This window comes from Chanodichthys erythropterus, chromosome 14, assembly GCF_024489055.1.
Source record: "Chanodichthys erythropterus isolate Z2021 chromosome 14, ASM2448905v1, whole genome shotgun sequence".
NCBI lineage: Eukaryota > Metazoa > Chordata > Actinopteri > Cypriniformes > Xenocyprididae > Chanodichthys > Chanodichthys erythropterus.
The window spans coordinates 1,367,454-1,439,542 of NC_090234.1; the positions used below are offsets into that span (position 1 = coordinate 1,367,454).

At 40.7% G+C, this 72,089-nt stretch overlaps 3 protein-coding genes across 6 annotated transcripts in view; 1 reads left to right on the plus strand and 2 right to left on the minus strand.

Moving 5' to 3' along the window:
* The first annotated feature begins 16,119 nt into the window (after positions 1 to 16,119).
* LOC137035603 (GTPase IMAP family member 8-like) lies at positions 16,120 to 38,204 on the plus strand. 2 transcript variants are annotated; one of them, XM_067409056.1, is made up of 5 exons: positions 16,120 to 16,174; positions 16,831 to 16,914; positions 21,710 to 21,766; positions 22,159 to 23,256; positions 34,244 to 38,204. In XM_067409056.1, the coding sequence occupies exons 2-5, from the start codon at positions 16,893 to 16,895 to the stop codon at positions 36,163 to 36,165; spliced, it is 3,099 nt and encodes a 1,032-aa protein (XP_067265157.1). In that variant the 5' UTR covers positions 16,120 to 16,174; positions 16,831 to 16,892; the 3' UTR covers positions 36,166 to 38,204. The 2 variants fall into 2 exon arrangements, with proteins under 2 accessions (XP_067265157.1, XP_067265158.1); XM_067409057.1 differs by having other exon boundaries at positions 16,162 to 16,174; positions 16,816 to 16,914.
* A 171-nt stretch (positions 38,205 to 38,375) lies between these two features.
* LOC137035601 (GRIP and coiled-coil domain-containing protein 2) lies at positions 38,376 to 51,479 on the minus strand. Of its 3 annotated transcripts, none has more exons than XM_067409055.1 (23): positions 51,184 to 51,479; positions 50,636 to 50,758; positions 49,935 to 50,019; positions 49,781 to 49,848; positions 49,113 to 49,217; positions 47,130 to 49,007; positions 45,289 to 45,352; positions 45,097 to 45,197; positions 44,923 to 45,021; positions 44,719 to 44,838; positions 43,356 to 43,520; positions 43,099 to 43,203; positions 42,839 to 43,001; positions 42,614 to 42,714; positions 41,460 to 41,537; positions 41,239 to 41,376; positions 40,719 to 40,840; positions 40,268 to 40,444; positions 39,972 to 40,189; positions 39,704 to 39,895; positions 39,351 to 39,490; positions 39,006 to 39,207; positions 38,376 to 38,797 (listed from the first exon to the last, which is right to left on the minus strand). In XM_067409055.1, the coding sequence occupies exons 1-23, from the start codon at positions 51,187 to 51,189 to the stop codon at positions 38,724 to 38,726; spliced, it is 4,524 nt and encodes a 1,507-aa protein (XP_067265156.1). In that variant the 5' UTR covers positions 51,190 to 51,479; the 3' UTR covers positions 38,376 to 38,723. The 3 variants fall into 3 exon arrangements, with proteins under 3 accessions (XP_067265156.1, XP_067265155.1, XP_067265154.1); XM_067409054.1 differs by having other exon boundaries at positions 50,636 to 50,788; XM_067409053.1 differs by having other exon boundaries at positions 50,636 to 50,791.
* Positions 51,480 to 68,909: 17,430 nt separating this feature from the next.
* Positions 68,910 to 72,089, minus strand: part of LOC137035508 (high affinity choline transporter 1) — an 11,000-nt gene continuing 7,820 nt past the window's right edge. The window contains exons 7-8 of the mRNA XM_067408873.1: positions 71,731 to 71,948; positions 68,910 to 69,560 (exon numbers count right to left, since the gene is read on the minus strand). Coding sequence (XP_067264974.1) covers positions 68,910 to 69,560; positions 71,731 to 71,948 — 869 coding nt within the window. The remainder of the gene's footprint in view (positions 69,561 to 71,730; positions 71,949 to 72,089) is intronic.

The following is a 72,089-nucleotide window of genomic DNA, read 5'->3' on the forward strand; positions in this document are numbered from 1 at the left end:
CATTGTATTCATTTGTATATATTGTATATAATATTTAGACTATGATGTGTATTTCTCTCGCCCTCTCTGTCTATCTACACATTATTTATTTATATATAATGTATTCAAGTTTGTTTATTGATTCATGTCTTTTTCTCGTGTATTTTTATATGCATTCATCTTTAACAATAAATTACTTAATTTCGTTGCTTCAAATCAGCCTCTGTCGTGATATTCACAGATGTATTTTTATTCTGAGGTAAAAATTTCCTAGCTAAATAGGTGATTATACTTTGACACATTTAAATTTTCGCGCTGTTGTGACGACGCATGACAAGTGATAACATTAACATGGTTGATGTAGTACGTCCGAATTCCATTCATACTACCCATATTCATACTATATAGAACGTACTGTTTTAACGGTCGGGAAGTATGTTCAAATTCAAATGTAGTACCTACTCATGTAGTATGCGATTTCGGACGCTGCCTGAGACTCTACCCATAATGCTTTGAGCTGATGATGAATCAGTGACAGTGAGACTCTACCCATAATGCTTTGAGCTGATGATGAATCAGTGACAGTGAGACTATACCCATAATGCTTTGAGCTGATGATGAATCAGTGACAGTGAGATTCTACCCATAATGCTTTGAGATGATGATGAATCAGAACAGAGACTCTACCCACAATGCTTTGAGCTGATGATGAATCAGAACAGAGACTACCCATAATGCTTTGAGCTGATGATGAATCAGTGACAGTGAGATTCTACCCATAATGCTTTGAGCTGATGATGAATCAGTGACAGTGAGACTCTACCCATAATGCTTTGAGCTGATGATGAATCAGTGACAGTGAGACTCTACCCATAATGCTTTGAGCTGATGATGAAACAGTGACAGAGACTCTACCCATAATGCTTTGAGCTGATGATGAATGAGTGACAGTGAGACTCTACCCATAATGCTTTGAGCTGATGATGAATCAGAACAGAGACTCTACCCATAATGCTTTGAGCTGATGATGAATCAGTGACAGTGAGATTCTACCCATAATGCTTTGAGCTGATGATGAATCAGTGACAGTGAGACTATACCCATAATGCTTTGAGCTGATGATGAATCAGTGACAGTGAGACTCTACCCATAATGCTTTGAGCTGATGATGAATCAGTGACAGTGAGATTCTACCCATAATGCTTTGAGCTGATGATGAATCAGTGACAGTGAGATTCTACCCATAATGCTTTGAGCTGATGATGAATCAGTGACAGTGAGACTCTACCCATAATGCTTTGAGCTGATGATGAATCAGTGACAGTGAGACTCTACCCATAATGCTTTGAGCTGATGATGAATCAGTGACAGAGAGACACTACCCATAATGCTTTGAGCTGATGATGAATGAGTGACAGTGAGACTCTACCCATAATGCTTTGAGCTGATGATGAATCAGAACAGAGAGACTCTACCCATAATGCTTTGAGCTGATGATGAATCAGTGACAGTGAGACTCTACCCATAATGCTTTGAGCTGATGATGAATCAGTGACAGTGAGACTATACCCATAATGCTTTGAGCTGATGATGAATCAGTGACAGTGAGATTCTACCCATAATGCTTTGAGATGATGATGAATCAGAACAGAGACTCTACCCACAATGCTTTGAGCTGATGATGAATCAGAACAGAGACTCTACCCATAATGCTTTGAGCTGATGATGAATCAGTGACAGTGAGATTCTACCCATAATGCTTTGAGCTGATGATGAATCAGTGACAGTGAGACTCTACCCATAATGCTTTGAGCTGATGATGAATCAGTGACAGTGAGACTCTACCCATAATGCTTTGAGCTGATGATGAATCAGTGACAGTGAGACTCTACCCATAATGCTTTGAGCTGATGATGAATCAGTGACAGTGAGACTCTACCCATAATGCTTTGAGCTGATGATGAATCAGTGACAGTTAGACTCTACCCATAATGCTTTGAGCTGATGATGAATCAGAACAGAGAGACTCTACCCATAATGCTTTGAGCTGATGACGAATCAGTGACAGTGAGACTCTACCCATAATGCTTTGAGCTGATGATGAATCAGAACAGAGAGACTCTACCCATAATGCTTTGAGCTGATGATGAATCAGAACAGAGAGACTCTACCCATAATGCTTTGAGCTGATGATGAATCAGTGACAGTGAGATTCTACCCATAATGCTTTGAGCTGATGATGAATCAGAACAGAGAGACTCTACCCATAATGCTTTGAGCTGATGATGAATCAGTGACAGTAAGACTCTACCCATAATGCTTTGAGCTGATGATGAATCAGAACAGAGAGACTCTACCCATAATGCTTTGAGCTGATGATGAATCAGAACAGAGAGACTCTACCCATAATGCTTTGAGCTGATGATGAATTAGAACAGAGAGACTCTACTCATAATGCTTTGAGCTGATGATGAATCAGTGACAGTGAGATTCTACCCATAATGCTTTGAGCTGATGATGAATCAGTGACAGTGAGACTCTACCCATAATGCTTTGAGCTGATGATGAATCAGTGACAGTGAGACTCTACCCATAATGCTTTGAGCTGACGATTAATCAGAACAGAGACTCTACCCATAATGCTTTGAGCTCATGATGAATCAGTGACAGTGAGACTCTACCCATAATGCTTTGAGCTGATGATGAATCAGTGACAGTGAGACTCTACCCATAATGCTTTGAGCTGATGATGAATCAGTGACAGTGAGACTCTACCCATAATGCTTTGAGCTGATGATGAATCAGTGACAGTGAGATTCTACCCATAATGCTTTGAGCTGATGATGAATCAGTGACAGTGAGACTCTACCCATAATGCTTTGAGCTGATGATTAATCAGTGACAGTGAGACTCTACCTATAATGCTTTGAGCTGATGATGAATCAGAACAGAGAGACTCTAGCCATAATGCTTTGAGCTGATGATGAATCAGTGACAGAGAGACTCTACCCATAATGCTTTGAGCTGATGATGAATCAGAACAGAGAGACTCTACCCATAATGCTTTGAGCTGATGATGAATCAGAACAGAGACTCTACCCATAATGCTTTGAGCTGATGATGAATCAGTGACAGTGAGGCTGCGTCCAAAATCGCATACTTCCCTACTATATAGTATGCGAAAAACAGTATGCGAGGCGAGTAGTATGTCCGAATTCATAGTATTCGAAAAACAGTAGGCGAGAAGTACCCGGATGACCTACTGCTTCCGCCCGAATTCTGTAGTAGGCATTCGATGGACGCTGCGCTATCCCGTGATGCCACAGGAGAGAATTCTTCATATTCAAAAATGGCGGAAAGCGGCGATATGCAGCTCATTCAAGTCCTTAAGTACCTCAGGAAAAAACTGTGTTTATTGTGATTAAATTGCACTTGTTTAACATTATGTAAGTAAACGGCTGACTTATTGAAAGTTTAAACAATGTAATGAGAAGATTAAGAGTTGGCTGTAAAAAGATGTTTACTCATTATTATTACTGACAGCACATCAAGCTAACGAACAGGTCGAGATAACGTTACATCCGCTTGTTAACACTTTTATTTAATGGAGACGTTCGTTGTTAAGCAGTTTAATGAGATTAGAAAACTTAACGGACAGCAACATTCAGGCGCCAGTAGTTTATAGGGCTCACAGTTTGAATTTTTTTAGAATATGTAACGTATATCATTGTATTCATTTGTATATATTGTATATAATATTTAGACTATGATGTGTATTTCTCTCGCCCTCTCTGTCTATCTACACATTATTTATTTATATATAATGTATTCAAGTTTGTTTATTGATTCATGTCTTTTTCTCGTGTATTTTTATATGCATTCATTTTTAACAATAAATTACTTAATTTCGTTGCTTCAAATCAGCCTCTGTCGTGATATTCACAGATGTATTTTTATTCTGAGGTAAAAATTTCCTAGCTAAATAGGTGATTATACTTTGACACATTTAAATTTTCGCGCTGTTGTGACGACGCATGACAAGTGACAACATTAACATGGCGGATGTAGTACGTCCGAATTCCATTCATACTACCCATATTCATACTATATAGAACGTACTGTTTTAACGGTCGGGAAGTATGTTCAAATTCAAATGTAGTACCTACTCATGTAGTATGCGATTTCGGACGCTGCCTGAGACTCTACCCATAATGCTTTGAGCTGATGATGAATCAGTGACAGTGAGACTCTACCCATAATGCTTTGAGCTGATGATGAATCAGTGACAGTGAGACTATACCCATAATGCTTTGAGCTGATGATGAATCAGTGACAGTGAGATTCTACCCATAATGCTTTGAGATGATGATGAATCAGAACAGAGACTCTACCCACAATGCTTTGAGCTGATGATGAATCAGAACAGAGACTCTACCCATAATGCTTTGAGCTGATGATGAATCAGTGACAGTGAGATTCTACCCATAATGCTTTGAGCTGATGATGAATCAGTGACAGTGAGACTCTACCCATAATGCTTTGAGCTGATGATGAATCAGTGACAGTGAGACTCTACCCATAATGCTTTGAGCTGATGATGAAACAGTGACAGAGACTCTACCCATAATGCTTTGAGCTGATGATGAATGAGTGACAGTGAGACTCTACCCATAATGCTTTGAGCTGATGATGAATCAGAACAGAGACTCTACCCATAATGCTTTGAGCTGATGATGAATCAGTGACAGTGAGATTCTACCCATAATGCTTTGAGCTGATGATGAATCAGTGACAGTGAGACTATACCCATAATGCTTTGAGCTGATGATGAATCAGTGACAGTGAGACTCTACCCATAATGCTTTGAGCTGATGATGAATCAGTGACAGTGAGATTCTACCCATAATGCTTTGAGCTGATGATGAATCAGTGACAGTGAGATTCTACCCATAATGCTTTGAGCTGATGATGAATCAGTGACAGTGAGACTCTACCCATAATGCTTTGAGCTGATGATGAATCAGTGACAGTGAGACTCTACCCATAATGCTTTGAGCTGATGATGAATCAGTGACAGAGAGACACTACCCATAATGCTTTGAGCTGATGATGAATGAGTGACAGTGAGACTCTACCCATAATGCTTTGAGCTGATGATGAATCAGAACAGAGAGACTCTACCCATAATGCTTTGAGCTGATGATGAATCAGTGACAGTGAGACTCTACCCATAATGCTTTGAGCTGATGATGAATCAGTGACAGTGAGACTATACCCATAATGCTTTGAGCTGATGATGAATCAGTGACAGTGAGATTCTACCCATAATGCTTTGAGATGATGATGAATCAGAACAGAGACTCTACCCACAATGCTTTGAGCTGATGATGAATCAGAACAGAGACTCTACCCATAATGCTTTGAGCTGATGATGAATCAGTGACAGTGAGATTCTACCCATAATGCTTTGAGCTGATGATGAATCAGTGACAGTGAGACTCTACCCATAATGCTTTGAGCTGATGATGAATCAGTGACAGTGAGACTCTACCCATAATGCTTTGAGCTGATGATGAATCAGTGACAGTGAGACTCTACCCATAATGCTTTGAGCTGATGATGAATCAGTGACAGTGAGACTCTACCCATAATGCTTTGAGCTGATGATGAATCAGTGACAGTGAGACTCTACCCATAATGCTTTGAGCTGATGATGAATCAGAACAGAGAGACTCTACCCATAATGCTTTGAGCTGATGACGAATCAGTGACAGTGAGACTCTACCCATAATGCTTTGAGCTGATGATGAATCAGAACAGAGAGACTCTACCCATAATGCTTTGAGCTGATGATGAATCAGAACAGAGAGACTCTACCCATAATGCTTTGAGCTGATGATGAATCAGTGACAGTGAGATTCTACCCATAATGCTTTGAGCTGATGATGAATCAGAACAGAGAGACTCTACCCATAATGCTTTGAGCTGATGATGAATCAGTGACAGTGAGATTCTACCCATAATGCTTTGAGCTGATGATGAATCAGTGACAGTGAGATTCTACCCATAATGCTTTGAGCTGATGATGAATCAGTGACAGTGAGACTCTACCCATAATGCTTTGAGCTGATGATGAATCAGTGACAGTGAGACTCTACCCATAATGCTTTGAGCTGACGATTAATCAGAACAGAGACTCTACCCATAATGCTTTGAGCTGATGATGAATCAGTGACAGTGAGATTCTACCCATAATGCTTTGAGCTGATGATGAATCAGTGACAGTGAGACTCTACCCATAATGCTTTGAGCTGATGATTAATCAGTGACAGTGAGACTCTACCTATAATGCTTTGAGCTGATGATGAATCAGTGACAGAGAGACTCTACCCATAATGCTTTGAGCTGATGATAAATCAGAACAGAGAGACTCTAGCCATAATGCTTTGAGCTGATGATGAATCAGAACAGAGACTCTACCCATAATGCTTTGAGCTGATGATGAATCAGAACAGAGAGACTCTACCCATAATGCTTTGAGCTGATGATGAATCAGAACAGAGACTCTACCCATAATGCTTTGAGCTGATGATGAATCAGTGACAGTGAGGCTGCGTCCAAAATCGCATACTTCCCTACTATATAGTATGCGAAAAACAGTATGCGAGGCGAGTAGTATGTCCGAATTCATAGTATTCGAAAAACAGTAGGCGAGAAGTACCCGGATGACCTACTGCTTCCGCCCGAATTCTGTAGTAGGCATTCGATGGACGCTGCGCTATCCCGTGATGCCACAGGAGAGAATTCTTCATATTCAAAAATGGCGGAAAGCGGCGATATGCAGCTCATTCAAGTCCTTAAGTACCTCAGGAAAAAACTGTGTTTATTGTGATTAAATTGCACTTGTTTAACATTATGTAAGTAAACGGCTGACTTATTGAAAGTTTAAACAATGTAATGAGAAAATTAAGAGTTGGCTGTAAAAAGATGTTTACTCATTATTATTACTGACAGCACATCAAGCTAACGAACAGGTCGAGATAACGTTACATCCGCTTGTTAACACTTTTATTTAATGGAGACGTTCGTTGTTAAGCAGTTTAATGAGATTAGAAAACTTAACGGACAGCAACATTCAGGCGCCAGTAGTTTATAGGGCTCACAGTTTGAATTTTTTTTAGAATATGTAACGTATATCATTGTATTCATTTGTATATATTGTATATAATATTTAGACTATGATGTGTATTTCTCTCGCCCTCTCTGTCTATCTACACATTATTTATTTATATATAATGTATTCAAGTTTGTTTATTGATTCATGTCTTTTTCTCGTGTATTTTTATATGCATTCATTTTTAACAATAAATTACTTAATTTCGTTGCTTCAAATCAGCCTCTGTCGTGATATTCACAGATGTATTTTTATTCTGAGGTAAAAATTTCCTAGCTAAATAGGTGATTATACTTTGACACATTTAAATTTTCGCGCTGTTGTGACGACGCATGACAAGTGACAACATTAACATGGCGGATGTAGTACGTCCGAATTCCATTCATACTACCCATATTCATACTATATAGAACGTACTGTTTTAACGGTCGGGAAGTATGTTCAAATTCAAATGTAGTACCTACTCATGTAGTATGCGATTTCGGACGCTGCCTGAGACTCTACCCATAATGCTTTGAGCTGATGATGAATCAGTGACAGTGAGACTCTACCCATAATGCTTTGAGCTGATGATGAATCAGTGACAGTGAGACTATACCCATAATGCTTTGAGCTGATGATGAATCAGTGACAGTGAGATTCTACCCATAATGCTTTGAGATGATGATGAATCAGAACAGAGACTCTACCCACAATGCTTTGAGCTGATGATGAATCAGAACAGAGACTCTACCCATAATGCTTTGAGCTGATGATGAATCAGTGACAGTGAGATTCTACCCATAATGCTTTGAGCTGATGATGAATCAGTGACAGTGAGACTCTACCCATAATGCTTTGAGCTGATGATGAATCAGTGACAGTGAGACTCTACCCATAATGCTTTGAGCTGATGATGAAACAGTGACAGAGACTCTACCCATAATGCTTTGAGCTGATGATGAATGAGTGACAGTGAGACTCTACCCATAATGCTTTGAGCTGATGATGAATCAGAACAGAGACTCTACCCATAATGCTTTGAGCTGATGATGAATAAGTGACAGTGAGATTCTACCCATAATGCTTTGAGCTGATGATGAATCAGTGACAGTGAGATTCTACCCATAATGCTTTGAGCTGATGACGAATCAGTGACAGTGAGACTATACCCATAATGCTTTGAGCTGATGATGAATCAGTGACAGTGAGACTCTACCCATAATGCTTTGAGCTGATGATGAATCAGTGACAGTGAGATTCTACCCATAATGCTTTGAGCTGATGATGAATCAGTGACAGTGAGATTCTACCCATAATGCTTTGAGCTGATGATGAATCAGTGACAGTGAGACTCTACCCATAATGCTTTGAGCTGATGATGAATCAGTGACAGTGAGACTCTACCCATAATGCTTTGAGCTGATGATGAATCAGTGACAGAGAGACACTACCCATAATGCTTTGAGCTGATGATGAATGAGTGACAGTGAGACTCTACCCATAATGCTTTGAGCTGATGATGAATCAGAACAGAGAGACTCTACCCATAATGCTTTGAGCTGATGATGAATCAGTGACAGTGAGACTCTACCCATAATGCTTTGAGCTGATGATGAATCAGTGACAGTGAGACTATACCCATAATGCTTTGAGCTGATGATGAATCAGTGACAGTGAGATTCTACCCATAATGCTTTGAGATGATGATGAATCAGAACAGAGACTCTACCCACAATGCTTTGAGCTGATGATGAATCAGAACAGAGACTCTACCCATAATGCTTTGAGCTGATGATGAATCAGTGACAGTGAGATTCTACCCATAATGCTTTGAGCTGATGATGAATCAGTGACAGTGAGACTCTACCCATAATGCTTTGAGCTGATGATGAATCAGTGACAGTGAGACTCTACCCATAATGCTTTGAGCTGATGATGAATCAGTGACAGTGAGACTCTACCCATAATGCTTTGAGCTGATGATGAATCAGTGACAGTGAGACTCTACCCATAATGCTTTGAGCTGATGATGAATCAGTGACAGTGAGACTCTACCCATAATGCTTTGAGCTGATGATGAATCAGAACAGAGAGACTCTACCTATAATGCTTTGAGCTGATGACGAATCAGTGACAGTGAGACTCTACCCATAATGCTTTGAGCTGATGATGAATCAGAACAGAGAGACTCTACCCATAATGCTTTGAGCTGATGATGAATCAGAACAGAGAGACTCTACCCATAATGCTTTGAGCTGATGATGAATCAGTGACAGTGAGATTCTACCCATAATGCTTTGAGCTGATGATGAATCAGAACAGAGAGACTCTACCCATAATGCTTTGAGCTGATGATGAATCAGTGACAGTGAGATTCTACCCATAATGCTTTGAGCTGATGATGAATCAGTGACAGTGAGATTCTACCCATAATGCTTTGAGCTGATGATGAATCAGTGACAGTGAGACTCTACCCATAATGCTTTGAGCTGATGATGAATCAGTGACAGTGAGACTCTACCCATAATGCTTTGAGCTGATGATGAATCAGTGACAGAGAGACACTACCCATAATGCTTTGAGCTGATGATGAATGAGTGACAGTGAGACTCTACCCATAATGCTTTGAGCTGATGATGAATCAGAACAGACTCTACCCATAATGCTTTGAGCTGATGATGAATCAGTGACAGTGAGACTCTACCCATAATGCTTTGAGCTGATGATGAATCAGTGACAGTGAGACTATACCCATAATGCTTTGAGCTGATGATGAATCAGAACAGGCTCTACCCATAATGCTTTGAGCTGATGATGAATCAGTGACAGAGAGACTCTACCCATAATGCTTTGAGCTGATGATGAATCAGTGACAGTGAGACTCTACCCATAATGCTTTGAGCTGATGATGAATCAGTGACAGTGAGATTCTACCCATAATGCTTTGAGCTGATGATGAATCAGTGACAGTGAGATTCTACCCATAATGCTTTGAGCTGATGATGAATCAGTGACAGTGAGACTATACCCATAATGCTTTGAGCTGATGATGAATCAGAACAGAGAGACTCTACCCATAATGCTTTGAGATGATGATGAATCAGAACAGAGACTCTACCCACAATGCTTTGAGCTGATGATGAATCAGAACAGAGACTCTACCCATAATGCTTTGAGCTGATGATGAATCAGTGACAGTGAGATTCTACCCATAATGCTTTGAGCTGATGATGAATCAGTGACAGTGAGACTCTACCCATAATGCTTTGAGCTGATGATGAATCAGTGACAGTGAGACTCTACCCATAATGCTTTGAGCTGATGATGAAACAGTGACAGAGACTCTACCCATAATGCTTTGAGCTGATGATGAATGAGTGACAGTGAGACTCTACCCATAATGCTTTGAGCTGATGATGAATCAGAACAGAGACTCTACCCATAATGCTTTGAGCTGATGATGAATCAGTGACAGTGAGACTATACCCATAATGCTTTGAGCTGATGATGAATCAGTGACAGTGAGACTCTACCCATAATGCTTTGAGCTGATGATGAATCAGTGACAGTGAGATTCTACCCATAATGCTTTGAGCTGATGATGAATCAGTGACAGTGAGACTCTACCCATAATGTTTTGAGCTGATGATGAATCAGTGACAGTGAGACTCTACCCATAATGCTTTGAGCTGATGATGAATCAGTGACAGTGAGACTCTACCCATAATGCTTTGAGCTGATGATGAATCAGTGACAGTGAGACTCTACCCATAATGCTTTGAGCTGATGATGAATCAGTGACAGTGAGACTCTACCCATAATGCTTTGAGCTGATGATGAATCAGTGACAGTGAGACTCTACCCATAATGCTTTGAGCTGATGATGAATCAGTGACAGAGAGACACTACCCATAATGCTTTGAGCTGATGATGAATGAGTGACAGTGAGACTCTACCCATAATGCTTTGAGCTGATGATGAATCAGAACAGAGAGACTCTACCCATAATGCTTTGAGCTGATGATGAATCAGTGACAGTGAGATTCTACCCATAATGCTTTGAGCTGATGATGAATCAGTGACAGTGAGACTCTACCCATAATGCTTTGAGCTGATGATGAATCAGTGACAGTGAGATTCTACCCATAATGCTTTGAGCTGATGATGAATCAGTGACAGTGAGACTCTACCCATAATGCTTTGAGCTGATGATGAATCAGAACAGAGAGACTCTACCCATAATGCTTTGAGCTGATGATGAATCAGTTACAGTGAGATTCTACCCATAATGCTTTGAGCTGATGATGAATCAGTGACAGTGAGATTCTACCCATAATGCTTTGAGCTGATGATGAATCAGTGACAGTGAGACTCTACCCATAATGCTTTGAGCTGATGATGAATCAGTGACAGTGAGACTCTACCCATAATGCTTTGAGCTGATGATGAATCAGTGACAGTGAGACTCTACCCATAATGCTTTGAGCTGATGATGAATCAGTGACAGTGAGACTCTACCCATAATGCTTTGAGCTGATGATGAATCAGAACAGAGAGACTCTACCTATAATGCTTTGAGCTGATGACGAATCAGTGACAGTGAGACTCTACCCATAATGCTTTGAGCTGATGATGAATCAGAACAGAGAGACTCTACCCATAATGCTTTGAGCTGATGATGAATCAGAACAGAGAGACTCTACCCATAATGCTTTGAGCTGATGATGAATCAGTGACAGTGAGATTCTACCCATAATGCTTTGAGCTGATGATGAATCAGAACAGAGAGACTCTACCCATAATGCTTTGAGCTGATGATGAATCAGTGACAGTGAGATTCTACCCATAATGCTTTGAGCTGATGATGAATCAGTGACAGTGAGATTCTACCCATAATGCTTTGAGCTGATGATGAATCAGTGACAGTGAGACTCTACCCATAATGCTTTGAGCTGATGATGAATCAGTGACAGTGAGACTCTACCCATAATGCTTTGAGCTGATGATGAATCAGTGACAGAGAGACACTACCCATAATGCTTTGAGCTGATGATGAATGAGTGACAGTGAGACTCTACCCATAATGCTTTGAGCTGATGATGAATCAGAACAGACTCTACCCATAATGCTTTGAGCTGATGATGAATCAGTGACAGTGAGACTCTACCCATAATGCTTTGAGCTGATGATGAATCAGTGACAGTGAGACTATACCCATAATGCTTTGAGCTGATGATGAATCAGAACAGGCTCTACCCATAATGCTTTGAGCTGATGATGAATCAGTGACAGAGAGACTCTACCCATAATGCTTTGAGCTGATGATGAATCAGTGACAGTGAGACTCTACCCATAATGCTTTGAGCTGATGATGAATCAGTGACAGTGAGATTCTACCCATAATGCTTTGAGCTGATGATGAATCAGTGACAGTGAGATTCTACCCATAATGCTTTGAGCTGATGATGAATCAGTGACAGTGAGACTATACCCATAATGCTTTGAGCTGATGATGAATCAGAACAGAGAGACTCTACCCATAATGCTTTGAGATGATGATGAATCAGAACAGAGACTCTACCCACAATGCTTTGAGCTGATGATGAATCAGAACAGAGACTCTACCCATAATGCTTTGAGCTGATGATGAATCAGAACAGAGACTCTACCCATAATGCTTTGAGCTGATGATGAATCAGTGACAGTGAGATTCTACCCATAATGCTTTGAGCTGATGATGAATCAGTGACAGTGAGACTCTACCCATAATGCTTTGAGCTGATGATGAATCAGTGACAGTGAGACTCTACCCATAATGCTTTGAGCTGATGATGAAACAGTGACAGAGACTCTACCCATAATGCTTTGAGCTGATGATGAATGAGTGACAGTGAGACTCTACCCATAATGCTTTGAGCTGATGATGAATCAGAACAGAGACTCTACCCATAATGCTTTGAGCTGATGATGAATCAGTGACAGTGAGACTATACCCATAATGCTTTGAGCTGATGATGAATCAGTGACAGTGAGACTCTACCCATAATGCTTTGAGCTGATGATGAATCAGTGACAGTGAGATTCTACCCATAATGCTTTGAGCTGATGATGAATCAGTGACAGTGAGATTCTACCCATAATGCTTTGAGCTGATGATGAATCAGTGACAGTGAGACTCTACCCATAATGCTTTGAGCTGATGATGAATCAGTGACAGTGAGACTATACCCATAATGCTTTGAGCTGATGATGAATCAGAACAGAGAGACTCTACCCATAATGCTTTGAGATGATGATGAATCAGAACAGAGACTCTACCCACAATGCTTTGAGCTGATGATGAATCAGAACAGAGACTCTACCCATAATGCTTTGAGCTGATGATGAATCAGTGACAGTGAGATTCTACCCATAATGCTTTGAGCTGATGATGAATCAGTGACAGTGAGACTCTACCCATAATGCTTTGAGCTGATGATGAATCAGTGACAGTGAGACTCTACCCATAATGTTTTGAGCTGATGATGAATCAGTGACAGTGAGACTCTACCCATAATGCTTTGAGCTGATGATGAATCAGTGACAGTGAGACTCTACCCATAATGCTTTGAGCTGATGATGAATCAGTGACAGTGAGACTCTACCCATAATGCTTTGAGCTGATGATGAATCAGTGACAGTGAGACTCTACCCATAATGCTTTGAGCTGATGATGAATCAGTGACAGTGAGACTCTACCCATAATGCTTTGAGCTGATGATGAATCAGTGACAGAGAGACACTACCCATAATGCTTTGAGCTGATGATGAATGAGTGACAGTGAGACTCTACCCATAATGCTTTGAGCTGATGATGAATCAGAACAGAGAGACTCTACCCATAATGCTTTGAGCTGATGATGAATCAGTGACAGTGAGATTCTACCCATAATGCTTTGAGCTGATGATGAATCAGTGACAGTGAGACTCTACCCATAATGCTTTGAGCTGATGATGTATCAGTGACAGTGAGATTCTACCCATAATGCTTTGAGCTGATGATGAATCAGTGACAGTGAGACTCTACCCATAATGCTTTGAGCTGATGATGAATCAGAACAGAGAGACTCTACCCATAATGCTTTGAGCTGATGATGAATCAGTTACAGTGAGATTCTACCCATAATGCTTTGAGCTGATGATGAATCAGTGACAGTGAGATTCTACCCATAATGCTTTGAGCTGATGATGAATCAGTGACAGTGAGATTCTACCCATAATGCTTTGAGCTGATGATGAATCAGAACAGAGACTCTACCCATAATGCTTTGAGCTGATGATGAATCAGTGACAGTGAGACTCTACCCATAATGCTTTGAGCTGATGATGAATCAGTGACAGTGAGACTCTACCCATAATGCTTTGAGCTGATGATGAATCAGTGACAGTGAGACTCTACCCATAATGCTTTGAGCTGATGATGAATCAGTGACAGTGAGACTCTACCCATAATGCTTTGAGCTGATGATGAATCAGAACAGAGAGACTCTACCCATAATGCTTTGAGCTGATGATGAATCAGTGACAGTGAGATTCTACCCATAATGCTTTGAGCTGATGATGAATCAGTGACAGTGAGATGTTATAGTCTCTTCTTTACATTAATACTGTTGTGACACTGTCACAGTAAAGACATGTTTTACCGCTCTATTTATCACAATAATTTTATAGAGTTTTAATTGGTTTACATGTTGTTTTGTCCATTTTATTCCTCTGATCTATTTTAATGTGTGTATGTCTTTAAATGTGAATGGGTCTGCATGTCATGTGACTGATCACATGACAGGAATCAGGAAGTACACCAGTATAAAGGAGGCAGCATGGCAATCAATCAATCTCTCTCTACAAATGCATCGGTGATCTCCAGCCCTGGATTGTGGAGTTTATTCTGTCTCTCCAGCTCAGTTCAGACTGACACTTCTGTGAACTTTATATACACCGGTGGACACTTCCCACTTTCACACTGGACACACACTAGGATTCTAATGGACTGTTTTATGGTGTGATGTGAAGCATAAGTGTTTGTTAAGCTAAATCTCCCGGTTTCTCTGTATCATGCGTCTGAATCTGAGCAAACACACACCAGTCCAGAATCACAGGCATTGGTGGAGATCACTGAGAGAAAGGAGCGGTCATTCAGAGCTGGACACTGAGAGCTGCTTGACCTCATCAGAACTGGTGTGAGCAGCTTCAGATCATGTGAACGTCTGTTTATCCTCGACACGTTCACACATGATCCTCCAACACTGCAACATTCAGAGCAGCACAACAGACACACAACAGTTTGGTGTTGAGCTGGTAAGCGTACGCCAAAAAGAACAACAACCGCATCATGGAGGGGTTTGCAGTGCAGATGTTGTCTTATTTACAACATGACAATGTGTTTCCGCTGCGCTGAACTCCTGCATCTTCAGCGTCAGAACCGTATGAGGCTGATATGAGCGTCTTTATTCTGTCATGTGTCTCCACCGCTCTCATGTGTGTCTGTTACACTGTCATTTTCTGAAACAACACAAATATACATTATATACACTACCATTGAAAACTATGGGGTCTGTAAGCTTCTGAAAGAAGATTCTTCTGCTCATCAAACTGCATTTATTTGATCACAGTAAAAGAGTAATATTGTGAAATATTGTTACAATTATAATAACAGTTCTGTTTGAATATATATTTAATTAGTGTCTCAGAGCTGCAGCTCAATTTCTTCTTCTTCTCTCACAAAACATTTTATTTGAAGTGTTCATTTGTAAAATGTGTAGACAAGCTACTTTAATGAAAAACAAAGAAAGAGTCTCAGTATTGATCTGTCTATCTGTGTGTAATGTCAAATAAATTTATTCCATAATCTGTTTGTCAGTATGGTGTCATGTTATTACCACAGTGAGCAGAATATCACATGTTCATGTTCCTCAGGATTCAGGTGTATCTGTATCATGTGACATCACTGACTCCGCCCACACATATTTCGTCCTGTGAACAACAAACCTGGACATGCAGGTATCACTTTCACTTTAAAGACACAATTTTTGTCTCTCATAGTGTATGTAAATAAGATATTCAACACAGAATGATGATTTCAGTGTGATTATGAGTGTAGTTTAACTGTATGAACTGCAGAAATGGTGTTTCACCTTCATGTGTGTCAGAGAATCAAAAACACAAGATTGTGTCTCATATTCTGTATATTTTAACCCTAAAAGGTTTTTGTATTCTCTGAGAGGCAGTGAAAGTGAAGGTCTCATTTCTTGGTTTGATGTTGAAAGGGTGTTTGTTGAGGATATTTAGATCTGGTGATTTTGTTCATATATTATTTGTTCAGCATTTATAACAATGTTTGTTCCTGTGTAGTTATTCATTAATGAAGGATCAGTTTCTAAAGTGTACCTGTAGAGGGAAATCTATTCGCTTTCAGATCAAAGTTGATATTTCACATAATTACAATATTTGGAAGGGGACTCACATGTTTGTTATTTTTAAGTATTAGCTTATTATATTTATGTTGAAATTGAAATTGTGTGATGTGAAGAAGAACAACTTCCACACAAACTATATTTAAACACCATCACATGAAATGAATCTTTTGTTGATGTGTGTGTGGTGACGTGATCTCATTAGTGTGTGTTAATGAAGTAAATCAGTGTGATCTCTGACAGACAGACGGCAGGAGTCAGAGAAGATCATGGACTGAAGACTGAAGAAGGAACACAATATCATCATGTCCAGCAGAGAAAGCAGAGGTGAAAGATTGATCTATGAGTGATATTAATAACTCCATCAACATCAGTCTCTCTTTATCAATGGGTTCATAGTTTAATGTGGACGTGTGCAGGTTTATACAGAGACACTTCAGATACGAGCGTCTGCTGAATGAATAAATGTAGATCATGAGAAGAACATCTGAACTTCAGTTAGTACAGGTGAAGTTTAAGCTGTTGTGATGTGATTGATGGACATGATACTCTTTAATTAAGAAGTTTTACTCAAATAGACATATCTAACTAAAAATTGATTTAATTAAAGGATTAGTTCACTTTCAAATTAAAATTTTCCTTATAATTTACTCACCCCCATGTCATCCAAGATGTTCATGTCTTTCTTTCTTCAGTCGAAAAGACATGAAGGTTTCTGATGAAAACATTCCAGGATTTTTCTCCATATAGTGGACTTCACTGGGGTTCAACGGGTTGAAGGTCCAAATGTCAGTTTCAGTGCAGCTTCAAAGAGCTCTACATGATCCCAGACGAGGAATAAGAGTCTAATCTAGAGAAACCATCACTCATTTTCTAAAAAAAATTAAAAATTATATACGTTTTAGCCATAAATGCTCATCTTGAACTAGCTCTCTTCTTCTCTGCCACGTACACACTGTAAGTTTCAGGAGTGACGAGTGAATCCCCTAAATTATCGTTACGTGTGTGTATGGAACACGACTCACTCTCGAAAATGCGATGATTGACAGCTTGGAAACCAATATTAAAGTGACAAAACACTCATTATTTTCACCAATTTAACTAAACACACACGCTAACACATTTCAACGGAGGCGTCGTGTTTTGTTTATGCTTGTATAGCCAGTTTCACACAGCGCGCGGCACTCATTCTGTGTTGCCATGGTCACTCATTATAAGCTTTTTGAGCTTGTTGTTTAAGCTCGTCTCATAAAGCAAACGTGTTTATGGAGTTATTAAAGTGAGCAGACATGAATCGCGATTTTCAGCATAAAGCATTTGGATAGGCTTGTGCTTTCCCTGTGATTCACCGCACATACACGAGAGACACACGTTACACCGGTGCACGTAAACGTCATTAACAACTAGTTGTTCAGTTCGTTTCTGTACACTGCACAGAATTTCTGTAAATGCGGTTGTCACTACCTGTATTTTTCGGGAGTTGTAGCATGCAGTTGTCACTCCAGTATTTTACTGAACTGTGTGTGTACAGAACGCGATTAAGCACTAAAAGGTGAACTGACAACTGAATTTAGCTGCAGTGTGTATGTGACCTATTTGAATTCCGGCAGTGTAGACACTGCTAAGTGTATTACTGCCCTCCTCAGGTCAAAGTTTGAACTAAATTGTCATATACAATATGCTAGTGCAAGTATATCAGCAGCGTTTTTGTTTCTATAAGCTGTAAGTTGTGATGTACAGCAGGATGGGCATCTGGTGGCCCGATATGGCCTGCTGATCAATTTTAAAACATTTGGAAAGTAAGTAATGGAAAGATTGCGTTCAGCTTATGTATGGAAGTAAATAAATTAAAATAAAATAAAAAGTAAATTAATGGCAAATGTTTTTGAAATAAAAAGCGTGCTGAATTGCATTAATTGAACTTCTTGAACTCTTAACTGTGTTAAGAGTTTTATATGTCCTGATGGCAGGGGAATCCTGTGACGAATGAGGGAAACCCTAGTATTACAACACCGCGCTGTGATATAAAGTTAAGGAAACTAAACAACAGAGAGAAATATATGTCTACCTCAGATTTAACGTTTGATCTGTACATCAGCATCGGGCAATAATGTTATAATCTCGTTCACTGGAGAGAAAGCTGTAGCTACACAGGGAAAGTAACTGTAAAGACACTGAATTAAACATAAATGCAGCTTTTGTGTCTTTATCAGCTTTTCTGCATTTATACTGGCCCTGATAATCATCACATTCACTTACCGCTTGCTCCATTTCTGTAAATCCGTTTTAATGAATGAATAAATTAATGATGACTTACTAGCCATTGTTCTGGTCTTTGTAAACAGCCGCTAGCGGCACCTGATGGTGAAGAAGCCTAACAGCAGATGGAGATCATGCATCGGCACTCCACTGCTTTTACTGCAGTTCCCTGATGTGAAATGTTGAATTTTCTGCCGAATTTGAACCACTGAATTTGTGGAAGCAAATTTGTAAAGCGAAATAAAATGGACTGAAAATTGCTAGTCGAATTTTATAGGTTGTATTTTTAAACAGAATTAATATTTTGGAAGTGAATTCTAAAAGGTGAAATTATTGAATTTTTAATAATGAAAATGTGTGTGAAATGATATTCATAGCTTAAATATACGACCATGTTGCATTTCAGCCCGTAAAAATGCAAGTCTTAAAAATACAATGCATCTAAATGAAAGCACAGCTAATGTAATGCATTTTTTTTTCAATTAGTGCAATTCAACAAGCTTTTTATTTCAAAAACATTTGGCATTAAAGGTGCAATATGTAATATTTTTTGCAGTAAAATATCAAAAAACCACTAGGCCAGTGTTATATATTTTGTTTTCTTTGTAAATCGTGTGGAAATTGCAATTTTAAAGGGATAGTTAACCCAAAAATGAAAATTCTGTCATCATTTACTCACCCTAAACTTGTTCCAAACCAGTATAAATTTCTTTGTTCTGCTGGACACACAAGAAGATATTTTGCAACCAGTTTGTAACAAGGCCACTTTGGGGCACCATTGACTTTCATAGTAGGAAAAAAATGCTATAGAAGTCAGTGGCGCCCCAGTACTGTTCAGTTTCCCACATTCTTCAAAATATCTTCCTTTGTGTTCAACAGAACAAAGAAATGTATACAGGTTTGGAACAACCAGAGGGTGAGAAAATGATGACAGAATTTTCATTTTTGGGTGAACTATCCCTTTAACCAAAGCTCCGGGACGTGTGAGGAGTCGCCTGTCAATGGCGTCATACCCGCTTTACCCTCGGTTTCCGGTTTATTTTGTAGAAACCATGGAAACACCAAAGACGCTTTAAAATATTACACATTTTAATAGGCAAGAGAACAACTGTTTTGATATATTTATAGACAGAAACTAATTATTGTTATTATATAGCTCCACACGTTTAGTCTTATTGTTTAAATCTAATTGTCTTGATTTTTTGCGAGTCTCATGCTTCACCATGCCTCAGAGAAAAACACTGTTTTGTGAAGTAGCTAACATAGCATAATCAGATGCAGCTTTATTTTTAGTAACAGTAATGCAGCATTTTCTCCATCATACAATATGTTTTAAAATTAATTGCATGCCATTTATCAACACAATCATCCAGCATTTAATCTGATATTGTAAAATGGATCTATCTTACTGCAGTGTGTAACAGTGTCTCACAGCAGCCGCCGAGCGAACGCACAGAGTAACGTTATAACATCATTTTCAACACTCTCAAATGTACCTAATATGATAAACAGAGCTGCGTTACCTCATACTCATGACCGGAAAAGCGGAAGCGGCGCCGGCGACTGTGTCATAATAAAAGTCCCGCTGTTCGTGAGGCGTGTGTTGATCAATCGCTCCAGCTCCTCGTTCAGCTCCACAACACTCGCTCCTGCTCTGCTTCACACTACAGTAACGTTAATAATCACATCCATTCGGCCTGGAATTAGCCAACCGTGCTGAACAGCACTGCTCGAATGTGAGTGATGTCGTCACTCAGGATCGGTCACCTGTCTGTTGCCTGGCTGCCAGTTTTCTCCGTATTGCTAAACATGATATTTGAGCAACCTGAACACAAATTAATCATACAATTAAAAGAAATAACTGATCATCCTAAATAACGCGGTCACTATTAACATCGCATTTCATGTGTAAACTATTGCGTTACCAAGGAAACGACTGAAGCGCTCCGTTATCACTCCACAGTGGAAAACCGAATGGAATGGTAAAGCAAAGAGAACGGTTTGACCCCACTGCTAACGAGAAGTGTGAAAGATACACACACACGTGATGTGGTTCAAAGGTAAAATGCAGTCAACAAAACCCTTTTGCTAAATGAATGACAGGAATGTGTGCACTTAATTATGTTCTTATACATTTTTTAAAATAGTATTTTCATGGTGATATGTGGATGTGGATTATGGTAATGCCATATGAACAACTATTTTAAAATAAACAATGAGTTGAAAATGTTCTCTAGGCTTGTAATCAAATATAGACTGTACATTTGTTTGTTGCAAATTTACAGAAAATGCCATTGAGACGTTAATATTGTTAATGAAGAAGTTAATATTGCTTGTCAACTGTACGACGGTGTAAAAGGTGCAAGTGGATTAGTAATCTGGTGTCAAGGAGAAAAAATGTTTGCCCATCCCTGATGTACAGTGTTCATAGACTCATATTCATTATGAAACACTGTTTATTAATTATTATTGATTTAAAATAAAGCTGATAAAACATGATCAAACAAACACAGTAAACCAGAGTTGGTGTTCAGACTTAAATCACTGAAAGATTGTCTGACATGTAGATTTGTTTAAATTTTCACATAAAAAAAACAAAAAAACATGAGAAAGTAAAAGACAGCAGAAGCTCATCAGTTAATGCTGATGGATCATGACTGATTATCTTACAGTATTACACCATTTTACTTCATTTGGGTCTCTAATTAAGGCTGTTTCTGTGGTTTATGATTACTGTGGTAACATCTAGAGAATCAATAAATCTGATTGTTTTCATTTGTTTTGTAGAAGAAAAGTGAAATGTGTAGTTATTGTGTCATATTCAAGAATTAAAAGTAAGTTGCAGATGTTCTTGTTTCTGCAGATGTTGCTCGTGGTTCTTCTCACAGGAGAGATCAGAGCAGAGATAAACCACCTGATCGTAAGTGTTGATGAACATCATGTGATTATTATGGGCTGAAGGTTTTGCTTTAATTTTATAATCTTACACACAGAAAAAATAATACAATCATATACACATCGTTTATTTAAATAAATGTATGACATTTAAAAATAATCTCCACGATTTCTGATGAACTCGCTCATCATTTCACTACAGGCATATTTAAAGTATTTTAGCTGTACAAAAGAGAAATAACAACACTTTCAGTCTGAATTGGTATATAAAGACTCGTCAAAACAATGAAACCAGGGAAAACTGGCACAACTTACCCCAGACCCCTGTGGATCTTGTCACTTGAAAGAATAAAGATGTTTTCTTATATTTCAGTATGATTTTTTTAAAAATGTTTTTTTAATCTTTTTAAATTTCAGTTTCTGGAGAAAACACAGATGATCTGAGGATTGTGCTGCTGGGAAAATCTGGAGATGGGAAAAGTGCAACAGGAAACACAATCTTAGGAAGTAAAGTGTTTAGAGCAGAAATATCTTCACAATCAGTTACTACAGAGTGTCAGAGAGAAACAGCTGAAATCAACGGCCGACGCGTCACTGTGATCGACACTCCAGGACTGTTTGATACTAAACTGAGTAATGAGGAGATCCAGAGAGAAATCAGGAACTGCATTCCCATGATCCTGCCTGGACCACATGTGTTCATCATTGTGATCAGAGTGGGACGATTCACTCAAGAAGAAGAAACAATAGTGAAGATCATCCAAGAGATGTTTGGTGAGAAATCATTAATGTACACCATGGTGCTCTTCACCTGTGGAGATTATCTAGAAGACATAACTATTGAAGAGTATCTAGGATATAGACCTCGTTTGATGAAGCTGATTGAAGCGTGTGGAAACAGATATCATGTGTTCAATAATAAAGAGACTGGAGACCGAACACAGGTGTCTGAACTACTGCAGAAGATAGATGACATGGTGAAAGAAAACGGAGGGAGTTTCTTCTTGATGTTCAGACTGATGGAAAGAGAAGATCTAGAAAAACATACAGAGATCCTGATGGACAGAGTCAGAGAAAGAGAAGAAGAGATGAGAAAACTACAAGAAGAGAGAGAGAGAATGAAGATGAGGATGGAGGAAGAACAACAGAATCATGACAAAGAGAGAAAGAGAAGAGAAGAGGAATACAGAGAGAGAGAAGAACGATATAAAAGAGAAATGAAGGAACAGATGAGAGACGAGATGAGACGAGAACGAGAGACATTCAAACATGACCTGGAGGAAATGAAGCAAGAAAAAGAGAAACTGCAGATCAAATACGACACAGAGATAGACAGAATTGAGAAGGAGAGGAAGAAAAGAGAAGAGTGTATCGACAGAGAAGAACAAATAAAGAGAGAAATCCACGAGGAGATGAAGAGAGAAGGAGAGGAATGGGAGAAACAGAGACCAGAGGAACAGACGAGAAGAGAAGAAGAGAAAGAAGAACAAACTCCAGGATCTGGACACACAAACAGTGAGTTGAAATGATGATGTTTGTTGAGATAATTCAGTGTAATTCATCATTTACAGTCAGCAGCTCTTGATGATCTGAGAACATGAACACTGTTAACTGAGTCTCCAGACGCTTCATTCACTGTCTCACACTTTCACAGGCTCTGAACTCAGAAACTAAAGTCTACAGTACAGGGTTCAACAGGGATAAAGATGATTTTATTCTCCTCTGAACCACTAGATGAATATGATTTAATATGATTTGATCAGATGTTTATGGAGCCCCTAAAGAGACGTGTGTTTTCAAAGCTTTTGTGTTCTCTTACAAAACCTGTTGTGGGTTCAGACAAACACTTCCTGTTTAATTTCCCTCTGGCAGTGCTTCAGACAGCTCTGTATGATTTTAATGATTTTATTATGAAAAATATTCAATAACTTCACTGTAACACACTGTACTGTCACCAAATTCAGTTCACACATCACTGCTCTCCTGCTGGTTATACCACAACTCTTAGTTTAATATGATGTGCTTTTTTCAGTAATTTTCTTATAACAGTGAAATTATTGATTTTATTTAATAATTAAAATAAACATAAAAATTATGCAAAAGCACATTTTATCAAAGTAAGTGTTGTAGTATAACCAGCAGAAGAGCAGTGATGTGTGATTTGTGACAGTACAGCATGTTATAATGAAGTTATTGAATATTTGTGTAAGTTTTGGGTTCTGCACTTTGCAGACGGTCCCTTCAGCCACACATAGAGATCAGTGTGTTTTGTCCAGTGCAGAGGAAGGCTTGTTTTGAGGAAAATTGGGTTGTAGCTTGTTGTCTACATTACTACTATTGAAAAGAAATGTTATTTGTTTTTTACCAACATTTAGCTCATGAGTTATTGATCCGGGAAATTGGAGTTTGTGAATATGTTGCCAACTTTACTGATCTTATCCAGTTCAGCTGTCTTTCACTTCAATCAAATTTGTGCCTTGAACAAACACTGAACACATTTCTTTATACTTAAGTCTATGTTCAAAATAAAACTCTATTAACCACTCCATAAATATGATAAAATGATAAAATATGATATTAATCTTGTCATATAATAGGAGAGTCTAACCTGAAGGTCGCAGGTTTGAGTCTCAGAATCAGCAGGGAATGTAGGAGAGGGAGTGAATGAACATCGCTCTCTTCCACTCTCATCACCCACAACTGATGCTTTGACGCTTTTCACTGAGCTCTTACACAGATACATACAGGAGTGTTTGAAAGCAGGTGTTTATCAGCGATATCTCTAATATATCCACTCATAGACAGATCTGCTGACAGAAGGCTCCCCTGTGCAGTGTTTCCCACAGGATTTTGTGAGACTGTGGTGGGTGGACATCAGTCCCTCTAGGGGGCTCCGGGGGCATGCCCCCCCTGGAGGAAAATTTTGTACGTTTTAAATTTAAATGCATAAATCTGGTGCATTCTGAGAGCAAAATTTAAGTGATTAGATCAATGAAGAAACTTGTTCTCTTATAGACAATTTTGTGCTTTAAAAGTAATTTATTTATTGGTGATGGTAGGGCACATTAGTCACGTACACGTATATAGTAGGCTAAATGATAGTTCATAAGTGGTCAAACATGTAGATTATACATTTAAACCATTAAAAATATGTAGCAAAAGAGGTTACCTTTGTTGAATTAATTTATTAGTGGGGGCCTGTATTAGACTTGTGCTGTTATTCGGTAATGCGATATATCGCGATAATGAATATGCACGGTATTGTTATCGTGGGCATTTCAAAATATCGTAAAAATAATTTACCACCAATTATTACAATTTTTATAATGCATATTAGAATACTTTCCCCATCAACCGTATAAAATGCACAACACCGCTGTATTCTGCATCAAAGGGACACACGCTCAGATGTAAACAAGCCCAACGTGTACGAGAAGCACATGACGGAACGAGTGAAGGAGACGCGCTGAATTAAAGTGCGCGTTCACTCTCTGACAGCAGAGGGCGCTGATGGAACAGCAGTGTGCAACGGTTACCTCGGAAACCCCATAAACAAAGCAACTGCGCTGGTTAAGTTTTTAAAATGCTTCAAACATAAGGTGCGTCCCAATTCGCGTACTTATGCACAATTCTATGACGTTTTTAAGTATAAATAGTGCGAGTAGTGCGTTCACACTGAAAATTCCAAAAAGAAAAAGTGCACTTTAAATACCCGGATGATGCACTAAATTAACGGAAAAAACTAAGTGTGGAATGTTGGACACTTCGTGCACTCAACTGTCGCAGCTTTAATTACGTAGAGGAGGGGGAGGGAGGATCGGACTCCGTTGTTAAATGACAAAATAACCTTATACAATTCACGCACTGCATGGATGAGTGCATAGTGCACAAGTACATAGTGTATAAGTGCATAGTGTATAGTGCGTCATTTGGGACGCAACTATATATTATAATCTGGACTACAACATGCCCTAATGATTAGAAATGTTCTGATTATTTGTTATTGTTCAGTAAAACTTAAAGACATACGGCTTTATTAGTTAACATGTTAATTCATTACCAAACTGACGATGAAAAATACTTATAAAGCATTAATTATTCTTAGTTAATGTTAATTTCTTAGTTACTGTTTAATAACATTACTAAAATCAAAAGAACTTATTTAATGGACCTGAGATAAAACTAACAATGATCAGTTGTGTTTCTTAACTAACATTAACAAAAAAATAATACTTTCTGTAACAAATGTAGCTGTCTGTCACGGATGGCACAGAGACAAGAAGGTAGATCCATATGCAGAAAACAAGAGTCCGGGTTGGAGTGCCCTCTAGTGGCTGATTAGGGCACTCCCACTAGTGATCATGACAGTGTTGCTCAATCTTAGTTAATGCATTAAATAATGAGACCTTATTGTAAAGTGTTACCTGTTGTTCTTTATAGCCTAATTCTTTTGCACTTTAATCTGTTTGAAAATTTGACTTTATATATTTTTTGTGTTGTATTTAAACATTCAGAGTTATTTTTATTACAAAAAGAGTTATTAAACCTGTTATACTATGACAACACTTTTTTTTTTTGCAACTTATTTCAATATCGTGATAATACCGTATACCGTGATAAAAGCTTCAGCAATTAATCGCAACATGAAAATTTGATACCGTCACATGCCTAGCCTGTATCTATACATCTGTATTTGTGCAACTAATGGTCACTCTTTGACAATCCAGAATGCACTAAACGCACTACTTCATTATAGAGAAAAAAAACAAATGATTAAAAATATATAATCACAAGCTGACCAATAAATAAATAAATAAAAACTAGGTGAGTATATTATTCAGCAGCAAAAATTATGCTGGCCTAATTCTTGAAAAAAAACTTTGCACAGTAATTTTATAAAATCCAAATGTTAATAAAAAGTTTCAAATTACTATTTGTATTACGAAATGAAAAAAACATATATTTATATTAGATTTATATTTATATGTAAAAACTATATGTATTTATATTAATGTAAGATTAAAAGGCGCTTATTTTAAATGTATTGTGCAGCTTTTTAATGGGGCAACAAGCTATAGATACGACAGAACAAAATAGGCTATTAATAATCTTTCAGTGTGCAAAACCAGGATAATATGAAACAGCGGCACAAAACGCTTATGCGCATCCCGGGTGCAGAATGATGCGCTTGAAGCAATATCGAGTCAGAGCGCGCAGTTGTGCTGCGCATTGAAAAGTTCACAACACAAAGAGAATCCCTGTGTATATCTACATCTAAGTTAACAGTTTATCAATCATATGTTTCTTCTCACTTTTTAAATTCCAGTTATTGTGCGTGTGACACGAATTCATAGTCCTTGAGTTGTGCGATCTAACAGACACCCTGTAGCCAATATCGTTCAGAAACAGCAAAAAACTCCAGCAAGATAAAGTCATTTTATGCAAATCCACAGCCCTTTATCTACATATCAAGTATTATAATGGGAATATATCATATTGGAGAGTTTTACCGTGCGTGCTGCTGACTGCCGTTACCGAACACGACGCGCTGTGAGAATGATTGACAGCTGCAGTGGAGAAAAGACGAGTTAAATTTAACAATGCACATATTCTTCTATCCCTCACATGAAGCTATGAAATGGCTTCAGATGAGTTTGAATATAGTGCACGAAAACTTAATTGGTCTATTTCTTGTGCTCTATGACTCCAAGTTTTGCCATATGAAAGAGCGCAATTATCAGACGGCTATTTAAATATCGCGACAAGCCTAATTTCCGTTTCATTTTGAGACTGTGGTGGGACAAATTAAGCCGCGCACATACTTAACGATTGTAAGGCCGATTATGAATGTAAATTGATACGGTTTACTTTCACGAGCCGTCACGTATTTGCGAGCTTGTAGCTGGAATCTCACAGAACTTTAAAGCTTACAGGCTTCCGTACGTCGACCGCCGCAGCATCTTCTGGGATTTTTAACGGTTCGATTCCCTCAAGTTTGCATTCGATGCATCCTCGATATCAAGAACACATCCGGGTACTGTCATGCGTCCTCCGTTCTTGCGTTCTTGAGTATTAGAACAAACTTCGACGGTTGATGATGACGTAGAGCAAGAACACATGGACGCAAGATCGCTGAAGAACGCATATTGAGAAACAGCCACTAATCCCAGAAGACGCTGCGGCGGTCGACGTACGGAAGCCTGTAAGCTTTATGCTGCGTTCCAATTCGCCTACTTATACTACGCCCTAAAAGTATGTATTCTTTCTGTGAACAAAAAGTACTTACTTTTGAGTGTGTAGCAAAAGAGTAGACAAGCTTTGGGACATACTAACACGTCATACAATCGCGTCAATTCTCTCTGTCGCATCCTGTCACCGTAAACTGGCCTGTCAATCATCTTACGTCCTCCACATTTCATTTAGTTAATTTCCTACCGTATCGGAGAGAAATGCAGCACGTTGATCTGCAGTCGCGGGTCTTTCATGTGGAGAACTCTCCTCATATTTATGCATAATGATGCATTTAAAAGTTAATGGCCATTCGGATCTTTATAAAAGTCCACATTGGTATTTGCAGATGAAAAATAACACGGGTAACATTAAATATATATTTTCTATCAGGTTAAACTGAGTCACTCAAACCTCTCAGCGTCGATCGCGCGTATCCGCCATGTTTTGTAGTTTTTAACACTTTTTACTCGTGTTTGTAGTTCTGAACTGAATCCTCGTCCAATGCGCAATGGGTTGTGGGCAATATTAGCCTTTATAGTGTGCACGGATCCACACTTCGAAAATCTACCGGAAATAGTAGACCATCCGGGGACTTTTGGCATACTCTTTTCAACATACTATGCTTTGGGACACACTTATTTTAATCTCACATACTATTTAGGATGGATAGTATGGACATTGGAACGCAGGGTTAAAGTTCTCGTGAGATTCCAGCTACAAGCTCGCAAATACGTGACAGCTCGTGAAAGTAAACCGTTTGTTTTGCTTAATTTTAGTAAAGTGATAACCTGAAGAAAGCCTGCAGTATTTTTATTGGCATATAAAAAATAATCTTAACATTGACAAAGCATAACAGCAAAAGGCTACTCATTTTCATAAATACACGTGGTGAAAAGATATAAAATTATATGAAAAAAATGTCTATAATAATATGAAAGAAATTTTTAATAGGTTATGACAATTGTTTGTGAGGTTATGTTGTATTTATTGTGCATTAGCCACTTATAATATGCTGGGACGGTCAGTTGAGCAACAAGATCGCAGCACATCTCAATTCTCAAATGATGCGTTCTCTGTCCTCACGTCCTTCCGAGTTCGTTCTTTCAAGGTCGCCTGGCAAGACCGGACTCCACGAGAATGCAAGTCCGTTCTCTGCATTCTTGGAATTGAGAAACAGCCAGAATGTGGCGGGCCGCTACAGTCTAATGTATGGGAAACACTGCTGTGTGTGTGTAAGCGCTCTGTGTCATTGATGACTATTTACAACATTTTAGATGCATTGATCATTGATATATCGCAGATTATATCTGTTGAGCACAACGTGAAAGTGAACACAACGGCCAATCAGAGGTGTTTATCAATCTACTCAACAAGAGGACATGGTGGTATCGTCATGTTTTTAAAATTTCAGTACTGACTTGTTACCTTAGTCTGTACTTCTGACAACCCAACTTAAAACTAAAGTTCCCTGGAACTAGCTGCTAGTGGAACTAGCAGGAACGCATATGGAACGCATATGGGGAACGCCTTAAAACACTACAGGACCCAACCGCACATAAGGAGCGCCTAGGGAACAACTCATCCTCTTTCGTCTTTCAGGGACTGTTTTGTTTGAAGCACTATTCAAAGGTAAGAATGGCTGTTTACAGATGTTTCAGTCAGTGTGCACATCCATGTATGGTTACCTGGTAACACACTTGACTCATGCGTCTTTGTTAGAGCATGCATTCCCAGTGCTTGAGAGTTCTGTTGGCACGCATTGTGAGCATTTCCTGCCGAGGAAAGCTCCACTCTCGTTTGTCTCTTCTCAAGGAAAGCAGGATGGGTTTTTTGTTATGAGAGTGTTTAGCTGATTTAAGATGCGTCCTCTATATCAGTAAGCAATGCTCTATTTACGTTTGGACGAGCGATGTGCAGGTTTGTGTGCAAGCTTTACGTCTATCACACACATTACTTGTGCATTGTTTGTTTGGATAAAGAGCACACGCGTTCGCCTGTATAAGGCTGTTTTCTCGCACTTGAGTGTTTCCCTTGGCAACCCTAGATGTATGTTTCCTTTCTGCACTTGCGTTTATGTGTTATGAAGCAGAAAATAGTCCTGTTTGTATATGGCAGGATACATGGTGGCAGATTATGCTTTGTTCCAAAAATCCCATCCAAAAATTGCAGCAGTATGGCAGGCCTCATTTACGTTAAGGCCTCCACTTTCTGTTGAGCTTTGTAGGTCGCCTCACTGTTAGTGAGAATTGTTATATTTTCAGTGACCTCAGCTCCTTATAGAGAGGAATAAAGGGGTGTTTATTCCTTTCTACAGTAGTATGGCAGGCCTCATTTACATTAAGGCCTCTGCTTTCTGTTTTCACAGGTTGAGCTTTGTAGGTCACCCCACCGTTGGTGAGAATTGTTATATGTTCAGTGACCTCAGCTCCCTATGGTGAGGAATAAAGGGGTTGTTTATTCACATTAGGGTGCTTTTTATCAGGCCTGAGAATGGACCGATGTTGGGCTCTGTTCCATAATTATTAACCCTTCTGTTGGTTCGGCATAAGGTATTTGGTATCCTTTCAGTCAACAGTAGTATGGAAGGCCTCATCTACATTACAACCTCCATTTACTGTGGTTACAGGTTGAGCTTTGCAGGTTGCCTTTCTGGTATGAGAGACATTTTACATTTAGTGACCTCAGCTCCCTATAGAAAGGAATAATAGTGGGGCTTTTATTCTTTTATATCTCAGGCGTTTCGCACCAGGCCTGAGGCTGGACCAATGATGTGTTGGTTCCATCTTTTTGAACCCGTCTGTGGATCCGGCTCAGAGGACAGTGAGCGCATCCTTTCAGACTGCCATTACAAATTTAGTGACCTCAGCTCCCTGTAGTAAATAATTAGGGGATGTTTATTCTATGTTTTATGTATTGGGGCATTTAAACTTGGCCCCTGGAGCTCCCATTGTTAGGGAAGGTTACCCTTACTATGTGCCTCTTTTTTTTATGAGGCCTTAATGGCAGGTAGCATTAAGAACGAAATATCACATGTAATGAATGGCATGGCCTCCTTTCGATCTGAGAGTTGGTTTTTTAGGCCGCCACTCATCTGAGCTTCAGGTAGTTGATATGACAGGTGTTTGGTCCTCCGGGGCCACCATGATAATCCTCCTGGGTTGAGTGGGCTGGTTTCCTCTTGTTAAAGAGAGTCATTTGTTGAAGCCACTGCTCTGCTGAGCTCCAGGTAATATCACGATTTTGAGGTGTTTGGCCTTTGTTAGGCCCCCTTGATACCTTCCCTAGGTCGAGTGAAGCGGTTTCCTCTCGCTTGGAGAGTAGAAGGTGATATGCTGAAGCCTCCACTCCCCCGAGCTCCAGATAGATCATGACGGTAGGTGTTGGCCCTCTCTGGGCCAGCCTTGATATCACCCTGTGATGAGTGAGCTGGCTTCCTCTTGTTTGAGAGTCTGTATTCAAGGCTGCTGCTCCATTTGAGCGCTAGGTAGTTGAGGTCTTTGACGTTGGCCTACTGCAAGGCCACCTTGACAATCACCCTATGATGAGTATGTTGGCTTCCTCTCATTTGAGAGTTTTTTTGAAGCCTCTGCTCCACTGAGCTCCAGGTAGTTGATGTCCTCAAATGATGGCCTGTAAAGGCCACCTTGACATTCTCTGTGGTGCGTTTGTTGGTTTCCTCTCACTTGGATAGTCGTTTTGTTGAAGCCACCGCTTCATTCAGCTCCAGGTGGTCAGTTCCCCTGAGTGTTGTGTGAGCCAGCCTCCTTTCTTTAGACTTGTTAGGCTGAAGCCTCCGCTTCATTGAGCTCCAGGAAGGTCATGAGTGTATGTGTGCTGGCCCTTCTTTTGGGCTGCCCTGATATCCGGCCTAGGCTTGTACTCAGGAATATGTCTTGTTTGACAGAGGCAGTTCAGCTGTAGCTTTCCGCCTCTTAGCATGCAGTAGCTCTGTGTAGGCTACTCCTTGGAGAGCCTCTCTAGCTTAAGACTAGCAGCTAGTAATCCTAGCACACCTCCTCTCTTTGTGAGAGTCGTCCCCGGCCAGGGCCCGCCTTCTGCATTAGGCTATTAATGCAAGTGGCAGGCCTCACGGCCTCCTTAATGTATCTAGGTTGAGCTGAAACTCCTATTGATATTAGAGTATAAGCAATAAGCTGATCTTCAGTTCCCTGGTGGTGTTAGGCACAGACAAATAGCCAGGTGTTGTCGGCTTTCGTTAAAAGCCTCCTCTGTGGTTGTCCTTGAGCGTTATTAAACTTCCTCTCGTTTAGAGAGTAGAAAGCACTATATTGAAGTCTCCGCTCCCAAGAGCTTTGGTAATAGCTAGTTTGAGCTTGGAGCATCTCTCCACCACAAGCTTCTAGATTATTATCAAGTTGCAGAGTTGAGTGTTGCAGGCCCCTTCTGTGGAATTTCTTCCTGTTGGGGCCTTCATTCCTCCAGAGCTGAGCTCAGATGGCTTTTCTCGTCTGGGAGCAAGAGTTTTTTGCTCAGGTTTTTACCTTTGAACCATTTCTCGATTACCTCTTTTCGCTCCCAGAGCTCTGTGCCTCATATGTGCCCCATATGTGCCCAACACCAGTGATGCACAAGTCGAGCGTGTTGAAGTATTCAGGGCGAGTTGATCACACTCCCTTAGAGCTCAAGCATCAGCCTCAGGCCTGTGGCCATGTTATGCTAGAGTAGTAGGCCCTGACTGAGGCCTCCTCATCAGTCCGGCCGCATAGTTTTGTACTCCCCTTGTTTTAAGGGTAGAAAGCGATATGCTGAGTACACGGCTCATTATGGCAATGCCAACGAGTATTCCAAGCCTGCATACCTCTAGTGGCTATCTCTGCTGGAGTTAGATTTGCAACCAAGTAGTTGGTCCTCCTTGGGACAGAAGATCAACCTGATCGGAAGGTTGAAGGTCTCTCGTGAGACCTGAGAACAGGGAATGAGACATTGCATCTCCCTGCCATGCCTCGGGGAAGAGTCTCTTCAGACGATAAGTGGATGACTTGTTCTTTAGGCGCTCCCTATGTGCTGTTGGGTCACACTAGTAGTGACAACATAGGCTGTTACCGGCCAATACGATTGCCGTGATTCCAGTTCCCGCTAAGGCATTCCCCATTAGTGTTCTAGTGTCTTATTCCCTGTTCTCAGGGAACCATGGTTACATGCGTAACCTGAGACGTTTTCCAGTTAGGACTCAGAACGGTTTGTAATAATGCAGCAGGTAAGCCATGCTTTCTCTGCCAAACAAATCTGATTTGCTACTAACCACCTGGGTATATACCTGTCAGTGCTACAGTACACTAGGGTTTGTGTACCACATGTACTGTACTTGTTAAAAAAAAAAAAAAAAAAAAAGTTTTCAAAATCTGGCATAAATGTGTTTTTGGGTTTTTCAGGTGGTTAAAAACCGCTCCAAAATGGAACCTCCAAATCTTCACAAAGTATAACATTGCTCAGTTTGAACTTGTTTCCATCCCTGAGTGAAAAAACAGTGTTGAGTTGACAGATAGAGTCACATTTTCCTATAACACACGTGTATGAACATGTTTAGTGTATATCACTGATTCTTGAGATACAAAACAAAAAAGCCCTCATTATGTTAAAAATAAAGAAATTCATCAAAATAAAAAAAACTTTAAAAGTTACATCTAAATAAATCAGGATACTCAGGATATCCATTGCTTTTATTTTAAAATAATTTCTTCAGTATTATTTTAAATGCATGCTCTATATAAAATATAATTTAACCTGTCCTCAGCATGAAGTCACATTGTAAAACTGCCAAAGTGTTCCATAAAAATGCCAATCAAAGTTGTGTCTTCACTTCACATCAACTCTGTCAGGATTTTTTTGTCATTCTGAATAAATCAGGTAATGTCATGGCCATCTTAAACTCTGAGGAGCACTTACTGTTTCCTGCTCATTGTGGATCTCACAGTAGGACACAGTCCTGGAAGTTATTTATTTTTTATATTTACACAAACAATGTTGAAGTCTCTGCAGTCACAGCTTTAACTCCGTCATCCCGGTGTAATGGTTTCTGTAAATAGTTGTGGGATAAATCTTGGAATTTTCTGATGTTTATTAAAGGGTTAATTCACCTAAAAACATTTCTGTCATTAATTACTCACCCTCTTGTCAAACTAAACCCAGAGCTTGCAATAACACAAATGTCTGTTTCCACTTGGTGTTGATACAGATATAGGCTGAAAAACACCATGATTAAAGCTGAATGATATTAATGAATATAAAAATCTTCCACCATGATTTTCAGGTGCTGAAGGTGAAGCAGATGATCTGGAGCAGTTGAGGATTGTGCTGATCGGGAGGACAGGAAGTGGGAAGAGTGCCACAGGAAACAGTATTCTGGGAAGAGAGGAGTTTGTGAGTCAGCTGAGCATGAGGGCAGTGACGACTGTTTGTCAGAAGAGAGTCGCTGAAGTCGACGGTCGATCAGTGGCTGTTGTTGATACTCCAGGACTCTTTGACATGACATTACCAAAAGATCACGTGATAGAAAACTTGATGAAGTGTGTTTCACTGTCAGCACCTGGACCTCACGTGTTCATCATTGTGTTGAGTTTGGGAAGATTTGATAGAGAGGAGACAGACACTGTGGATCTGATCAAGAAGATCTTTGGTCCAGAAACTGCTCACTTCAGCATCGTTCTGTTCACTGGAGGAGACCAACTCGGAGACGAGTCTGTAGAAGATTATGTGAAGAGAAGTAACAATGCTGACCTCAAGAAACTGATCCGAGACTGTGGAAACAGATTCCTGGTGTTCAATAACAAAGAGAAACGAGAGCGAACTCAAGTGATTCAGCTGATCAACATGATAGAAGAGCTGAAACACACGAATGACAGTCAACACTTCACTAACAGCATGTTTGAGGAGGCAGAGATTCACATTAAAAAGAGAATGAAGGAAATAATGAACCAGAAGGAGAGAGAGATTCAGGCTCAACATGAGGAAATAAATACCAAACATGAGATGGAAATGAAGAACATGATGAAGAGACTCGAGGAAGAGAAACAAAGAGCAGATGAGGAGAGGATGAAAACACAGAATCAACTGAGAGAAAAAGAGCAAACACTCAGAAAAGAGTTTGAAGAAAAAGAGAAAAGAGAACAAATTAAACAAGAGATTGAAAACCAGAAACGTTCAGAAGAGGAAAAACAGAGAAGAGACGAATATCAAGAGTTGAAGAGAGAGATTGAAAATCAGAGACTACAGTATGAAAAACAGCAGAAAGAAAGAGAAGAAGAAGATAGAAAGAGAGAAGAGAAATACAGACGAGATCTAGAAAAGATGAGAAATGAACACGAGCGAATTATAGCAGAGTTACAGATGAAACATGAGGAGGAGATAAAAAAGAGAGATTCGGAGGAGAAAAGGAGGAATGAAGAAGATGAGGAAGAAAGACAGAGATGGAAAAGAAAAATAAAAGAGGCTGAAAATGACAGAAAAGAGATTCAAGAGGAAATTAAACGACAGCAGAGAGAGTGGGAGGATGAAAAGAAACGACAGATGAAAGAACGAGAGGAAGAAGAAAGAAAGACAAAAGAGAAACACGAGGAACAGCTGAGAGAAAAACAAGAAGAACTGGAGAAAATGAGAGAGAGATTTGAAAGAGAGAGAGAAGAAGAAAGACAGAAGATAGAGGAGGAGAGACAGAAACAGAGAAGAGAAAGAGAAGAAAAAGAGAGAGAACATGAGGAAAAGATACATGACATGAAAAGACTGGAACGAGAGAGAACAGAGGAGTGGGAGAGAAGAAAACGAGAAGATGATGAGAGACGAGAGGAAGAGAGAAAGAGATGGATGAAGATGATTGAAGATGTGAAACGAGAACTAGAAGAGGAGATGAAGAGAAGAGAGAAAGAGGAGAAGGAGAGAAAGGAAAGAGAAGAGAGAGAGCGAGATGAAATGAAAAAGAAACATGAAGAGGAACTGAAAGTCCTGCAGAAGAAGCATGAAGATGAAGCCAGAAATCAAGCAGAGCTAAAAGAGTTCAGAGAGAGAAACGAGCAGCAGCTTCAGGAGCTCCAGCAGATGCTGGAAGAACGTCACAAACAACATGAACTGCTGGAGAAACTCCACAGAAACCTGCAGGAGCAGAAAGAAGAAGAAATAAAAGAGCTGCTGAAAGAGATAGAGAAGCTGAAGAGCAGATCCAGCTGTGCCATTCTCTGATTGTGTTCAAAGAATCATCAATGATCTTCCTAACAGTGTGTGACGAGAATGAACGATTGAGTGATTTATGTTTACTCGAGTCTGACTCCAGAGGGCGCTCTCGAGCAGAACGTCCACAGTGAGACTCATAGGGTCTGTCCCAATGCCCAGTGTCTGAATCACTCTCTCTTGAGGAGATCTTTACTTACTTTGAACAAGTTCTCGCTCTGTGACTGATAATAACTGTGTTCTGTATATGAACGTAATCTTGACACACATCCGCCATGTTGTCATTATCACATGACCTACCAGCGTCAGCTGTGTCTCTTCACTGACATTCAAGCAACGTTATCAATGATGTATAATCATTTATGTATAGCATTTTATAGACTAAAAGAAGAGTAAATCACTGCTTCATATATTGTTTGATAATTACTAAAATCACCAGTTAAATTTGTTGAATCCAGAACACTTACTGAAATACATTTCCTACAGACTTTCCTTTAAATGTTCCTGTCATGTTACAGATCTTGTTTTCTTCTGTGTGTATCTCAGTATTGTTCACAGGTTTATTCAGATCGTTCTGTGTTGAAGTCATTATTGTGTTGTCGTCTCTCAGGTTTCTCCTCTGTTTTCTTTCTGAGAAACACATCAAAGATGTCACAAATACAATATCACTGTGAGGGGTTAGTGTTTTTAAATGAAGTTTTGAAAAGACAGCTTTATTTTGGCAACGTCTGGAGAATCTGTCCGTCTCTGTGGTACTTTGAACCATAAAGTTTGCTCTCATCATTCAGATCAAGTATTTCAAGGGGTAATTCCTACAGAAGTGTCTGGTCAGCAAACTGCTTTCTGATGAGAGAGTTATTCTCTTTTGGGAAAAGGGGATTAGAAGAGGTTCTCCTTCACCAGAGAGGATGTGGATTCACAGCTGATATTTCATCATACCCAAGAAAGATGGCCACATACGTCCCATTCTGAATTTCAGAGGTTTAAACTATACGCTGATCAAACGTCCCTTCAGAAACTATCACACATTTCAGAGACTGCGTAAGTTTGTGACTGTAGATCTGAAGGACGCCTATTGTCATGTTCAGCTGTTCTCTCAGTTCACAAAGTGTACAGGTTCTGTGTTCTTCTGTTCAGATAGTCTACAGCTTCTCAGATTCACACACTGGCTGGTAGATGTTCTGGATAACAACATATTTATATGACGGGTCAGTCCTCTTTTGTTATGATCTTATGGGTGTTTCTTTAGAGTCATCAGCCGATGAACAGAGTCAATGATTGTTCACCCTTTCTCTGACATTTGAGTGCACTATATAGGGTAGAAGTAAATGGAAATGAGTGATCAAATATGGACACTGACAAATTCACCACAGAGCTGAAACAGATTCGTCACACATGTATTATTATCTCACATGTGTCTTACATTAGAAGTAAATATTAAAGGGATAGTTTACCCCAAAATGATCATTCTGTCATCATTTACTCACCCTGTATGATTTTCTCTTCTGTGGAATGTAAAAGAAGATATTTTGAACAATGTATTTTGAAGTTGTTTTAGTCTGTTTAACTGTCTGGTTACTGACATTCTTCAAAATGTCTCTTGTGCTCCAGTGAAGAGAGTCGTTCAGGTTAAATGAGAGAAGCTGCTGACAGAGCTAATGGGTGGAGCTTGAAGATCCAGCCACACCCATAACCCTAAACATAATCAGGTCAGGCTCCACCCATCAGGTCATGTGACTCTGCAGTGAGAATTACATGATGATGACAGAATACCCTTCAAACACAATCATAATTTTATAATCCTACATTCCTCCATGTCAGACTTGTGCTTTTATCAATGAAGACAATAAACATTTTTTTTGTGCCTAATTTGTTTTCATAATCATTAAACTATTAATTAAAACATCATTGTACTTATTGTTCTGTCCAAACAGCCCGTTTGCTTTCAGATCAGATGACAATGGGAGCACAGCGCCATCATGTGACTGTTACGATGAACAACAGAATTAATTTTGTTAAGCTAATTACCATTTCCTTTACAGCCTTGAGAATGAACAATAATTCCATGTGTGTGAATTAGAGAAAACCTAAAAAACCTTGACCTGTTTGGGTGAAGATTATGTTTCCAGACAATCCTGTGATTTGATTTGAGAGACGAATAAACTGGGAGGAGTTAAAGGAACAAACTGATCAGCTTCATTTCCAAGAAACATTAAAGAATAAACAGAATAAGCTCTTAAAGTAGTTTAATTCTTTGACTATATTCTCTGATAGATTTACACACCTTCATTCAATGAACCTCACAGTACTTCAAATCTCTTATGATACGAGATTTACAATTTGTGGAAAAATGATAATGTATCATTTATGTTAAAACACAATAAATATGACCAACCAATAACCTTCAGCCAATAACCCAAACAAACCCCATCAGGACTGACAGTCATACAGTAGAAAAATAAGGCGCATAAATATAGCGATGGTGTGTTGTGACGTGTGACGGACTGACAGTGTCCAGATGTCCTTCAGCTGCATGGACGGCTCCAGGATGTGTGTGGTCACGTGACCCTTCATCTGATCCCTGACCAGCTGTGAAGATACGACGTCCAGCCCGATCCTCGCGGCGCAGCCGACTGCTCCTCACCTGCAGACACACACCATTACACTGAAGAACACTGTCACATGACTCTTCATCTGAACCCCATGACCTCTGAACTCAGCTTAAGGCTAAGGCGTTTCCATCATGAAGAGTAACCGGGTGAGAACATGCATGTGAACGCACTCAGACCTGCTTCACATGAGCAGATCAGAGACATCAGTAACCCTTCAGGATCTGAGACGGGAACACGCACCTTGAGCGATGGCGGCGAGCCGGCTCTTCTCCTCCGGGCTCAGCTGCAGCATGGTGTGGATGACGGGCAGCAGCGCCTGACGTTCGCTGCCGGAGCGCAGGAAGATGAACTGCAGCAGCACGTTCTTCAGGTACTCCAGGTTGGCCACAGATTTCTCGCGCTCGTGATTACGCTCCAGTCGACGCACCTCACTCTTCAGGAGCTGCAGAGAGTCACAGAGTTCAGACAGACGGACGGGAGCGGACCCGCACCATCACCAGCTGTGTGTGTGTGTGTGTGTGTGTGTGTGTGTGTGTGTGTGTGTGTGTGTGTGTGTGTGTGTGTGTGTGTGTGTGTGTGTCTCACAGTGATCTGCTCGGTCAGGACGGCGTTGGTGGCCTCGGTCTCGTGCAGAAGGCCGCTCAGGTGCTCCACGCTGCGGGCGGCACTGCTCAGCTTCACAGCCAGCTCCTCTTTACTGGGCTCCATCTGCCAGACAGCAGGCTCTACACACACACACACACACACACAACCCTATAAAACCTACAGTATAATGTTTGAGGCTCTAAATGATGAACATGATCTCATAAACCAGTTTCACTTCATCAGACTGTGTGATTTATTAAAGCCTGGTGTATCTATATGACACTCAACAATCACACATATGCACTCCTCTGTCTGCAGCACACTGATGTCTGTGAGCGGGGTGAGGGCGGTACCGTGTTTGAGGTCAGCAGAGGTCAGCAGCTGCTCCAGAGAGGGCAGCGGGGTCCCGGTGGAGGACAGCGACTCCGTCTCAGTGGTCTCCATGCCCTCGCCCTCCTCTCGAGCGCCCTGCAGGTCCACCGGAGGAGCGTCCGCTGGCTTCCTGTCCGCCTGACTCTTCCTGCCCTGATGCAGCAGCGCCGCGCCTGCGCAGACAGAGAGACGGCTGAAGACCCGCTGCAGCCGCAGGTGTGATCTGATCCTCAGGTGAGCGTCTCTTACCGGCGCTGACGGGCTCCTTCTGCAGCTGGAACATCTGCGTCTCCAGCCGGCTGACCTGCTGCTGCAGCGTTTCCACCGTCCTGCAGTGCTCGTCCTGTAGGTGGCGCATCTGCTCGCGGAAGCTGCCGCGCAGAGCCTCCGTCTGATCGCTCAGGTGAGCCGCGCACTGGCCGTGTTCAGACTTCAGAGACACGTTCTCCGACTGCAGCGACAGCAGCCTGAGAGAGAGATGAACACAGAGTGACACAGAGTCACAGAGCAGACTCACACACTCACACACACACACACACACACACCTCTCTCTGAGCTCGGCCTCTTTGCTGACGCTCTCCTGCAGGATCTTGTTGTGTCGCTCCAGCAGCGTGTCGTGCTCCGTCTGCAGCTGCTGCAGCTCTGCTGTGCTGGACTGAAGGCTCTGCTGCGTCTCCTGCAGGCGGCTGCGCAGCTGCTCCAGCACACACTCCATCTGCTCTCTGAACACACACACCACAGTCAGGAAGAAACTGAAACTAAAACAGCATTCAGACTGAGAGTGCAGCAACAATGCAAATTATAATGAAAATAAAATGATTTTGGGCAAAGATAATTTCTAGTCCGCTGCTGAAACTACAGCAAGATTAAACAGTATGTTGTGGTGTGAATGATACAGTCATGTGATTCTGTACAGTGACACACTGATGAATCAGATTTTGAGAGTAAAATGAAAACACATGATAATCATCTGTAGATGTAAACCGAATTGCACACCTCTCCTGTTTGAAGGCGTCTCCATCGCTGTGGGCGGAGCTCTTGTGTTTCTGCTGCTTCAGGACATTGTGGACTCGAACCTTATAACTCTCAAACTCGGACACCGTCGCCGCAAGATCAGCCTGCAGACAGTCACGCAAGAGACCGTGTGAGAAATAATAACACATGAGAGCAGGTGCAGGCAAACGTGTCTAAATATACAGAAGCTCAGACGAACATCTCTAATGAATAAGATCATGTGATCGAGTCCCCTGAGCAGGAAACACAGACACATTTCCTCTCGCTCTGCTGCATGAGATTCATCAGGAGCCGCTGGGCCGACGGCCGAGCTATAATGGTGTTTAGATGAAGACATTAGCAAGTGTGCAGACTAGAAGACGACGACTGCAATGGAAAATCCATGAAAAACATCCAACTGTCAGAGCTTCAGTCTGTCTGCTGGAATGAGCAGAACGACACTGAATCACCTGACAGTGTTTAAATGAGAGATGAGTAACAGAACACATGAGATCTGGAGCACCTTGGTGGCAGAGCACTCGTCCTGCAGCGCCTTCAGACTGAGCTGCTGTGAGCTGGACGTGCGCTGGTGCTGTTCTCCCATCAGCCTCAGCTGCTCCTGCAGCCGGTGCCGCTCCGCCGTCAGCTCACTGCACTGGATCTGACACACACACAGGTCACACGTTACTTCAGTCAGCTGAGGTTTGTGAGTTATCAGTGTGTGTGTGTGTGTATCCATCTTACCTTATATTCCTCCAGCTGCTGCTGATGGGCCTCCAGCTCTCCTCTCAGAGACGCCTGACTGATCATCTGCGCTGCTTCCTATGGGGAGATTCACAACACATCAGACGGCCACGAACAACACCACTACATCAACTTCTCATGAGGTTCTACTGTATCCGTCTATCTGTCGATCATACCATAGTACTGAGACTGCTCTCATTAGAGTTACTAATGATTTGCTCTTATCATCAGATCGTGGTTGTATCTCTCTATTAGTGTTACTGGATCTTAGTGCTGCTTTTGACACTATCGATCACAATATTCTTCTAAACAGACTCAAAAATTATGTTGGCATTAGTGGAATTGCATTGGCATGGTTCAAATCATACTTATCTGACTGTTATCAGTTTGTAGTAGTAAACGAAGAGATGTCATATCAATCACAAGTTAAATATGGAGTACCGCAAGGCTCAGTATTAGGACCGTTGCTTTTCACTCTGTACATGCTGCCCTTGGGAGATATCATTAGGATGCATGGCGTTAGTTTTCACGGTTACGCTGATGATACTCAGCTCTATATTTCTTCACGCCCCGACTTTAGGCTGCTCTGTTAAGTCTTCGTCGTCAGTTAGGAACCTGGGTGTGCTCTTTGATACCAATCTTTCATTTGAAGGCCATGTTACTAGCATCTGTAAAACTGCATTCTTCCATCTTAAAAATATATCTAAACTACGACATATGCTCTCAATGAAGAATGCAGAACAGTTAGTTCATGTGTTCATGACCTCAAGGCTAGATTACTGTTACACTCTACTGGGTGGTTGTTCCTCCCGCTTGATAAATAAACTACAGCTCGTACAAAATGCAGCAGCTAGAGTTCTTACTAGAACTAGGAAGTATGACCACATTAGCCCAGTTCTGTCATCACTGCATTGGCTTCCTGTTAAACATTGTATAGATTTTAAAATCTATACAAAGCACTAAATGGTTTAGCTCCCCAGTACCTGAGCGAGCTTTTAATGCATTATCTACCATCTGAAATATGACAGTTTTCCCTATGGCGACTCCACATGTAATATACGAAAGTTGACGCGATATTAATGTCTATTTAAAGTCTAATTTTTCATAACTTATATTCAGAGCACGGCTGCAGACACTGAATTCATGAGACTCACTTTTTGTTTTGCGTCTCCCAGATCTTTTTTGGTTTTGACCAGCAGTTGTTTCATCCTGGAGGCTTTCTCCTCCGTCTGATCCAGCGATATCTTCAGAGACTCTGAGGGAATCAGCACATAATGAGACTCATCAGTGTTTGATCCTGTGAGCCTCAGGCTCTTTCACCACGATTACAACATCAGCCGCACCGGCTGAAAATCAACACAGGAAACTTTCAATAGTACCAATCTCCTCGTTCAGACGCTGCTCTCGCTCTTTCTGTGTCTGTATGTGCGTCTCGTGCTCCTGCATCTGTCTGTCTCTCTCTGAGAGCTTGTGATTGAGTTCTTTCACCAGCTTTTCGTAGTCTGCCATCTCCATGTCCATCAGTGAGCTCTGCTGAGCGCCCTACAGCGGGAGGAGAGCACTCGTTACAACACTGACACATGACTAATCTATCTGGGCATGATTGCCACAATAGGACCCGAGCAGTTTGTGAACGTGCCTTTCTCAGCTGCTCGAGCTCCTGAGCCGTTTCCTGGAGCTGATGTTTGTGTCTGCTGAGCTGAGCTTGAAGCTCCTCCACCTCCTTGACTGCAGACTGATGGTCCTGGAGAAACACACATCTTTAAAACTTCAATGGAAAAGAACAGAAAACATTCAAGGAACGCTGTTACGATTCCAGCACTCATGTATAAAGTGGATTCTGCTGCCAGGGATGCATCAGTAAGGCTGTGACAGGACAGAGATGTTCAGCTGTACCTTAGTCTTCTGCTCTCTTAAGAGCCTTTCTGCCTCCAGGTCTCGCTCCAGTCCACATTTCTGCTTCTGCATCTCCAGTATCTGTGACTCCAGCTGCGTGACGTTACTCTGCAGCGTCTCGATACGAGCCATGAGATCCTCTCGTTCTGAGGACAGCAGCTCATGCTGAGAGAGAGACACACAAAACAACCAGTCTTACTGATGTGACTCATCCCAGCATGTCTATTAATTATAGTTACTCTTAACCCTTATAGGGTCTTTGGTTTTCTAAAATTAAAAAAAAAAAAAAAAAAGTTCCCTGTGTTCAAATGACATGAAACTTTTTACAGTGGTTAACACTTTCTAGATCTACAAACAATAATAATAATTTAAAAAGAAAAGGAGATATGAATCCAACTGAAAAATACTTGAGAAATATCTAAATATTATGAAATCACAATTATGACAATAAAAATTACTTTTTGTCAAAGTTTAGGATTTTGTTTTGTACTGAAAAAAAAAATAAGTTTTTCAAAAATGTTGATTTTGAGGATGAATTTTGTCCATTTTCTAAGTGGGGTCTCATAATGTAACAATATTGAAAAAAATTATTACAAAAAATACTAAACTTTGACAAAAAGTAGCTTTTTTGTTATAATTGTGATTTCATAATATTTAGATATGAATCAAACAGAAAATACTTGTGAAAAGAGTCTTTCAGTCAGTCAAATAGCAAATAGTGGAGCTCTGCTGCCATCTACTGGATAAAGTGATCATTTTTTACTTTTAAAATTGCATTTTCCAAAAGATGGGCAAAAATCTCACACTAAACCATGTCAAATTATCCATGTGATCCCCATGAAAGTTAATGTGGGTCTTTTATAAAGTGAATTTTACATAAAAAGCTGTTTTTGTATAAAAACCTACTCAACAAAATATTTATTAAATTTATTTATATAAATATAAAAAATATGATAAATCCTCCAAAAACTGCACAAATGTGGAGTAAAAACATTATTAAACAGAGTAAAATTACATTAGTTAAAAAAAACAAACAAACAAAAAAAAAAACACTGAGTGTACTTCCCAAACGAAGACCGCACAAGGGTTAAACGTGTGAATGTCATGTATTAGACACAAATGAATCAGTCACGTGCTGCATGCTTTTCTTAGAGCTAGCTTTACATTTTTGTTCAATGTCTTTCAGTCACGTACAGTGTTTTGGTGATGTTTAGTGATGTATGAAGTAGAGGAACCACATGTGTAGAGAATCACATGAACTAACATTTCACACACCTTCTGTCTTCATTTGTAACACTAAATCTCCCCGTCCATAAATCACACCTGCGGTCACATTATGGATGGATGAGTGTTATTGAGATACCTGCTGAACTGCATTTTGGAGACGTCTGGTTAAATCTTCATTGTGTTTGTTGGCCTGCTCCAGCTTCTCTCTCTCCTGATCCAGCAGCTCCGTCTGCTTGTCATAATCCACCATCAAATTCTACAAATACATGATTTAAAAGTGCTCTGTTCATACACTAGCAGATCTCATCTGAAACTGTAGGTGGAGGGATGAACTCTAAACCTTGTAGTCCTCTGCTCCGTGGATAATGTCCTTCATGGATCTGGAGAGCCGGTCTCGTTCAGCCTTCAGCTGCTCCACTTCCTCTCTCAGAGCGACGGCCTAGTGCGACACACACGACTGAACAAACAGAACAAGAGCTAACAGACACTCGACGAATGAAACGACGCCTCAAACCTCTTTCTTGCTGCTGTCCAGCTCCTTCTTAGCCTTCACAGCAACAGCTTTGATCTTGTTCATGCGTTCATCCTTGTCTTTGCTCTCTTTCTTCAGCATTTCTACACAACACAAGAATCATCCAGAACGTAAAAGGAAACGTTCAGGCATGTAGACTCATGAAATTATAGAGTCTGACATGAACAAACTTACCTATTTCATGAGATAACCCTTTCATTTTGTCATTTTCATCAGACACCGATGACTCTTTGCACATCTGAAAATGGACAAGCGAAGGAAAAAAACGTAAGATGTCACTGTTACAATTTAAAGAGTAATTCTGTACAATAATAAAAAAAAAAATAGAGTTATGCATTTTTATGGAAACTTGTTTCAACCGAAGAAAAAAAATAAAGATAACTGCAACTTTATATCTCACAATTTTGACTATATTTCTTGCAATTCAGAGATTATAACTTGCAATTTTGACTTTATAGTTTACAATTCCAACTTTCTAACTTGCAATTCAGATTAAGCAATTCCTACTTTACTTCAAATTACTTCCGACTTTATAACTCGCAATTCTGACTTTATTTTTTGCAAATGAGATTATAACTTGCAATTTCAACATTATTTCTTGTAATTCCGTAATTTCATAATTTTATAACTCGCAATTCAGATTTCACACAATTCCTACATTATTTCCCGCAATTCCGACTTTATTTCAAACAATTCCGACTTTATTTCAAACAATTCCGACTTTATTTGAAACAATTCCGACTTTATTTCAAACAATTCCGACTTTATTTGAAACAATTCCGACTTTATTTCAAACAATTCCGACTTTATTTCAAACAATTCCGACTTGATTTCAAACAATTCCGACTTGATTTCACGCAAATCTGACATTTTAACTCGCAATTCAAAGATAACTTCCAATTGCAACATTTCACAAAATTCAGACTTTATAACTCACAATCCCAACTTTCTTCACGCAATTCAGAGATTAGAACTTGCAATTTAACATTATTTCTTACAATTACAACTTTATTTCTCGCAATTACAACTTTATAACTTGCAATTCAGATTAAGCAATTCCTACTTTATTTCAAATTACTTCCGACTTTATAACTCATAATTCCAACAGTATCTCACAACTCTGACTTTATAACTCGTAATTCTGACTTTATTTTTTCGCAAATGAGATTATAACTTGCAATTTCAACATTATTTCTTGTAATTCCGTAATTTCATAATTTTATAACTCGCAATTCAGATTTCACACAATTACATTTCCCGTGATTCCGACTTGATTTCAAACAATTCCGACTTGATTTCAAACAATTCCGACTTGATTTCAAACAATTCCGACTTGATTTCAAACAATTCCGACTTTATTTCAAACAATTCCGACTTTATTTCACGCAAATCCGACATTTTAACTCGCAATTCAAAGATGATAACTTCCAATTCCAACATTTCACAAAATTCAGACTTTATAACTCACAATTCCAACTTTTTTCACGCAACTGAGATTAGAACTTGCAATTTAACATTATTTCTTACAACTCCAACTTTATTTCTCGCAATTCCGACTTTATAACTCGCAATTAAAAATTCGAACATTATTTCACACAATTTTGACTTTATAACTCACTTAATTCCAACTTTATTTCACGCAATTCAGAGATTATAACTCGCAATCCCGATTTTTTTTCATGCAGTTCTAATGTGGTTGCTAGGCTGGTCCTCCATCAAGCCTCCTCTCCTCTGGTCTGTAGTTACGACTCCAGTCCCTCCTCTAAATGAATGTTACCAGGCATTAAATGACTGCGGTCAGGGTTTTTCTGTTATTATAAGTCGAGGAAACACAAGAGTCTTTTTTTTCTTTTCTTTTGGAGTAAAAGGGAACACAAAAACGACATGCGTGAGTCTCGTGGACATCTATCTGCTATTCTCTACTTCCACGTGCCAAACCCGGAAACATACATTGCATGATCTGCTTAGAGATAAGATCTTGTTCACAAACAAGCCTGCATTAAATCACACAATACCTGTAGGTGGCCAACTTCTTCTTGGAGCTGAGATATTAGAGAGTCTTTGTCAGCAAGAACCTGTTGGAGCCCGTTGGCCTCGTGAACTTGTGCGTCCGTTTCATCCGCCGGCTCTTTTTCCTGTGAACTCCTGCTCAAATCAGCCACTTGAGAAAGCAGGCTTTGGTTTTCTGCCCTCAGCTTCTCATTCATGGCTTGCATTTCACTCAGGTCCTTCTGCAGTCCCTCTGTGTCCAACACCACATCATCCAGACTGGCCTTCAGCAGGAGCTTCTCGCGGAGGAGCTCGTCGATGCGCTCCTGCAGCTCCTCCGTTGACTGCCTCGCGCTCTCCAGATCCGCCGTCCACCGCTCGACGCTTTCAGCACACTGCTGGGTCAGGAGTGCCTTCTCCTCCTGAGATTTATTCAAGAGACGGTTTATAAGGGTCGAGACATCAGCTGTGCCATCAACCTCGGTCTCGGAGAAACTCTGCCTGAGGATTTCAGCGATGTGGCACTGAACTTCAGACAGATGCTCCTGACTAGCGTCCATGTCTCGCCGAAGGGCGTTCCTCTCTTCTGACAGGCACACAATCTCAGACTGCAGGAGTTTGATGGAGTCTTGACACTCCTCTTGTGTGGACTGAAGAGCAGAGATCTCCTCCTCGAGGGTCTTTATTCGATCGTCCTTTTCCACGGTCTCCGACAGCAGCTGATTCTCTGCCTTGTGCTCATGCTCCACAAGCTTCAGCGACTCCTCGAACTCTAACACAAGAGCCTCCTTGTGTTGCAGATTCCCTAGGAGTTCTTCTGTTTTGTTCCTCAGGTCCTCAAAAGGCATCTTGATCTCTTGGTCCGACATGTTCTCAGTATTTCTGATGTGCTCTAACAAACGGTCCCGCTCCTGGAGGATGCTCTCGAGTTTCTCCTGCAGACCCTGAACCGAGGCCACGGTTTGCTCCTTCATGGCTTTGTATTGCGTTATAAAGTGCTCTGTTCTGTCTCGCAGATCCACTTGCTCACGTGTGATCATGCTCTCATCTTCAGGAAGAGGCGATCGTCTGTCTTGCAGCTTGTCGACAGCTTCTTCTGTCTGCTCTCGTTCAGCTCTTGAGCTAAAGCAAGTTTCCAGTTCCTTCGGAGACTCTTGTGAGGTTTGGATGCTGCACGTCTCTCCGCTTCTGTCCGCAGACTTCTCGCCGCCGTCTTTGTTCATTTGAAGCTCATTAATTCTGAACTCCAGTTCTTCCTTCTCCACAGCGAACTCCTCTCGGACCTGCTTCAGCTCCGACTCCAGCTCCACCTTCACATTTCTAAGAAACACCAGCTCTTCTTGAAACATCATGTTTTGAGACTGCAAATCCTCCAGTGCCAATTTCAGCACGCCGCCCTCGTCGCCGGAGTCGTCCGAGGCCGGGATGTCTGCCGAGAGTTTCGGAGGCCCTGCTCTATTGGCGTCCTCCTCTTCCTCCTGGACGTCCTGCAGGAAGCCCTCCTTCAGCGCCAGCTGCTCCGAAAGCTCGTCCTGAAGCAGAAGCAGCCGCTCTCGCTCCCTCTCGAAGTCCGCTGCGTTCAGCTCCAGCTGCTCCTCCAAGTATCGGACGTCGTCTTCATACTGCTTGTTTATTCTTTCAATCTCCCTCTGCAGATTCTCGCTCTCCTGCTGGGATTCGGTGAGGCTCATCTGGTGAGACTCCTTGAGCGCTTCGGTCGCAGCCGTCCACTGGTGCTTGGCTTCATCAAGCTCTTCTTGAGTTTGAGATATCTTGGACTCATACTCAGAACAGGCTGTGTTGAAGCGAGCAGTGAGCTCGGCTGTATTTTTCTGCAGCTCTGTACACTCTCTATTTTTTAAGTCTAGTTCCTCCTGAAGAGCTGCTAATCTTCTCTCGGTGTCCTGAAAATACATGTTAACTAACGTCAGTTGCATACAGTAGATTTTATGCTTTATTAAATGTGCTGTAGCTGAAAGGTTAAAAAAAGCATCACTAATGTAAGTCACCTGTGCTTGTCTCTTGAAGTCCTCGTGTTGTTTGCGCAGTAACGCGAGGCTCTGTTGACTCTCAGCCTTCTCCTGCAGCACAGCGTTCATTCGCTCCGTCAGCTCCTGTTCAAATGAACCCAAACACCCAAACACTTCACTGGTACCAGAGACTTTACTTGGGCAGGCTGCCAAGGTATATTAACGGCCGCCCAAGTATATTTGGAGACACATTTTTGCTTTTATTTTTTTTTATCCTCCTCAAGACAATGCTTGCGGTGGATATTTCAGAAAGAGCGCTGCATGCTGCAAAGTCACAGGGTGGCGCTGTTGTGCGTTCTACATGCTTGTGCTTCAGACTGCTTCAAAGTGATTCTCAATCAATGAAAAGCACAGATTAATCCCAAGCGATTGCTAATGAACTCAAGTTAATGGACTATTACAATATCTACTTTAAAACTATTTATTAAAAGGCCTTAGACAGTTGTAAGGATACACATTTCAAGTGTATGGTGTATTTCAGGCTTGTTTATAATTAAAAGTCACATGCCAAGTCCCCAGTTTGATGCTCTTTTAACATCACATGATTCATTAGAACGTTGTGATAAAATCTCTCAGTGTAAATACAAGTGTTAGTAAAGAGAACAGAGCGGTTCACCTGATCTACGCACCTGTACAGAGTTACTCACCTGGATAACGGAGGAGTCTGATGTGTCGGGAGCAGGATGCTTCAACACCGCAACCTCCTGTTCTAAATCTGTTTTTTACAAAAAGTGATCACAATATTAATATTTTACAAATGTACATGTTTTTACAATAAAGAAGCAACTGTCATAACCTCACCTGTGCATCTCGACTTCATCTTCTGCATTGTCGCCATCTGTTTCTTTGCAAACTTTATCAGATCTTCTTTTGACAGTGTGTCCAACTGTGAAGAGACAGAGGAGCACAAAACAAGCCCCAAATGATGAAACGCTTCTTGAGTTTGATTTCCTTCACAGGAACACAGAGAGACGTGTTTAGCTGTTATAGTCCGATCAGATGCACAAGGTTCAGGCTTTTGGACCCCATTGACTTTCACTGTACGGACAACGACAGCTGAAACACCCTGTGTCCCTCAGAGGACAGACATCACTGATGACAGAATTAAGTCAATTAAGACAACCTTTAGATGATGTGTCTCCTGTATATATATATATAATTAACCTTCAATAAGACTTTCCTCTGGATTTTTATTGTCATTATTATCAATGACTCACATACAAACACGTACTTTAAGCAATATGATAAAATAGAAATCAACATTTCAACCTTAAATGTGCAGTTTGTTTTGGAGAAGTGTTTCAAATATGATTATTATTGCATTTTTAGTCGGTTAAGTCAGTATCTAACAACAATTTGGGAATAAGATTTGTGGGTTATTGCATAGATGAACTTTTAAACTACTAAAAATGCACATAAGTGATGGGAAATGTTATTATATACGTGTCATTTTCAGTCAAACACAATGAATACAGGAAGTGTCACTCAATGAAGGATCTCACCTTGGATTTGCCTGCCTGTCCTGCCGGTGACGTCACAGACTCGGGGTTCGCGTCATGCTGTGACGTCACAGACTCGGGGTTCGCGTCATGCTGTGACGTCACAGACTCGGGGTTCGAGTCCTGCTGTGACGTCACAGACTCGGGGTTCGAGTCCTGCTGCAGGTGTGAGACATTAATAAGACAATCTTACAGTCAGTGTGTTCATTATGATTGTTGTTTCGCTCTAGAGAGGACCAGAGAAGCTGAAATCCTCATACACTGCTCTATAATGAAGTTCGTGTATCATACTAAGGGATTACCATGGTGTATCTGCTCGAGGCATCATTTAAATACCATGGTATTCATGAACAGAGTAATTAACAGCCTTCAGTTCTCTGGGAAATCATCACTAATGCTTTAGACTCTCTCTGTGCAAAGCCTCACACAAATAAACACATCTACTTGATCAACAATGAGACTCATTTGCATGCATTAATGATAATTGTTGGTTTAAATCAGCTTCTACAGCAGCTTTATTCGTTCTAAGTGTTTGATCTTCCTCGACTCACCTCCATTCCTGCGCAGAATCACGACACACAGCTGCTCACACGGGAATAGTTGGGAAAATATCTCTTATTCTCAAATCCTGTGCGTGTAAACACATCCAACATCACTGCGCTGTTACTTCCGCCTTCGTTACTTCCGCGAAGCGCGAGGGAGACATCAGCCAATCGCGTTCGTTTATCAACCCGGATGACCTCCACGTCACTGTTTGTCTCGGTTGCTACGGCTGTGTGAATGACATCTCGACTATCCAATCGGAAGGCTGCTCGTCCGGCGCTCCAGCTGACCGGATTGGTTAGTCAGAGGAGGCGGGACTTTCGGCGTTTGTTTACTACGAGAACAAAACTAGATACAGACACATTAAATTCACATTCACGGCGAATAATAATAATAATAAAGATTATTATTATTATTATGGGGGACAAGTGACCTTAATAAGGCCATGTACCTACCACTGTCTTTTTTGTTTTAAAAAACAAAATATTTGATAAAAAAAAAGTGAGAGGCATAAAACACAAAACTGATCACAGATGATTCTTTCTAACCCTGATCTCATGCTTTCATTCCTGCTGTAGGTACAGAAACACAAGATCACTGCATTAACATGTAACGAGAACATTAGGTTTAATCAGCAGAACACAAGAGCTGTGTTTCAGGTGAGTACTTTAACAATCACTTCATTCACAGTCCAAAAGAACACAAGAGACTAGAAAATGACAAGTATTTACATTCAAACCCCAATTATTAGTTGGTGAAGTCAGAAGCAGTGACCGTCACTGCAAACACACCTGTGGATCAGCTGTCAATCATCATCCTCTGCAGATAATGACGAATCCCTCATTGATCTATTGACGGATTCACTTCCCCTCCTAACAGAATTATCAGGTTTATCAGTCAGACTGAAGGAGCAGATCCGGCGCTCAGCTGATCTCTGAACAGAGCTGAAGATGAACTCATTCACACACAGCACAGGGCACGAGGAAACCTTCACATGTTCTGATAATGGTCAGTTTGGGACAGTCTGTCACTACAACATTGCAGATCTTAATTTACTTTCCTGTGAAACGGCATCAGATGTGGAGGAGGAGGAGACATCATTACATGCACCTGTGTTTCTCAATTACAGTAATGAGAAGTGTTCAACAACTACAAATCAGTGTCACTGTCAGCTCCATAATGTGCTGATCTCAAAGTCCATATAGACTATAGTGATAATAATCTGAATCAGACCATACCCAATGGGATTTTTATGACAGCAACCTTTTATTATGTATTTATCATTATTTATTAAATGGGTGATGAACTTGATATATAAGAGGTCATCGTATAAGAACCAAGCCCAGATAACGACTCATTGTGGAAAGTGCCTCTTTATGATGTAATAGTGCATCATAACTCCGCCTACACAGAAGAAATCAACGCCCACTTCATCATCACAGCGTTAGCCCCGCCCACTGGTGTGTTAGTGAGATGAGGAGGAGAGAAGAGCGATACAGGACTAAAATAACATTACCTTTCAAAGGATCCTAATGCAGAAATATGATTATTTATTTCCATCAATGTGAATGTCTCAGTTGAGCTTTATTTATTTGTGTTCGGTTCATTTCACTGTGGATTCTTTGGTAAATCAATCGCATTTCGGCACAATCAGACTTTTCTGATATGAACTCGACAGTAATGCAACAACATGTCAGTAACTGTGTTCATTCTGATATTAATGGTTCATGTACAGTCACATGATCTTTGTCTGTGTCAGTAAAGCAAACCAGTGACTAAACGCTCAACTTCACCTTGATTCTCTCAGTAGGAGGAAAATAATCTGTTATTTAAACCGTGATTAAATTACATATATAAGGAACGCTCCCTTTACAGTTGCTGGAGCTGTCAATCAAACAGAGTTTATCAGTGATTAATTTCTGGACTCGCACCAAAACTCACGTTTTATTTAACGAATCTCTTAGTTACATCATGTTTGCACTGTTAATTATGATGAAAGCATTCGTTAGTGTGCAGAAATTGAGTTTCAATGACGAGATTAATGCGCTCAACAACATGTCTGTGATCGACTACAGTGTTCATCACTGCAACCTTTCATGCCACGATCTCAATATAATGCCACAGATCTAAATGTAATGCAGCTCTTTTCCTGATTAGTTAACCTTGAGAGCTCCTGGATAGTCATGACTGTAGGGTGCTGCTCACAGAGACACGACAGCAGTCATCTTCATTGTTTCTCCAGGGAATGAAGAGACATTGACATGTTTTCTGAGGGAAAGACAGGAGCGGTAAATTATCACAGAATCACTGAGAGCTGGTTTAGACAGTTCTTGTAACCTGGCTCTGGAGGAATGTCACTGTGTGTTTCTTTAATCAGTGTGTGTTCACAGCAGGATATTTAGGGCGGGGTGAATGAAATAACCCTGCTGGGTCATCACAGACGGTCCTGCACCTGTGATTGGCACTGAAGCACAATCAGACTCCAGCTGGTTTAGGGACTCACACTGATTAATCAGTGAACCTCTGTCTGTCTTCACAAACACATGACAGTACACCTGCCTACACACAGCTCATGAACGACTGAACCTGTTGGGCAGTGTGGCTTACACTCGTGTTTTGCACTTGGCAGTTGTAAGTATACATGCGTTCCCTGCGAATCGAGGCAGACTGTGGATTTGTTAGTGTGATGCTCTTGGTTTGATGATCGTCACGAGTGTGAGACTCAAAGATCTGTTCTCTCTTCGTCTTGAACATTCAAATGATTGTGAGTCTCATAGGCTCTGGATTCCTTCATCAACCCTCCTTTTGTCTTCTAATGAATCTCTTGTTGAAGACAAGCACACAGTGCATCTGATTGTTTAAGAGGGACTGGTTTCATATCGTACCTCAGTGACACTAAAACAAGCTTAACAGGCCATCAAAAGAGTCTCTAGATTTCAAACAGCATCTCCCAAACTCCATGGAAAAAGATTCACAGTATTAAAAGAACATGACGAATCCTCCTGTAAAGCCCTGAAAGTCACAATGTAACAAATAAAACTTAAGCAAATTACATCATCATATTAACATCAACAATAATAACATCATTACTAACAGTGGGATAACAGTTATGTCTGTCACAATACCAACACTTCAGTACCAACACGAGTGACATTTCACTATTCTCAATGCTGCAGAAATAACTTGCTGTGACTTAACTCTGAACACTTTGAGCACGTTGTAGCAAATTAGCTCAAAATAAATATGAATAATTAATCATAACTTATAACATAATTAATTATTAATATTTTAATCAGTCAATAAAATTAACTTAATGTAATAAAATTAATATTACAATCAATTAACCTGTTGTTCAATGAACACACAGTGTTAATTGTTTATTAACTAAGAAATGTTCATTTCCAGGTTATGGGAAATAACAATCTTATTCTACTAAAAGCCTGTAGTCAGGACCGACATGAATAGGGACTCCCGTACATGAGCGCAAAACACGGACAACCTTACGTGTGACATGAACAAGACTTTATTAACTAGACTAAACACTTAAACTACTCTAACATTCACACACATACATGCATACAGTTTACCAAGAGAGAGAGAGAAAGCAGAGTACAGGAAGCAAGAAGTTACAGCATTGTTGGACATTCAGCAGATCAACAGCCTTGAGCAAACCATCAGTTTAGTTTTAACAGGCCCTTCTTTCAAAGGGGTAAGGATACTCAATGTATCCGATAATGAGACTAAGTTTGATACTTGCATGTCTCTCCAAGTTGAATTAAAACTGTCCTGATGCAATTTGTGGAGGCTCCCGTTGAATCTTTGCTGATATTTTCTTGACGAAAGAGAACCGGCTGGATTCAGAGGATCTTTGGTGAATGGAAGGTCTAGGCCGAGGCCTGGCACAAGCTTGGGGTTCCTTAGAAGCTTCTAGCTTCTTAAAGCATCATCTTGACGTCAGCATTCATCAGTAAAAGAGAAGAAGAGGAGGAAGAGCAGGAAGAGAGGGGGTTCCTTGTGATCAGTGAATATAAGGGGTGAAGATGTCACACCCTCTTGAGGTGTCTGAGCCAATAAGGAGTTCCCCTTTCAGAGGGAAGTTTTACGAGTCTTTGTTCTGTAGCAAGATATTAGCATAAGACACTGGATTGGATGAATGAGAGAATAACCTTCTAGATTCTTATAATACTAATGTGTCACAGAGTTAGTAACATGTAACATAAATTACCAAATAGGAAATGAAAGTTGGAGTCCGTAGATACCAAGCATGCTGCCAATGTGATCTCAGTTAACTATACATTTGCAACTATGGAACATTAATACCAAAATAGTTCAAAAGAGAGAATTAATACATAGAATAAAGCCTATAAAAGGAAAGTCATGAGATGGGAAACTTGGATACATGTTTATACATTTCCCAAGTGGTTATATAGAGAATACATAGGATTAAGAGAGTTTATTTGTCCTTCTCAGGAAGAATGAGTCACTAGTCTCTCCAGAATTCTTCTGGATCATAAAAGTACCATATAACTGTAACAGGACACCTAGGTTGGCCTGTGTGCTAGCAACATTGGGATGCTGGTTACAGTTTTAGGGGGATGAGTTCAGAGAACTTTGATAGTGAGAGTGAGTTATGGGTAATTCATTAAATACAATGAATAATTGTGTGGCTGATTGGTCCAGACGTTACAACGTGTAATTATTGTGTTAATTCAGAGGTGGAGTATGTCGTTTCTGTGACACTACTGGAATTACAAATATAAGTATATTTTAAAACAAGCTTTTAAACGGCCCTTCTGTGCGTCACATCTATTGTAATGTGTTGCATTAATATTTCTCTTATAGTCACTTAGTTATTCCATTCTAAAGTCTAATATCGTCTCTTTCTGTGCACAGATTATACCCATCCATCCACTGGAAATGCAGTTTAAATGTTACTGTGATATTTTTGTGAGTTTTATGTCTAACCCACAGATGCAGCATTATGAAAGTGTTTTGTCAGGATCTGGTCAGTTATCTTTGGAAACAGGATCCTGACAGCTTGTTTCTGTCTCTGTGTGATCGCTTCAGGTTTGGATTGCCTGCCGTGTGCTCTTGTGTCTGTTTCTTGTCTTTATATTCGGAGAATGGAGTCTGGAGTCAGATTCGGTGTCGGGATCCACACTTGTCTTGTGTCTCTGTTGTGAGCGTATGACTTCGGTTCTGGATTCCTGGGCATGTGCTCTTCTGTTGTGCTGTCTTTTCTCTGGGCTCATGATGGGGTTCAATGAAATATACATACATTAAATTAGCGACTAATGTGCTCCAGTACACTGGTTCTCCCAGACTCGGATCTGAAGAGTTCAGGTAACACAATGAAGATGGTTCCTCTCCAGATTCACCACATCTTTATGCACACTTTATAGCTAGCATCTGAACACACGACACAAGGGAGCTCCACTAGGAGGCGCTGAAGAACAGGATCCTCATCATGAAGAACACTGAAGTGACCAAGTGTCCATCAGTTGTGTTTGTTCGTGTGGTCACAACAGAGCTCCACCAGGAGGTGCTATAAATAAACCCAAATGAACTTAATAGTCTTTGTGTAAAATGCTTGTAATATTTAGGCAGTACACAGTACATGTTAACTGTGATACGGAGCAATAAATCAGCACTGTCCTTCAGAAGGTCTCTGCTGAAGTGAAAAGCACCCACAGTTCAGTCTGATCAGCTCCAGGATCTGCTGATAGATTGCACTGATATAAAAAACAAAACTTGAACTGAATAATGACTCTTGTTTGCATCATTTATTCATCATTTATATTTCCCTGTTTATGAATTAATCTGTGCTGTATAAAGAGCTGTAGAAATAAAGCAGACATTGATTAAATGAGTCCATATCCACACCTGGCTGTTGGTTCGGTCAGCGCTGCTCTGTGACACACAGTTGATACGGTAGTTTGAAGTCTCGACCGCGTCAGAAAAGATGACAAAGGATTTTCCCCGTCAGCTCGTTCCCAGCCTCTGATTCATGCTGGAGCTGAAGCAGGAAGAAAACAATCAAATAAATAACTGGCAGTGGTCAGTGACAGCACATCCATCAGCGGCCCGGTCCGCCTCCGCTCCGGCTCCAGCTGCGCTCGCTGCCACCGCTAATATTGCCTCGCTAAATCTGGCGGAGCCCTGGATCATTTTAAAGGACGGTCCTCTGAAGCATCAGCCGAGGGCTGTGAGAGAGAGAGTGCTCTGACAGCAGTTTGTTAGCAGGATAGATGACGATCGCACACTGTTTTCTTGTCCGTAAACGAGCCTGATGGCGTACAGGTAATAGCAACTGTCAGATAAACGCTGGAAACACGAGCTGAGTTTCTGAGGCAAGTTTTCTGCTTGACTGTTTTACAGGCGCTTTACATGCTTTACAACGGCAATATCAAAACAGTCATTAAATCTCAACATAATTTTTTCTACAAATAGGGCTGTCACGTATGTGACGTGTGTAATGGCAGCATAAATAACACACACACACACACACACTTCCCCCAACACTTCACTGTAATGTGTGTGAAGAAGGTCAGGAGGTCCTTTGACTGGAGCAGCGACTGCATTCATTCTTTGAAAAATGTGCTCAATTATTTACTTCAGATGAAATGTTATGTTATTATTAAATGTATATTTAAAAATATATTTCTTATCTCCAGTTATGAACCCCTGTTGGAAATGAGCATGTCAGTGTCTGCAGGTTTCTGGTGTCCTTCACTGCAGCGTGTGTGTCTGTAAAGAGCCATTGACTTGATTAAAGTCAATATGAATGTCCTTTATGGAGACCGGAGATGTTGTGACTGCAGGTGGTGAGCAGATGCTCTTCTCTTCCCGCTGACACTCTAGACGAGTACAACACAATCGTTGAGCTTTATTTAACCTCAGGACTCAACTGATCGTGCAAACACAGCTCAGATAATCCCGGCAATCAGTACGTTTACATGGACAACAATACTCCGATATTGGAGTATTCCTATTTTAGTCTTGGTGCATCACAGACATGTACACACCTTAATCACACTGTTAACGTTGTGAGGAGTTTCACTTATGAAAGGGATATTCAAAAAGCAACTCATGTAAACACATTAATCAGGATATTGATTCATAATAAGGTAAACTAGATAAAAAAGGTTGTCGAGAGTTGGCTTGAAAAACCCGGTTCAGAAAGCTTGAAGTAGTTTTAAAAGTTTGAAGTTTGAGTGTTCAAGTTTTAGTTTAGTAGTTTTGATAGATAGATAGATAGATAGATAGATAGATAGATAGATAGATAGATAGATAGATAGAGTCAGGGTACTCAAGGTGGTTGCTATGCAGTTGCTAAGGTATTCTGGGTGGTTGCTAATTGTGGCTATGGGGTTGCTAAGGTATTCTGGGTGGTTGCTAGGGTGTTGCTATGCGGTTGCTAGGGTACTCAGGGTGGTTGCTAGGGTGTTGCTATGCAGTTGCTAAGGTATTATGGGTAGTTGCTAGGGTGTTGCTATGCGGTTGCTAGGGTACTCAGGGTGGTTGCTAGGGTGTTGCTATGCAGTTGCTAAGGTATTATGGGTAGTTGCTAGGGTGTTGCTATGCGGTTGCTAGGGTACTCAGGGTGGTTGCTAGGGTGTTGCTATGCAGTTGCTAAGGTATTATGGGTAGTTGCTAGGGTGTTGCTATGCGGTTGCTAGGGTACTCAGGGTGGTTGCTAGGGTGTTGCTATGCAGTTGCTAAGGTATTATGGGTAGTTGCTAGGGTGTTGCTATGCGGTTGCTAGAGTACTGTGTGCCTTTTACCCCATGCATTACTCACCACCTCATACATTTATAAGATTTTTAAACAAAATTAACCACTTTATGTTTTTTTTTCACACAAAATATGTTGCTCCATCAATGTTCAATACAAGCATATATATTTTTTTGGGCAATCATACACTTTGACAGTAGAAAAGCACAATTTTTCTTAAGGTGTGCCTTTAGCCTCGCTGTACCCTATAAATCGAGTATATATACTGTAGAATCTTCTATGGTTTAAACTTCAGTCTTATTATCCACCTTATTTTTCCGCGCAGAAGTAAGGTGTTTTCTGTGAATGAGTGAGACTTCATCAAGTTTTGTACAGCTAAAAATGACTGGAAGCGGATGAGAGCGGCAGCTAGATACGTTCAATTTACAAATGACTGCGCCGCTCTTACGGTAAAAATAATGTGAACAGATGAATGTTAGTGATGGAGGACACCCTCACAGTCACAGACGAGCACAGCGTTCACTTACAGAGTGACATATGAAGGAAAACAGAATCAATATGGAGCTCCTGCAGGCCTGTCCGTCACCTGCCAACATTCATAACCACAACCGCAAGCCATCATGTGGGACGCCACTCACAAAACGCTGGGTTTACCCGGTTCACTTCCAAACACATAAAGAATGCTATTGATTTCATTCTTTCACTTGATTCAGGAAAAAATCTGACAGTATCACTTGTCAGAGAGCATCATTCATCTGCAGGACAATCACAACAGTCAATATAACCTCCTACAATCAACCTCAGCAACATCCTTCACATTTAAACCAGCAGCTACACTGTCAGCCAATCAAACGAAGCCATAAATTAGGACCGATGCCAAACCGAATTATATAGAAATAACTTGTCAGATACACTGTTTCTAATCCAAATGCTGTTAAAGCCTCTGACGGACAGCGTTCATTTACAACAGGAACTGATAGCAGCTAAATTAAGCAGAGAAGATGCAGGCGTCACTAATAATTTGTTTATTTGTCATGGCAATAACACGTGAACTGACAGGAGTCTAATCATCCACGAGAGGAACAGCTGTGACGTCAACATCTGTGCGAATCACGGCACAGCACTCATATTCACTATTAGCCTTATGTTAATAACACTGACTGTTGGAATACGGACTGTTAAAATACGACAAGGACAACATTTCTTATTATGCAGTAACGCTCTGCAGCATATCACACACTTTACCCTTGATTATATACAGCAGCACAGCTCTGAGCAGCTCGTTTAGATGAAGCATCGCAGGACAGAGAATGAAGACTGTTAAAAACTGCTGTTACTATGTTTTAACTCCACTAGATCTTCACATCAGCAAGTGATCAATCTGAGCAGTGCTGAGATGTGCAGAGAGAGCGGCCTGCGTAATTAAAGACGGGCAGTGAGGTGGACGAGCCTCCATCCGTCCTGCCCGTCACAGCTAGAGCCCGACACTGATGTTAGCTCTCGATCGGTCCGTTCACTTTTAGAGCACATTTCATTTCATGTTTTGTTAAGAAGAAAGCCAAAACACTGAGAGAGAGTGATATTTGTGTGCTTGATGTCTTGAGATCAGTGAGGAAAGAGCTCAAATAAAGTCTGAAGCTGTACTCGTAGAGCGAGTGCGCTCAGTCTGTAACGCTTCAGGCTCCGCTCTGGTTCAGATGAGCACTTAGTCTGATGTGAACACCACCGGCCAGCTCTGCACTCCAGGCTTTTTATCTACAAACATCTGAAGCATTACGGCAAATGTACTTCTCCCTTTCCGTTCCACCTCCGCCTTTGTTTGAGGCTTTAAAACAAGACGCAGTAGTTCTGGGTCAGTGGATGTTTATTAAAGTCTTCTGCTTTTAAAGTCTTTTGCTCCTCAGGAGGAAACGTGGTTGCAATAATGCTACCAATTCAACCGCTCAGAGGTTTGAGTCTCAGTTCTTCATGCTATAAATCTTTCTTACAATATAGCATGGTGAAAAAAGTCACCACGATTGTGCTCTATTCTCATAATGGGCCATTGATAGCATGTCGTGATGATAACTGATATGGTAAAGCAAAGCAGTGTAATAAACTCTTAAAGTTCAGAATAAGCAGTTTCCTCTCATTCAGCTCGACTCAGACAGGGCAGTTTGTATGAGTTTACTGATAGTACAGCAACATCTTTAATCAAAGCACTGGTAAAGTCATCCATCATGTGAAAATGAGCAGAGCAGCGTTTGTAGTTTATGTTCTCAGGACAAGGATGGATGCAGTAGGGTTTTTGCTGTAGATGCTTCGTGATTGGATCAATAGAACAGTTTTTTTGTCTGCTGTACTCAGTAAGGTTTAATAGCCTTTCATCAACACCTCTCCAGAAGTGTCTTCCTTTAACTGATGTACCTTTGAGAGTTTCGGCTCCAGTTTCAACAACCATCCAAAGACATGTAGCATATAGGTGAACTTGAGACTGTAAATTGTCCGTAGGAGTGTGTGTGATGGACTGTTCATCCGTCCAGAGTGGGAAGGCAAGAAATAGAGTCCAGTGACCCTTTGAGAACAGATGGGTATTATTACTGAAAAAGACACTCCTGTGGGTGAGAAACTCATATTCTGATACCAGTTTCACCCACACAAATGAATTAAACTTGCACATATTGTTTTCTTTCCCTTTAAAGGACAAAAACAAACAAACAAAAAAAAAACCACCAGATTGATCGCAGATGTTCATCTGAATCCATGTTATGTCTCTGCTTTATAGTTTCAACAAAGTTCAGGGGTGTGTTTCCTATACAATGTAAGTCACAGCTTCACCACCATATATGATGCATCGCTGTAGAAACTAATAGTGCGCTCTATTTATCCTCAGAAGTCGGAAGGTCCTAGTTCCCAGTAGGAGCTTTTAACTGGAACACCCCCTCAAGCACAACAACCCCGACTTCAGAATCCAATATGGCTGATCAGTGCATCAACTGTAGTAAAAACAGTAGTAATATATGGTTATTGGCACTTCTGTTTGTCTCAATAAACTCAGTGGTTCACACAGTATCTGTAATCTCTATCCGTGGACATCATTATCTGTGTTGTGTCTTTTTGTATTCCGAAAATGCAAATACAACAAAGGTTTGCCTGGACATATCCATCTTAGTTTTCTGACCATTTTATAGAGTGCCTCAGGGATGACGCATTTTTGTAGGTAAAACCCGGAAGCGTTTTTTTGAATGGGTTTTTGCTAAATCGCCTGAAATAAGGTCTGTGGTTAACAAAACCTCTAAATACTTTCACATTTTTATCTATGACATAAAACACACCAGTTATAACACATTTGTGATTTTTTTTAACTTTTACTTTGTCTTAAAATCGGCGGTTGCTAGTAAACTGCTATAAGGGACTACTTCCTTTGGCGGGGACTTTAGACGTCATCATTAAAAACGGGACATTTGGACAGCATTTCTCATGAAAAAGTGGATAAGTATTCATACACAGCGCAGATCATAATCAGTGAGCATATTTATAAATAAAGTTGTTATTTGAATACAGTTTGAAGAAACGTGGTGGTGAAGTTGATCCGCGACCATGGTGTGTTGTAGTCCGTTTATAGCCTACTGTTAGCCTTTTATATCTGACCACTTTATTTAGGTTTCAAAATCTATAAATGTTGTGTTAACTTGTAAAGATTATCTTGACAAACGTGTAAGTGTCATAACCCTTTGTTAAACACAGAGCTTATTTTCTGCGATTTTCCAAAAGTCTATGGGAAAAACGAATAGGCTTTCAACCGAGGGAACCCGTGCACCGCTAACTTCTGGGTTGGCCTGCAAAAGCACGTCGTCCCTGGGGCACTCTATTGGAACGTGGTCAGCTCAGGTGTGACGTCATTCCCAGCTCCGACATCCCTCTCGAGTTAAATGGAATTCATAACTAGCTAGTTACGACTGTTTCCTGAAGCCAGTTGCACTTGCGTTAATGATGTCACACACAGTTGGTGGAATGATAATTGCTGCTAATTAATAGATTCGTTATCACAATTAATGTATTTAATATTATTATAATTAATTTACATAAACATCCAAAAGACTTTACATTTTTTAATCACATTAACATGCAGTATTTGGCGTACACTTCTGTACACTCCTGTATACATTGGGTTCATTCAGCACCTGGTCCTCGTAGGTTTTTTTCGGCTGATTCGACATGTTGAATCGGCGTTGGAGCTCGTCGGTCCGTCGGGCCATCTGATCATTCTGATTGCCTGTTCAGCTACTGCCACCTGCTGGTACAGAAAGGCATTTCATCTTACGCAAGTGCAGAACGGATGTGCTACTTGGCTTGGTGTGTCAGGGCAACTTTGGAAACAGACACTGCCGACATGAGCCAACCCCACAGTCTGCTTTCGTCGCTACTAGTTCGTCAGCGTCGGTTTGGTGTGTTCCTGCCTTTATGCGTCACACTAAAATATATAGAGATAAAAGATATAGAACATACTGAGTGTTAGCTTGCTTAAGCCCAAAGTATACTCGTGCCATCAAAAATATCCAATAGAGGAGGGCGTGAGGGGGTTCAGGAGGAGGACGCAGAGCTGGCAGAAGAGACCACCAAGAACGAGGGAGGGATGATGGTGGGATGAGCAGAAAGGGAAGAGAGCCAAAGGAGACAGGAAGTGACCCCCAACAGAGCCACTAAGATGCAGGCCTATGGCAGAACCGAAGGAGGGAAGTGAAGCAGGGCATGTTGGAGATTGACGCAGAGCCAAGGAGACAAAGACCTAGGGCCGGACCATGGAGGAGCCAATGGTTCGACAGGCCAACATGAATTCCAGGGCTCGGAAGCCTGAGGTTGATCAAGGGGATCTACACTGCAGGGCGGAGCTGGAGGCCTAGTTGAAGCCAGTGAAGGAGGAGCCAAAAGGCTGAAGAGACAAGGTCAAAGAACTGGATGGAACAGGCAGAGGAGGTGGGAGAGGGCAATAGGTGGAAGCATCAGCAACAACACAGACTTAGTGCTGAGTGGGAGCATCAGTGACGAAGGAGACTTGGAGCTGGGTGGGCCCAGCGTCGACACAGGGCTTGGGGAGCAGATCCTTTCCCATTCCCAACATATCACAATTAAGACTGAGTTCTCCACAGTCACATCAGCCTCAGGAGTATTGGCAGGGCTCCACTCCATTCCCTCATACTCCACTAAAATGCCCACTGGAACGGACATTGGTGCCGGCTCACGCAGCTGATCAGACTTGGTTCCACGTGGTTCTGGGTCTACGGTGGGCTCAGGCTTATTATCCTCTATGGGCCTGGGCTCTGCTTTCACCAGTGGGCTCAGGCTTTGAGTCTTCAGTGGACTTTGTCTCATATTCATGGCTGATTGGGAATGTGCTGGATGAACTGCAGACACTGGTGTTTCTTGATCCCACCTCACTCTCTGGGTCCACAAACTCTTGGAATGTCCCACAGGAGCTGTCTTCAGTCAGGCGTGCTTTAGTCCGCTGATTAAGACTGTCCAGAAAAACACTCAGAGGCTGATAGTAGATGAGATGCGCAAGGTCTACAAATCTCTGTGTGTGGTCCTTGAGGGAGCGATCCCCTGTGAGAGGAGGAGGACCTGAACTGCTGTGACATCCATTCTGGGTCGAATCACGCTGTGGTTGCAGAATGGATGAGTAGAGGATGGATCTAATTGCAACAGTTGATTTTAATGAGCAAAAATCAACTGTTTGCTGTGTTCTCAGAAAACACAGCAAACAAAACAACCACTTAACTGAGATGAGATCAGACCAAGAACACATCAAACTAAGGGCTATATATACAAAGGAGAATCCATGAAAGAAACAAGAAACAGGTGTGGCGAATTAAGCAATGAATGACCATAGAAACCATTCCAAATAAAGGAAACAAAACCAACTCAAACTCAGACAAAACATGGCACTATTCTTCCGACTCAGTGCTGCCCTCTGATGGCTTGCCTGAACTCATCCATCCATGCTCATCTGTGGATGACAATACTTTGAAAGCTATGCAAACACTACTGTGTTTGAGATGGAGCAGAATGAAGAAAATAAAGTATACCCGGGCCTTTATTGTGCCCCGCAAGAGCACAGTTAATGTAATTCCACATCATTTTAACAAATCTATGCTTTTAACCCCAGGCTGAGAGCTGTAGTTCCAATCACGTAAGTTTGCAATGCTGTCTGTGAACTATGGTTTGTAATTATATTGGTAACGAAGGAGCTTGCGATCATAGTTTTCTCACGATGCTTTTAGGAAACTCACCCCAGTGTTATTCTCGCCTGTAGCATCAGCTATATAATTATAATTGTTAACTGCACTTCATACACATGATTACATACAAAGCACACATAGCCAGTAATGCCAAACAATGTCATTTAATTCCTATAGCTCACATATTCATCACATAATTAAATAAATAATTTCCTTCAGAACTGGTTTAAAAATTAAACTTCTGATCTTGTGTTCTGAAGCAGCTATGCTTATTACAGCAGATATACATATACATCGACCACACAAAAATATATACTTTTTACAACAACAGATAAATAGGTAAATACATAAATACAAGAAATAATTTATAGGTCACACAAATGATATTTCCTTCATACACAGCTGTACTGGAAATATCATACACATTCTAACACACACACACACACACACACACACACACACACACACACACACACATACTAATAAAAACAAAAAAATGTGCTGTTTATCCTCTTAGTCTTTCTTTCAGTATATGAGAGAATCTAACATTTAATTAAAGTAATATTATTTAAGCCTAAGAAGAGCACAGAAATGCATGAAGACAAATATAAAAATATGTGTGTTTTATAATATTATGGAATAAAAAATAAATAAAAAATTTCTTAAGAATATGTTTTTCATTCAGTGATTTAAGTTTAACTGAACGCACCATTAGATTCTCCAGCGATGCATTGTACTATGGCGTTTAAGACCAAAAAGATAAACAACATTTTCATTTCAGCACATTTTCCACTGTCTGTCTGACTCATATTTACTAAAGCTGCTCAATGTATCATCATGTACAGAATATATACACTCACATTCAAGTCTAAACAGATACAGAGGCATGACATGGTGTCAGGTTAGGCTGTCAAATAAAGAAATCAAGGCAACTTCAACAAACATTAACATTACAGTATCCCACAACACCATCCAACGGATAAAAGTACTCTATTCCTGTTTTCTAAAGCAGTCTATTGATTGACTTGAGTAGAATTCATTATATTGATATGCCATTGAGAAAAGCCCCTAAATGAAGACTCAACAGTACTGTTTTACTGAGGCAGATGAGAACATTGATTAGACATTACAGAAAGAGCCTTTACAAGTCAGCATTGGCTTTTTCACATCTTATGTGTATTTTCTGAGAGACAATGCAAAACAGGGAGAATTTTTACACATAGAGAGAAATTAAATTACATGTAAGTGATATTAAATACTGAATGACGCAAGCTAAGAGCTCGAGAAAACACTGTTTTTACCAAAAGAAAAAAAAAAAGGTTTCCTGCACCTTTGCATTTTGACTTCAGAAAACCCCCAGAAAATTCACCTCTGCCTAACACATGAACCCTTCAGCAAATGTGAACGAGTCTCAGTAATTCAACATTGGTCTATCCTGAAGCAGACCTGTGGGACGATCATCGCTGAACACTGATGCGTGTCCTACTGAAGCATTATGTACGTTTGAGAGGTAAATACTGACGGGCCAGTCTGTTATTTTAGTCACATCACAGCTATGAACTATGAACACTAGACCCGTCCGGATAGGGCTTTAGTAGAACTGGCCTTGGTCGATTAGATCTGCTTATGCTGACCGATAACAAATACTTACTACTGCTAAGACACACACACACAAGCTATAGCCACACAAACAGACAAACACAAATCCACAACAAAGCAAGTCAAACAGCGACACTTGCGTATGGCTACTGTTCATCTTAACCGCATGTTTACTAGCTATACTTGTGCTTCAGTTCTGTACTGACCTTCTGCATGTACCTATCATAGACAAATGTATTGAATTTCTGTCCCGACCAAAGATATATCTATCCATCTATCTATATGTATGTGTGTATACATATATACACATATATACATATATAAGACAGGATTGCTGATTGAATTCACAGAAAATATATTATATATAGCTATATACAGTATATAACCAAAATCTTATGTGTTACTAGGCTGATAAAGCCTTATGTTTATTCAAACGAATCACCCGCTATGAGTGTCTGAGCCAGTCTGGCTAGGGTTTACCTAGTTACAAACAGGTTTCGGTGTAGGTCCAAGCGTACTGATCCATCACATCCTGATAGCACACTGCAGCTTCAGCAAACACTGGAGCGGGACTAAATCAAGCTCATTGGCTGACACATCACAGTGAGACGACCTATCAGATTGTGCCGTGCTGGCAGATTACTGTACATAAATCACACTTTTCATTAGTTTTATATATATCTATATACATACTGTTGTCAAGGCTGCCACTGTGACTTTATCACTAGAAGTTACATGTTTCTCAGCAGTGAGGTGGTGAAGTTGATGCTTTGGAAGTAATTAACAGAGACACTGGTCATTCACACACACAAACATCTGATTCATTCACAGAAATGACCCATAGCCAAAATAACTAACGGAAAATATATGAAAATGCTGTCATCATTTACTCAGCCTCACGCAAATAAAACAGAATGTTAAAATGGTCACACCACTCTTTTTATGCAATCAAAGTGAATAGAGACAGACGCTGTCAAGCTCCAAAAATGTAAAAAACAAGATTAGTATCTTTATGCAGCAAGTGACCTCAACAAACAAAGACAGAAGACATGTGGAACCCACTTTATATTAGACAATATACTTTTAGTGTAATGTTTTTGCACTATATTTTATGTAACCACACAGTTAAACCATCACCCAATCTCAATAGCAGCAAATGTGAATCTGTCCAGAGATTTGCAGAACAACATCTGTGTAAATATGAACAGTGGATCAAATGCTTAGTTTGATTATGTAAGAGCATAGTAGTTAAAGTGCTCCTATGATGCTACTCAAGAGGTTCCTAATGTTGTTTAGAGACTCCTGCAGCAGGTTCACATTCATCCAAGATCAAAAACACTTTAATTTTCTCATAATATCCAATGCAGCATCAGCTCTTTTCTCTCAGTGTCTGAAACGCTTCGTTCAAAGATTCAGTCTCTCTAAACCCCGCCTTTTCTGAGAGCTGCTCTGCTCTGATTGGTCAGGTGGCCCAGTCTGCTGTGATTGGTCAGAAACCAAATGCTCATTATCATATCTGAATCTCAGCTCTTGATTCACAGTGATACGAACAGTAACGATGGCATCGGTTTTACCGTATCAATCTCATCAAAGTGGAGAAAACAGCGTCTCTTCCAGATTCTGTTCAGCCAATCAAAACCAGAGGCGGGCATTATGCAAATTAGCTCAAAACCTATATGCAGGTTCAGCAGGAAGAGAGACTGAATTACTGACGACTCGTTTCAGTTCAGAATCACTTTCTTTCTTTTGGGAGACAAAATCTGTAGTTTGATCTGTGAAACTTTGCAGAGCTTTTACATTCACAAACAGCTCTATTACACACTCCATGAGGAGGAATATCTGAAAAAGCATAAAAGGGGCAAGTTAAATACAGCTAATGTAAAGCAGGACCAACTTGGCATGTGACAACTTCTCTATCAGGTTTGGAGCTTGACAGTTTGTTGCTTTCACTGAGGACGAGTAACCATCAACCATTTCCTCAAAACAAGATCAAATACAGTAGCTGATGCTTTTAAAATCGTATTGCTCTATAACAGTTGTATTCTGAGCAGAAAAAAGGGATCAAACGTAAGCTTGTTTCATACATACCATCGAAAGGTCACGTCACACAATGATAAATGCACTACTTGCTCCGTCTCCATTGATATTGCACAGTTTTCCCTCTTCTGACTGATTTCGTCTCTCTACAGGTGCTGAGTGCTGGCGTCTGGGCTGACGGCGTCCTCATCCATCAGGACGTCCGTGTTTATGAACGTTCCCGCTAGAGAGCTTCCGTGCCTGGGCTTCACAGCGGCCAGTTCGGACAGAAGGATGTTGTCGTGGGTGACGAGCGTCGTCTTGTCCATCGTCTCCTTGCTGTGTTTGGAAATCACCGCGTCCAGGAAGTCATACTTGGGCGAGAGAGTCCCACTTTCAAACAGATATTTGACCAGATAGGAGAAGGCGACGTTGCTCAGGAGCGAAGCGAGCATGGAGACCGTCTTGTAGGGGAACCTCTGCTCCACGTATCGCTCCAACTCCTGCGTCAGACGGTGCTGCTTCTCCCGCGGCTGCCAGCCGGGATAGTAGATGAACGGAGGCAGCCGGAGGTACGGCTCCCCTCCGCCGACCCGCAGCAGCAGGCCGGAGACGTACCCGGCCACAGACCCGTAGGTGTTGGTGCCCTTGACAAACAGCACGCAGAGCAGCTGAGGGAAGATGATGACGTACACCAGGTCCGAGCTCAGGTACCACAGGCCGTACACGGAGCCCGTCAGCAGGGCCATAGTGGTGGCCAGCGCTCCGAACACGAAGATGGTGATCCTCATCACCCACACGATCTCTCGGTCCGACGCCTGCCGAGACACAAACACAAGACACGACTGCGCTCAGGCTGTTAGTGTCGACGACTCATCATTATTCTGAATAAAATAGTTTAGTTTCGTTAACTATCATAAAAACATAAAAATTAAAGCTGCAATCAGCATTTACCGGGGTTCAAGCATTTAAGGCCTTTAAGCAGATAAAAAGGTACTATATTTTATTTAGCAAGCATGTAAACATTTGGATCATAGATGAAAAAGACCATTTACAGCCAATACAGGCAATTCAGTAAGGAAAAACGTGTTTTTTAAAGGTTTTTTGACAGTTATAGCGCCACCTATTGCTCGAGCTTCACCATTTTTTGGGATATAATCTTTTACATATGTGTGCCAATTTTGGTGAAAATATCTCATTATGTTTTGAAGTTATAGACACTTATATATAAGAGAGCATAAAAAATGACCCATGAAAGACTGTGATTGGATTTTTTCTAAAATTTCTCTTCCTATCAAAATTTTGACATTTGGGCTTCAACTTTGAGTAAACCAACTTAGGTTTTGTGTCCTACACTGGTTTCGCCTCGATCAGACTAACAATTTCGAAGATATTCGCAAAAGTTTTTTAAGCGCTAAATCACAGCGTAGCACAAACCATAGAGCGAAACCTACCATGTTTGGTATCGTTTGACTCGGCAAGGATTCATTTATAGCACTATGGTCCGATCTGCACAAAAATTGGCATGCTTCTTTACAGTCATATGCTGCATGTGCTCTCCTAATTTCATGAAGTTCTGAGTTTTTGTTTAGGTTTTATAGGCTTTTGGGTATATGTAGCCACGCCCACTTTCTAAATGACCCTGTTATAGCGACATAAGGGTAAAGTTCAACTTTTTTTTTGATAATTAGTGACCTAGAGAGTCCAGAGAATTGTCCTGCACTGGTTTCCTTCCAATCTGGCGAAAAACCTAGGACTAGTTTGCAAAAGTAGGTTTTTAAAATATTCATGAATAATTAATGAACGGTTTGATTGACAGCATTGGTTCTTGCATAAAACCCATTTCAAAATTCTTACAGACCTTTAGAGCAATGAGTCGAACATGCCCACCGAGTTTCGTTCTGATCTGCCTCTGATCGGACTAGTTTGCAAAAGTAGGTTTTTGATAAAATTCAAATTGAAATCGGGCAAGGATTACAACGATATAAGACACTTGAGTCTACGACAAACAGTCTATGAGTTATGAGCCGTTTCGTGAATTTGATCGCTGTAGCGATTCAGTTTCTAAATAGATAAAAGGTTTGAAGACAAACTTTTAGTTGGCTTGAAAAAGCCGGTCCAGAAAGTTTGAAAGAGTTTTATAAGTTTGAAGTTTGAGAGTTTAAGTTTTAGTTTAGTAGTTTTGATAGATAGATAGATAGATAGATAGATAGATAGATAGATAGATAGATAGATAGATAGATAGATAGATAGATAGATAGATAGATAGATAGGAAATAGATTTAGTAGATTTAGAAATAATATTTTGGATGGTTGCTAGGGTGTACTAAAGTATTCTGGGTGGTTGCTAGGGTGTTGCTATGCGGTTGCTAGGGTACTCGGAGTGGTTGCTAAGGTGTTGCTAGGGTAATCAGGGTGATTGCTAGGGTGTTGCTATGCGGTTGCTAAGGTATTCTGGGTGGTTGCTAGGGTGTTGCTATGCGGTTGCTAGGGTACTCGGGGTGGTTGCTAAGGTGTTGCTATGCGGTTGCTAGTGTACCCAGGCTGGTTGCTAGGATGATGCCAGGGTGATTTGTGTGGTTGCTATTTGTTGCCATGGTGTTCTGGGTGGTTGCTATGAGAGTTGATAGATAGATAGATAGATAGATAGATAGATAGATAGATAGATAGATAGATAGATAGATAGATAGATAGATAGATAGATAGATGACAGTAGTATAGATACAGATACAGATAGTGATGTCACACAGGCTATTGGTCTGGCTCTATTCTTGACAAGCACAATATTGGCTGTGTTTTAATGTACAACACATCCCACTTCAAGCGCACGTTATTTATGTGACTCTAATATAAGTGGACACACTGTAGGCTCGCTCAGTGATTCAGTTTCTAATAATAATATTAATATAAAATACATGTTGGTTGTGATTTACATTGCTTTTACACACAAATGCAGTCCTGAGTGGATTAATGGTGTAAGGAACTGACCGACTGACGGAAAGCGAGCTGGTAAATATTGCGTGCGAACATGGAACTGGCGGAGAGGATGGAGGAGTCGGCGGACGACATGACCGCGGCGGAGACGGCGCCCAGCCCGAAGAAAGAGACGAAAGACGGGCAGAGGTGCTGGAGCACGATGGGCAGAATCATGTCCGACTCGTCCTTCTCCACCGGAGGAATCGGCCCGTACGACGTCCGGTTCCAGTCTGACGCCACACATACACACACACACACACACACACACACACACACACACACACACACACACACACACACACACACACACACACACAGTATAAGCTTTAATTACATTGCTAGAGCTCTGCGCTACATTACTGTATGCAATA

Coding starts and splice junctions, on each gene's coding strand:
- LOC137035603 (XM_067409056.1), top strand. CDS start 16,893: ATGTCCAGCAGAGAAAGCAGAG. Junction 16,915..21,709: donor GTCCAGCAGAGAAAGCAGAG/GTGAAAGATTGA, acceptor TTGTTTCTGCAG/ATGTTGCTCGTGGTTCTTCT. Junction 21,767..22,158: donor CAGAGATAAACCACCTGATC/GTAAGTGTTGAT, acceptor TTTAAATTTCAG/TTTCTGGAGAAAACACAGAT.
- LOC137035601 (XM_067409053.1), bottom strand. Junction 50,020..50,635: donor GACAGGCAGGCAAATCCAAG/GTGAGATCCTTC, acceptor GTCTCTTCACAG/TTGGACACACTGTCAAAAGA. Junction 45,198..45,288: donor AGGGTTATCTCATGAAATAG/GTAAGTTTGTTC, acceptor TGTGTTGTGTAG/AAATGCTGAAGAAAGAGAGC.